General features: G+C 44.1%; 1 protein-coding gene across 1 annotated transcript; it reads left to right on the top strand.

Annotated features, from left to right (window-relative positions):
• The first annotated feature begins 29,303 nt into the window (after positions 1–29,303).
• On the top strand, positions 29,304–70,018 carry wasla (WASP like actin nucleation promoting factor a). The gene is made up of 10 exons (XM_056282016.1): positions 29,304–29,653; positions 32,133–32,267; positions 34,159–34,245; positions 37,349–37,445; positions 49,195–49,420; positions 50,045–50,087; positions 57,918–58,071; positions 62,531–63,057; positions 68,098–68,206; positions 68,996–70,018. The coding sequence occupies exons 1-10, from the start codon at positions 29,549–29,551 to the stop codon at positions 69,055–69,057; spliced, it is 1,545 nt and encodes a 514-aa protein (XP_056137991.1). The 5' UTR covers positions 29,304–29,548; the 3' UTR covers positions 69,058–70,018.
• Positions 70,019–72,089: the final 2,071 nt, after the last annotated feature.

Here is a 72,089-nt window from a genome sequence, read left to right as displayed (position 1 = left end):
TCTGAATCAGGATGAAATTAGGGAAGTGTCTGTTTTGAAAATGCTGTCTGAACTCTCATAGAAGCGTCGCTTCAGGCTGGACGTCTTTTACCAGTTTCATAACTGTTGAATGTTGTGGGTTTATGGGGATCCTGACCTAAACCCAATGTGTGGTGAAGTTTCTCAGGCTTTCCTTCGACCACCAGCAGACCTGGAGCCTCCGAAACACCGACCGCCCGACCACACAAAAGACCCTAGAAAACAATGTCTGAATCCAGACCAACACAAGAGTAAATGTCTGGAGCTGGTTTGTCTGCTGAAGGTCTGATGAAATCCAGATGAGGACAGATGACCTCTTAGAGTAAAAGTACCCTCTTACTGTTCCTCAGAGCATACGAACAAAATGAAACTTTACCAGCTGTCCCAATTTCTCCAGCCTTGTCTCCAGTTTTGACTGTTTTGTGATGACGTGAGTCTGATACTGATTCAGGAAAGTCTCAGTTCAAGTTGTAAACCATCTGCTGTTGGGAGGTCAATGTTACATACATACATCCAGTCCTCTACTGGGCCACATGGCGGGTTTACTGGGACCGCTGTGAGTTTAACGGCTTGCTGAAGGGAAGTTAAAGGACGTGCTGCCGTCTCCTCCCTGTCAGGCTGTCTGATGTCGGTCATCAGTATAAACTGCAAATCCTAAATACTTTAAATGTCAAAGTTAATTTTAAGGTCGAGAGAGAGACAGACAGAGAAAGAGCGGCAGCTAGACAGAGCAAGAGAGACAGACAGAGAGAGTAGCAGCTAGACAGAGAACGAGAGAGACAGACACAGACAGACAGAGAGAGAGAGAGAGACAGACCGGGAGAGTGGCAGCTAGGCAGAGCTAGAGAGACAGACAGACAGAGAGAGTGAGAGAGACAGACAGGGAGAGTGGCAGCTAGGCAGAGCTAGAGAGTGAGAGAGACAGACAGGGAGAGTGGCAGCTAGGCAGAGCTAGAGAGACAGACAGGGAGAGTAGCAGCTAGACAGCGAGAGAGACAGACAGACAGAGTGGCAGCTAGACAGAGAACGAGAGAGACAGACACAGACAGACAGAGCGAGAGAAACAGACAGACAGAGAGAGTGAGAGAGACAGACAGGGAGAGTGGCAGCTAGGCAGAGCTAGAGAGACAGACAGACAGACAGAGAGAGAGACAGTGGCAGCTAGACAGAGACAGACAGGGAGAGTGGCAGCTAGAGAGAGACAGACAGGGAGAGTGGCAGCTAGACAGAGCCAGACAGACAGACAGAGGGAGAGTGGCAGCTAGGCAGAGCTAGAGAGACAGACAGACAGACAGAGAGAGAGACAGTGGCAGCTAGACAGAGACAGGGAGAGTGGCAGCTAGACAGAGACAGACAGGGAGAGTGGCAGCTAGGCAGAGCGAGAGAGACAGAGAGCGGCAGCTAGACAGACAGACGGAGCAGCAGATAGACAGAGACGGAGAGACAGACAGACTGAGAGCGCGAGAGACAGAAAGAGAGAGAGAGACACACAGAGACACACACACACAGAGACAGACAGACAGACAGACGAGAGAGAGAGAAAGACAAACAGAGAGACAGCGTGCCTGTGCTGTACCTTGAATGAGCACTATATGTCTCCCAACCAGGCTGTGGTCCCACACAACACGTCAGCACTATTTAGATTAGACATTTACAGTCACACACTACAGCATCAGCACTGTGTGTGTCTGTGTGTGTTGACAATATTTGCATGCTGGTTTGAAAAGAGGCCCCAGGGGTACTGTGCTGGCGTGAGACTGAGAAAGAGAGAGAGAGAGAGAGAGAGAGAGAGAGAGAGAGAGAGAGAGAGAGAGAGAGAGAGAGAGAGAGAGAGAGAGAGAGAGATGGTGAAGCAGGGTGGTGAGCCAGTCTGTTCTCATGGTCTCTGCTGTGATTTGACTGAAAGCTCTCCAACTGCCTGCAGGAGGACACAAGTCATACACCACCAGAACCAGTCAGCCGGTCCGGCTCCTGTGTTGTTAAATGGAAAAGTCTGACTCGTTTACTCTGTTTTAATCAGTACCCCTCAGTTACACCTGCTGATATTTACTAGTCACACTACAATATTTACTAGTCACTATGATATTTACTAGTCACATTGATATTTACTAGTCACATTGTGATATTTACTAGCCACATGATATTTACTAGTCACACTATGATATTTACTAGCCACACTATAATATTTACTAGTCACTTTGATATTTACTAGTCACATTGATATTTACTAGTCACATATTTACTAGTCATACTGTGATATTTACTAGCCACATGATATTTACTAGTCACACTATGATATTTACTAGTCACGTTGATATTTACTAGTCAGGTGAAATAAACATCAGAGATGCTTTGCTACAATCAGAGACTGCAGGAGCTACTTAGGATGTTACAAGTTACTTCTCTTGATGGTATTCCTTGGTGGAAGGGTGGTCAGAGCATTTGCATTGTGGTGAACCCTTCTGCATCTTCAGCAGGTATCTCAGGGTCACAAGTGTTTTGCCCCTTAGCCTGTACGCCTCGCCTGATCAAATTAGCCTTCACCTACAGAAGGGTTCCAACTGCGGGCTCTCATCAGCCAAAACCATTCTTGAGCTGGTTTCTGCTGCCATAGCTATCTCACCAATGGCTTGCCTCAGTTGTCTGGGTTCCAAACCCATCTTCTGCAGGAAATAGCTCACTGATGTTGCTGGCAAACCACAGCTGCTGACTTCGATGGGAAACAAGGTCGTGTACCATCCATTGACGAGAGCTTCATCAATTAGATCCTGGTACTTGGCTTTCCTCTGTTGGTGAGAGATGGCTAGCCTGTCCTCCCAGGGCACTGTGAGTTTGGCTACTAAGATAGTTTTTGTGCTCTTGGATAGAAGTACCATGTCTGGTCGGAGTGAAGTTATTGCCACCTCTTCTGGTAAGACAAGGCTCTTCTTCGGGTCCACTTGCATCTCCCAGTCAGAAGCTCGATGCAAAAAGGAGCATGGGTTCTTGGCAGTTGTTCTTACCCAATGACCCTTATATCCTTCCCTTTGGAAATCGACATCTTTGGGTGTAAATGCCTGGTGTTTATTGGCTTTGACCCTCTGCAGGTCCGTCCATTTGGCAATTTGTGTAAGGACCTTGTTGTACCTCCACCTGTGTTGGCCTTCTCCCAGAGCTTTGGGACATCCAGTCAAGATGTGATTCGGGGTGCAAAGGGTTGCTCCACACTATTGCAGGATGGGTCGGATCTTTACATTGTTTGGAGTTGGCAAGAGGTCAGCCACAGCACGCAGGAGGAAGGTCAACTTGCCCTGGTTGGTACCTCAGAGTTCCTTCCAGGACAATGATCTTTCGAGTGCTTGGTCCCACTGCATCCACTGTCCCTGGCAGGCGAGCCCTACTGCTTTTATGCAGCGGTCTTCTTTCGCTGCCTCTCGGACCCTCTGAACCACTTGTCACATTATGGTATTTACTAATCATACTGTGATATTTACTAGTCACATTATGATATTTACTAGTCATACTATATTTACTAGTCACTCTATGATATTTACTAGCCACAATATGATATTTTATAACAGTAATAATAATAAACTTTATTTATAGTGCACCTTTCTAAACAACCTTACCAGGTGCCTCACACAACAGGATGAAATAATGCACTTAGTCAAGCTAAAACAACAAAATACAATAAGAATATAGGCCACACTGCCAGATCTGCTCCACAGAACAATGTAACATGGTCAGGATGAAGTCACAAGAGCAGAATTAAAACGAAGAGAATTAGAGCCGATAAAACAAGTATTATGATGAAAGAAAAGTATATAAATATATAGAATTAGAAATGTAAAATTATATGAAGAGTGGAAAGGCAGTTGGTCCTGATGACATACCTGTGGAGGCATGGAGATATTTAGGAGAGATGGCAGTGGAGTTTTTAACTAGATTGTTTAACACAATCCTGGAAAGTGAGAGGATGCCTGAGGAGTGGAGAAGAAGCATACTGGTACCGATTTTCAAGAACAAGGGCGATGTGCAGAACTGTAACAACTACAGAGGTATAAAGTTGATCAGCCACAGCACGAAGATATGGGAAAGAGTTATAGAAGCTAGGTTAAGAGGAGAGGTGATGATCAGCCACAGCATGAAGATATGGGAAAGAGTAATAGAAGCTAGGTTAAGAGGAGAGGTGATGATCAGCCACAGCATGAAGATATGGGAAAGAGTAATAGAAGCTAGGTTAAGAGGAGAGGTGGTGATCAGCCACAGCATGAAGATATGGGAAAGAGTAATAGAAGCTGGGTTAAGAGGAGAGGTGGTGATCAGTGAGCAGCAGTATGGTTTCATGCCATGAAAGAGCACCACAGATGTGATGTTTGCTTTGAGAATGTTGATGGAGAAGTATAGAGGAGGCCAGAAGGAGTTGCATTGTGTCTTTGTAGATTTAGAGAAAGCTTATGACAGAGTGCCGAGAGAGGAGGTGTGGTATTGTATGAGGAAGTCAGGAGTTGCAGAGAAGTATGTAGGAGTGGTGCAGGATACATATGAGGGCAGTGTGACAGTGGTGAGGTGTGCAGTTGGAATGACAGATGGGTTCAAGGTGGAGGTGGGATTACATCAAGGATCGGCTCTGAGCCCTTTCTTGTTTACAATGGTGATGGACAGGTTGATGGACGAGATCAGCAGGAGTCTCCATGGACGATGATGTTCGCGGATGACATTGTGATCTGTAGTGAGAGTAGGGTGCAGGTTGAGGAGAGCCTGGAGAGGTGGAGGTATGCACTGGAGAGAAGAGGAATGAAAGTCAGTAGGAGCAAGACGGGATACCTGTGCGTGAATGAGAGAGAGGACAGTGGAATGGTGAGGATGCAAGGAGTGGAGGTGATGAAGATGTATGAGTTTAGATACTTGGGGTCAACTGTCCAAAGTAACGGGGAGTGCAGTAGAGAGGTGAAAAAGAGAGTGCAGGCAGGGTGGAGTGGGTGGAGAAGAGTGTCAGGAGTGATGTGTGAGAGAAGGGTACCAGCAAGAGTTAAATGGAAGGTTTACAAGATGGTTGTGAGACCAGCTATGTTATATGGTTTGGAGACAGTGGCACTGACGAAAAGACAGGAGGCGAAGCTGGAGGTGGCAGAGATGAAGATGATAAGATTTTCATTGGGAGTGATGAAGAAGGACAGGATTAGGAAGGAGTATATTAGAGGGACAGCTCAGGTTGGACGGTTTGGAGACAAAGCAAGAGAGACAAGATGGAGATGGTTTGGACATGTGTGGAGGAGAGATGCTGGGTATACTGGGAGAAGGATGCTGAATATGGAGCTGCCAGGGAAGAGGAGAAGAGGAAGGCCAAAGAGGAGGTTTATGGATGTGGTGAGGGAGGACATGCAGGTGGCTGGTGTGACAGAGGAAGATGCAGAGGACAGGAAGAGATGGAAACGGATGATCCACTGTGGCGCCCCCTAACGGGAGCAGCCGAAAGTAGTAGTAGTAGAAATGTAAAATTATAAAAGCATAAAATAGAAACAATATGAATAAATAAATAAAAATTGGGCAACAATGGATTTACTATAAAAAAGCCTTCCAGTAAAAGTAGTTTTTAAGAAGTGGTTTAAAAGAAGGCAGTGAGGTTGCTCGACTAATTTCCTCAGGCAGGGAGGTCCACAGCTGTGAGGTCCTACAGAAAACGCCTGGTTGCCTTTAGTAACGAGGCTGGGTTAAGAGTTAAAAAGGACCTGGCGGAGGAGAACAGGCAGCGGCAGGCCCATGGGGTGTGAGTAGATCAGTGATATACGTAGGAGCAAGGTCATGTGGGGCTTTAAAATAATTAGTAAAAGTTTAAAATCAATCCTGTACCTAACAGGTAGCCAGTGAAGCACTGCAGGAGTGGGAGTGATGTGTTCATGTCTCTTGCAGTTTGTGGACAGTCTGGCAGCTGAGTTTTGGATGAGCTGGAGGCAGGAGATGGACTTTTGTCTGAGCCCTGAAATCAGGGACTTACAGTAATCCAGATGTCATGACATGACTGCATGGATGACTTTTTCAAGGCCCGTGTGAGAGAGAACGTTTTTAACTTTTGCGATGTCTTCTTTTTCTAGTCTTACTATGATATTTACTAGTCACAAGATATTTACTAGTCACATTACGATATTTTCTAGTCTTACTGTGATATTTAATAGTCACAAGATATTTACTAGTCACGTTATGGTATTTTCAAGTCATACTATAATATTTACTAGTCATGTGATATTTACTATTCACATCATGGTATTTTCTAGTCATACTATGCTATTTACTAATCACATTATATTTTCTAGTCACATATTTACTAGTCACAAGATATTTACTAGTCACATTATGGTATTTTGAAGTCATACTATGATATTTACTAGTCACATTATGGTATTTTCAAGTCATACTATGATATTTACTAGTCACATGATATTTACTAGTCACAGTATTTTCAAGTCATACTATGATATTTACTAATCACATTATATTTTCTAGTCACATATTTACTAGTCACAAGATATTTACTAGTCACATTATGATATTTACCAGTCACATTATGATATTTTCTAGTCACATTATGGATGGTATTCACTAGTCATGCTATAATATATGTCACATTATTATTGAATTATTGATTTGGTTTTGTGAATCTACAGGATGACTCATTAAAAAGAAAATAAAGGACACACACATACACACACTCTTGTTAATTCTAAGTGTGCTATGAAGGTCTGATTATGTTCATGAGTCTTCATCATGCGGTCCCTCTTCCTCCTCCTCATTGCACTGGGTTTAAAACCACAAAGATTGTGTTTTGAGTTTCATTTACAATTCAGGTTTTCATCTGCCTCACTTATCGAGCAACTTAGAACATGACCAACATCTGCATGACATGCAACGGCAAGGAGGTCAAAGGTCAGCGCTGCATTATAATTATCCTTTACATTATTCTGGAAAACAAAATCAAATAAGAGTTTCACAGAGACAGAGGAGGGTACATTTAGAGAGGCGATATAAGAACCAGAAAATGAATGGTGGAGAAATATGAGACTTGAATGGCAGAATATATAAACTCAGCAGATCTGAGGTGGTCAAAGTAACACAACTTAACACTGATAATAGCAAACATAAATCCTAAAAGAGAATTCATTGAAAAAGTTAACGTACCCCTGAGTTGCTCCTCACTGTGCTGAGGAGGAGCCCCTCTTCCTTTCTGAAGAGTTTCTTCTCTCGGTGTTTAAAACTAGCAGTGGCATTAAAAGAGCCTGAAAGATCTCCCAGCATGTACTGGTCTGGACTGAAGGCAGGTCCTCCGGTCCCCTGGTCACTGGCTGGGCCATGATGTCACTCTGTTATTGTCTTGGCCCCCCTGATTGACCCCTGGTGTCACCACGCTCCACCACCCACTGCTCACATGGCCAACAATAGGAACCAATCAATATTCACCAAAGGACCTGTGATAGTCTGTAGGCTGTAGATAGTCTGGATCAGGGATTCCCAGGCTTCTTCATACCATGTCTTACCAGTGAAGATACCAGATGTTTTGTGCTGTAAAATAAGCAATTAACTCTCATTACCTTATAAAAAGTTAGGTATTAATAATCCTCTCTATATTGTTCATTAATGCAGTATTCCCATGTTCAGTCTTCAGACAAAGCCTGCTGATAGTTACATGAACCAGACCAGACACGCCGACATGAAACAGAGCAGACACAGACCAGACATGTCAAAATGAACCAGACCAGACATGTCAACATGAACCAGACCAGACACAGACCAGACATGTCAACATGAACCAGACCAGACATGTCAACGTGAAACAGACCAGACACATACCAGTCATGTCAACATGAACCAGACCAGACACGCCAACATGAAACAGACCAGACACAGACCAGACATGTCAACATGAACCAGACCAGACATGTCAACGTGAAACAGACCAGACACAGACCAGTCATGTCAACATGAAACAGACCAGACACGTCAACATGAACCAGACCAGTCATGTCAACATGAAACAAGACCAGACACGTCAACATGAACCAGACCAGTCATGTCAACATGAAACAAGACCAGACATGTCAACATGAACCAGACCAGACATGCCAACATGAAACAGACCAGACACAGACCAGACATGTCAACATGAAACAGACCAGACACAGACCAGACATGTCAACATGAAACAGACCAGACACAGACCAGACATGTCAACATGAACCAGACCAGTCATGTCAACATGAAACAAGACCAGACACGTCAACATGAACCAGACCAGTCATGTCAACATGAAACAAGACCAGACACGTCAACATGAACCAGACCAGTCATGTCAACATGAAACAAGACCAGACATGTCAACATGAACCAGACCAGACATGCCAACATGAAACAGACCAGACACAGACCAGACATGTCAACATGAAACAGACCAGACACAGACCAGACATGTCAACATGAAACAGACCAGACACAGACCAGACATGTCAACATGAACCAGACCAGTCATGTCAACATGAAACAAGACCAGACACGTCAACATGAACCAGACCAGTCATGTCAACATGAAACAAGACCAGACACGTCAACATGAACCAGACCAGTCATGTCAACATGAAACAAGACCAGACATGTCAACATGAACCAGACCAGACATGCCAACATGAAACAGACCAGACACAGACCAGACATGTCAACATGAAACAGACCAGACACAGACCAGACATGTCAACATGAAACAGACCAGACACAGACCAGACATGTCAACATGAACCAGACCGGACATGTCAACGTGAAACAGACCAGACATGTCAACATGAAACAAGACCAGACATGTCAACATGAACCAGACCAGACAAGTCAACATGAAACAGACCAGACATGTCAACATGAACCAGACCAGACACAGACCAGACATGTCAACATGAACCAGACCGGACATGTCAACGTGAAACAGACCAGACATGTCAACATGAAACAAGACCAGACATGTCAACATGAACCAGACCAGACATGTCAACATGAAACAGACCAGACATGTCAACATGAACCAGACCAGACATGTCAACATGAAACAGACTAGACACAGACCAGACATGTCAACATGAACCAGACCAGACATGTCAACGTGAAACAGACCAGACACAGACCAGACATGTCAACATGAACCAGACCAGACATGTCAACGTGAACCAGACCAGACACAGACCAGTCATGTCAACATGAACCAGACCAGACATGCCAACATGAAACAGACCAGACACAGACCAGTCATGTCAACATGAACCAGACCAGACATGTCAGCATGAAACAGACCAGACACAGACCAGTCATGTCAACATGAAACAAGACCAGACATGTCAACATGAACCAGACCAGTCATGTCAACATGAAACAAGACCAGACACGTCAACATGAACCAGACCAGTCATGCCAACATGAAACAGACCAGACACAGACCAGACATGTCAACATGAACCAGACCGGACATGTCAACGTGAAACAGACCAGACATGTCAACATGAAACAAGACCAGACATGTCAACATGAACCAGACCAGACAAGTCAACATGAAACAGACCAGACATGTCAACATGAACCAGACCAGACACAGACCAGACATGTCAACATGAACCAGACCGGACATGTCAACGTGAAACAGACCAGACATGTCAACATGAAACAAGACCAGACATGTCAACATGAACCAGACCAGACATGTCAACATGAAACAGACCAGACATGTCAACATGAACCAGACCAGACATGTCAACATGAAACAGACTAGACACAGACCAGACATGTCAACATGAACCAGACCAGACATGTCAACGTGAAACAGACCAGACACAGACCAGACATGTCAACATGAACCAGACCAGACATGTCAACGTGAACCAGACCAGACACAGACCAGTCATGTCAACATGAACCAGACCAGACATGCCAACATGAAACAGACCAGACACAGACCAGTCATGTCAACATGAACCAGACCAGACATGTCAGCATGAAACAGACCAGACACAGACCAGTCATGTCAACATGAAACAAGACCAGACATGTCAACATGAACCAGACCAGTCATGTCAACATGAAACAAGACCAGACACGTCAACATGAACCAGACCAGTCATGCCAACATGAAACAGACCAGACACAGACCAGACATGTCAACATGAACCAGACCAGACATGCCAACATGAAACAGACCAGACACAGACCAGACATGTCAACATGAACCAGACCAGACACAGACCAGACACGTCAACATGAACCAGACCAGTCATGCCAACATGAAACAGACCAGACACAGACCAGACATGTCAACATGAACCAGACCAGACATGCCAACATGAAACAGACCAGACACAGACCAGACATGTCAACATGAACCAGACCAGACATGTCAACGTGAAACAGACCAGACACAGACCAGTCATGTCAACATGAAACAGACCAGACACGTCAACATGAACCAGACCAGTCATGTCAACATGAAACAAGACCAGACACGTCAACATGAACCAGACCAGTCATGTCAACATGAAACAAGACCAGACATGTCAACATGAACCAGACCAGACATGCCAACATGAAACAGACCAGACACAGACCAGACATGTCAACATGAAACAGACCAGACACAGACCAGACATGTCAACATGAAACAGACCAGACACAGACCAGACATGTCAACATGAACCAGACCGGACATGTCAACGTGAAACAGACCAGACATGTCAACATGAAACAAGACCAGACATGTCAACATGAACCAGACCAGACATGTCAACATGAAACAGACCAGACATGTCAACATGAACCAGACCAGACACAGACCAGACATGTCAACATGAACCAGACCGGACATGTCAACGTGAAACAGACCAGACATGTCAACATGAAACAAGACCAGACATGTCAACATGAACCAGACCAGACATGTCAACATGAAACAGACTAGACACAGACCAGACATGTCAACATGAACCAGACCAGACATGTCAACGTGAAACAGACCAGACACAGACCAGTCATGTCAACATGAACCAGACCAGACATGCCAACATGAAACAGACCAGACACAGACCAGACATGTCAACATGAACCAGACCAGACACAGACCAGACATGTCAACATGAACCAGACCAGACATGTCAACGTGAAACAGACCAGACATGTCAACATGAAACAAGACCAGACATGTCAACATGAACCAGACCAGACATGTCAACATGAAACAGACTAGACACAGACCAGACATGTCAACATGAACCAGACCAGACATGTCAACGTGAAACAGACCAGACACAGACCAGACATGTCAACATGAACCAGACCAGACATGTCAACGTGAACCAGACCAGACACAGACCAGTCATGTCAACATGAACCAGACCAGACATGCCAACATGAAACAGACCAGACACAGACCAGTCATGTCAACATGAACCAGACCAGACATGTCAACATGAAACAGACCAGACACAGACCAGTCATGTCAACATGAAACAAGACCAGACATGTCAACATGAACCAGACCAGTCATGTCAACATGAAACAAGACCAGACACGTCAACATGAACCAGACCAGTCATGCCAACATGAAACAGACCAGACACAGACCAGACATGTCAACATGAACCAGACCAGACATGCCAACATGAAACACCAGACACAGACCAGACATGTCAACATGAACCAGACCAGACACAGACCAGACACGTCAACATGAACCAGACCAGTCATGTCAACATGAAACAAGACCAGACACGTCAACATGAACCAGACCAGTCATGTCAACATGAAACAAGACCAGACACGTCAACATGAACCAGACCAGTCATGCCAACATGAAACAGACCAGACACAGACCAGACATGTCAACATGAACCAGACCAGACATGCCAACATGAAACAGACCAGACACAGACCAGACATGTCAACATGAACCAGACCAGACATGCCAACGTGAAACAGACCAGACACAGACCAGTCATGTCAACATGAAACAAGACCAGACACGTCAACATGAACCAGACCAGACACGTCAACATAAACCAGACCAGACACAGACCAGACATGTCAACATGAACCAGACCAGACACAGACCAGACATGTCAACATGAACCAGACCAGACATGTCAACATGAACCAGACCAGACACGTCAACATGAACCAGACCAGTCATGTCAACATGAAACAAGACCAGACACGTCAACATGAACCAGATCAGACACAGACCAGACATGTCAACATGAACAGGACCAGACATGTCAACATGAAACAGACCAGACATGTCAACATGAACCAGACCAGACTTGTCAACATGAAACAAGACCAGACACAGACCAGACATGTCAACATGAACCAGACCAGTCATGTCAACATGAACCAGACCAGACATGTCAACATGAACCAGACCAGATATGTCAACATGAACCAGACCAGACATGTCAACATGAACCAGACCAGACACGTCAACATGAAACAAGACCAGACACAGACCAGTTATGTCAACATGAACCAGACCAGACATGTCAACATGAACCAGACCAGACATGTCAACATGAACCAGACCAGACACAGACCAGACATGTCAACATGAACCAGACCAGACATGTCAACATGAACCAGACCAGACACAGACCAGACATGTCAACATGAACCAGACCAGACATGTCAACATGAACCAGACCAGACACAGACCAGACATGTCAACATGAACCAGACCAGACATGTCAACATGAACCAGACCAGACACGTCAACATGAAACAAGACCAGACACAGACCAGACATGTCAACATGAACCAGACCAGACATGTCAACATGAACCAGACCAGACATGTCAACATGAACCAGACCAGACACAGACCAGACATGTCAACATGAACCAGACCAGACATGTCAACATGAACCAGACCAGACACAGACCAGACATGTCAACATGAACCAGACCAGACATGTCAACATGAACCAGACCAGACACAGACCAGACATGTCAACATGAACCAGACCAGACACAGACCAGACATGTCAACATGAACCAGACCAGACATGTCAACATGAACCAGACCAGACACGTCAACATGAAACAAGACCAGACACAGACCAGACATGTCAACATGAACCAGACCAGACACATCAACATGAAACAAGACCAGACACAGACTAGACATGTCAACATGAACCAGACCAGACACGTCAACATGAACCAGACCAGACATGTCAACGTGAAACAGACCAGACATGTCAACATGAAACAAGACCAGACACATCAACATGAACCAGACCAGACATGTCAACATGAACCAGACCAGACATGTCAACATGAACCGGACCAGACATGTCAACATGAAACAAGACCAGACACGTCAACGTGAACCAGACCAGACAGGTCAACGTGAACCAGACCAGACAGGTCAACGTGAACCAGACCAGACAGGTCAACGTGAAGCATTTCATAAGTGAGTTGTTTGCATTGACAGTAAAGGTGTTTCTGAGGCAGTTTCATGCGTTTCTTTCTGTCTCCAAGCGACGTGTGTTGATGGACTTGCACACGGCTGCGCTGCAGGACTGTCAGCTCGGACACTGCTCGACATGCAAGGTAATATAGTGTAATGATGATTATTATACTATTATGTTATAGAGGAAAAGTCTTCTAGTTCAGTTTTAATCTTCCTCTGCTTTGTCTCTTGAACGTGAAACTTATCACTTGCTATTTGTTCAGTTGTGGGTTGAATGAGTTTTAAACTGAAATCTAACTGTCCTTTCAGAAATCACAAGGTTTAATGACGAAGTAGCTGTTGTGTTTTCCCTCAGTTCATAAAAATGTGTTCTCTTTATCTGTCAAAACTACTGAACTGTCGTGCTATTTATCTGTCAAAACTACTGAACTGTCATGCTATTTATCTGTCAGAGCTACTGAACTGTCATGCTATTTATCTGTCTAAACTACTGAACTGTCATGCCATTTATCTGTCTAAACTACTGAACTGTCATGCTATTTATCTGTCTAAACTACTGAACTGTCATGTTATTTATCTGTCAAAATTACTGAACTGTCATGTTATGTATCTGTCAAAACTACTGAGCCGTCATGCTATTTATCTGTCAGAACTACTGAACTGTCATGCTATTTATCTGTCAAAATTACTGAACTGTCATGCTATTTATCTGTCAGAGCTACTGAACTGTCATGCTATTTATCTGTAAAAATTACTGAACTGTCATGCTATTTATCTGTCAGAACTACTGAACTGTCATGCTATTTATCTGTCAAAACTACTGAGCTGTCATGCTATTTATCTGTCAGAACTACTGAGCTGTCATGCTATTTATCTGTCAAAATTACTGAACTGTCATGCTATTTAAATGTCAAAACTACTGAACTGTCATGCTATTTATCTGTCAGAGCTACTGAGCTGTCATGTTATGTATCTGTCAAAACTACTGAACTGTCATGCTATTTATCTGTCAGAGCTACTGAACTGTCATGCTATTTATCTGTCTAAACTACTGAACTGTCATGCCATTTATCTGTCTAAACTACTGAACTGTCATGCAATTTATCTGTCTAAACTACTGAACTGTCATGTTATTTATCTGTCAAAATTACTGAACTGTCATGTTATGTATCTGTCAAAACTACTGAGCTGTCATGCTATTTATCTGTCAGAACTACTGAACTGTCATGCTATTTATCTGTCAAAATTACTGAACTGTCATGCTATTTATCTGTCAGAGCTACTGAACTGTCATGCTATTTATCTGTAAAAATTACTGAACTGTCATGCTATTTATCTGTCAGAACTACTGAACTGTCATGCTATTTATCTGTCAAAACTACTGAGCTGTCATGCTATTTATCTGTCAGAACTACTGAGCTGTCATGCTATTTATCTGTCAAAATTACTGAACTGTCATGCTATTTAAATGTCAAAACTACTGAACTGTCATGCTATTTATCTGTCAAAACTACTGAGCTGTCATGTTATGTATCTGTCAAAACTACTGAGCTGTCATGCTATTTATCTGTCAGAACTACTGAGCTGTCATGCTATTTATCTGTCAAAATTACTGAACTGTCATGCTATTTAAATGTCAAAACTACTGAACTGTCATGCTATTTATCTGTCAAAACTACTGAGCTGTCATGTTATGTATCTGTCAAAACTACTGAGCTGTCATGCTATTTATCTGTCAGAACTACTGAGCTGTCATGCTATTTATCTGTCAAAATTACTGAACTGTCATGCTATTTAAATGTCAAAACTACTGAACTGTCATGCTATTTATCTGTCAAAACTACTGAGCTGTCATGTTATGTATCTGTCAAAACTACTGAGCTGTCATGCTATTTATCTGTCAGAACTACTGAGCTGTCATACTATTTATCTGTCAAAATTACTGAACTGTCATGCTATTTAAATGTCAAAACTACTGAACTGTCATGCTATTTATCTGTCAAAACTACTGAGCTGTCATGTTATGTATCTGTCAAAACTACTGAGCTGTCATGCTATTTATCTGTCAGAACTACTGAGCTGTCATGCTATTTATCTGTCAAAATTACTGAACTGTCATGCTATTTAAATGTCAAAACTACTGAACTGTCATGCTATTTATCTGTCAAAACTACTGAGCTGTCATGTTATGTATCTGTCAAAACTACTGAGCTGTCATGCTATTTATCTGTCAGAACTACTGAGCTGTCATGCTATTTATCTGTCAAAATTACTGAACTGTCATGCTATTTATCTGTCAGAACTACTGAACTGTCATGCTATTTATCTTTCAAAACTATTGAGCTGTCATGCTATTTATCTGTCAGAACTACTGAGCTGCTAATGCTATTTATCTGTCAAAATTACTGAACTGTCATGCTATTTAAATGTAAAAACTACTGAACTGTCATGCTATTTATCTGTCAAAACTACTGAGCTGTCATGTTATGTATCTGTCAAAACTACTGAGCTGTCATGCTATGTATCTGTCAAAACTACTGAGCTGTCATGCTATTTATCTGTCAAAACTACTGAGCTGTCATGCTATTTATCTGTCAGAACTACTGAGCTGTCATGTTATGTATCTGTCAAAACTACTGAGCTGTCATGCTATTTATCTGTCAGAACTACTGAGCTGTCATGTTATGTATCTGTCAAAACTACTGAACTGTCATGCTATTAATCTGTCTAAACTACTGAACTGTCATGTTATTCAAATGTCTAAACTACTGAACTGTCATGCTATTTAAATGTCTAAACTACTGAACTGTCATGCTATTTAAATGTCTACCTTACTGACCTGTCATGCTATTAATATGTCTAAACTACTAAACTGTCATGCTATTTAAATGTCTACCTTACTGAACTGTCACGCTATTAATATGTCTAAACTACTAAACTGTCATGCTATTTAAATGTCTTCCTTACTGAACTGTCATGCTATTAATATGTGTAAACTACTAAACTGTCATGCTATTTAAATGTCTTCCTTACTGAACTGTCATGCTATTAATATGTGTAAACTACTAAACTGTCATGCTATTTAAATGTCTTCCTTACTGAACTGTCATGCTATTAATATGTGTAAACTACTAAACTGTCATGCTATTTAAATGTCTTCCTTACTGAACTGTCATGCTATTAATATGTGTAAACTACTAAACTGTCATGCTATTTAAATGTCTTCCTTACTGAACTGTCATGCTATTAATATGTGTAAACTACTAAACTGTCATGCTATTTAAATGACAATATTTGCATGCTGGTTTGAAAAAGGCCACAGGGTACTGTGCTGGCGTGAGACAGACAGACAGAGAGAGAGAGAGAGAGAGAGAGAGAGAGAGAGAGAGAGAGAGAGAGAGAGAGAGAGAGAGATGGTGAAGCAGGGTGGTGAGCCAGTCTGTTCTCATGGTCTCTGCTGTGATTTGACTGAAAGCTCTCCAACTGCCTGCAGGAGGACACAAGTCACACACCACCAGAAACAGTCAGCCGGTCCGGCTCCTGTGTTGTTAAATGGACAAGTCTGACTCGTTTACTCTGTTTTAATCAGTACCCCTCAGTTACACCTGTTGATATTTACTAGTCATATGATAATATTTACTAGTCACTATGATATTTACTAGTCACATTGATATTTACTTGTCACACTATGATATTTACTAGTCACTTTGATATTTACTAGTCACTATATTTACTAGTCACTTTATGATATTTACTATTCACACTATGATATTTAATAGTCACTTTGATGTTTACTAGTCACATGATATTTACTAGTCACATTGATATTTACTAGTCATACTGTGATTATTTACTAGCCACATTATATTTACTAGTCACACTATTTACTAGTCACTATATTTAGTAGTCACATGATAATATTTACTAGTCACTTTGATATTTACTAGTCACATTGATATTTACTAGTCACATTGTGATATTTACTAGCCACGTGATATTTACTAGTCACATCATGATATTTACTAGCCACATGATATTTACTAGCCACATTATGATATTTACTGGTCACATTATATTTACTAGTCATACTGTGATATTTACTAGCCACATGATATTTACTAGTCACATTGATATTTACTAGTCAAGTGAAATAAACATCAGAGATGCTTTGCTACAATCAGAGACTGCAGGAGCTACTTAGGATGTTACAAGTGACTTCTCTTGATGGTATTCCTTGGTGGAAGGGTGGTCAGAGCATTTGCATTGTGGTGAACCCTTCTGCATCTTCAGCAGGTATCTCAGGGTCACAAGTGTTTTGCCCCTTAGCCTGTACGCCTCGCCTGATCAAATTAGCCTTCACCTACAGAAGGGTTCCAACTGCGGGCTCTCATCAGCCAAAACCATTCTTGAGCTGGTTTCTGCTGCCATAGCTATCTCACCAATGGCTTGCCTCAGTTGTCTGGGTTCCAAACCCATCTTCTGCAGGAAATAGCTCACTGATGTTGCTGGCAAACCACAGCTGCTGACTTCGATGGGAAACAAGGTCGTGTACCATCCTTTGACAAGAGCTTCATCAATCAGATCCTGGTACTTGGCTTTCCTCTGTTGGTGAGAGATGGCTAGCCTGTCCTCCCAGGGCACTGTGAGTTTGGCTACTAAGATAGTTTTTGTGCTCTTGGATAGAAGTACCATGTCTGGTCGGAGTGAAGTTATTGCCACCTCTTCTGGTAAGACAAGCCTCTTCTTCGGGTCCACTTGCATCTCCCAGTCAGAAGCTCGATGCAAAAAGGAGCATGGGTTCTTGGCAGTTGTTCTTACCCAATGACCCTTATATCCTTCCCTTTGGAAATTGACATCTTTGGGTGTAAATGCCTGGTGTTTATTGGCTTTGACCCTCTGCAGGTCCGTCCATTTGGCAATTTGTGTAAGGACCTGAACTGTCATGCTATTTAAATGTCTACATTACTGAACTGTCATGCTATGCTGCTGTGTGAATTAATGAAGTTTAATTCTGTTTATCTGTCAAACCTAATGAACGTTTATTCTGTTGTTGCCAGAAATAATGGTATATCATTCAGGGAATAATGGTATATCACTCAGGAGTAATGGTATATCACTCAGGAATAATGGTACATCACTCAGGAATAGTGGCATATCACTCAGGAATAATGGTATGTCACTGGAATAATGGTACATCACTCAGGAAAAATGGTACATCACTCGGGAATGTGGACACTCTGTTTCTGTGTTCAGCTCATTAAATAGAAATGTGGTATAATAAACGTTGGTTAGCTATATATATTTTATTGTTTTCATTAAATTAGCAGTTATTATTGTGGCCTTCTGGTAGTGAGGATAACAGTTCTGGCCCTCTCTGTCATCAGAGTGGCCCATCCCTGGTCTAGAGACCAGCCATGAGACTCTGCAGGCCTGCTCAGTCTGCGGGGCCTGCCTTGGCACAGGGCGCCTTTTGGTAGAAGGTGGAAACACCCAGTGACGTCGAGGAACACAACTGCTGATGTGTCGTAAGGGTTGCACCGCCATCTAGTGGTCATCTGTGAGAACGACCCCCTCTAGTCAGTTACAGAGCAGACGTGTGAGGGATTGTAACATCTAGTCCTACTAACTAACATGTCTGTTACTCTGTTTATCTGTGTGAACTACTGACCTGTCGTGTATTGTTATGTTGACATTATAGCATTGTGTTATTTATCTGTCTAGATACTGTAGCACACTCTTCACCAGCTAAGCTGCAGGTCCCGTGTGTCAGCTGTGGCGCTTCGGTTCAGTATGGCTTTGATTTGGTTTATTTTAGGTTAGTGTGGTCTTCTTTAGGTTAACCTGGTTTAGTGGTGTTCCAAGTAGTTTGGTTTAATTTAGTTTCGTTTTGGTGTGGTTTATTTTATTTTATTGTATTGTATTTTGTTTTTGTTTTCGTTAGGTTTAGTTTAGTTTTATGGGAGTTTATTTTAGTTTTATGGTAGTTTAGTGTATTTTAGTTTACTTTAGTGTATAGTTGCGAGCTCACACTGGCTTAGCAACATACAGCAGATCACTGTTATGAATTATTAATACTTGATTTATACAGCTATGGTGCACATTAAAACTTGTGATTATAAGTGAATTTCATTCTTCAGGATCATATTCCTGTTGTAGGAATATTAACGGATGATTTTCATGCAGCCTATGTGTTCAGACGTAGTGTTGTTCAGCAGTGTGGTGAAACATCTCAGCGTTATAACAGTAGAACAGCTGAGAAGACAGGATGTGTGTTGACTTGCAGAGACGTGTCAGTTCCGCATCAGCACCACAGAAACAGTCTTGGTCATCAGCACCACAGAAACCGTCTGGATCATCAGCACCACAGAAACAGTCTTGGTCATCAGCACCACAGAAACAGTCTTGGTCATCAGCACCACAGAAACAGTCTTGGTCATCAGCACCACAGAAACAGTCTGGATCATCAGCACCACAGAAACAGTCTTGGTCATCAGCACCACAGAAACCGTCTGGATCATCAGCACCACAGAAACAGTCTTGGTCATCAGCACCACAGAAACAGTCTTGGTCATCAGCACCACAGAAACCGTCTGGATCATCAGCACCACAGAAACAGTCTTGGTCATCAGCACCACAGAAACAGTCTTGGTCATCAGCACCACAGAAACCGTCTGGATCATCAGCACCACAGAAACAGTCTTGGTCATCAGCACCACAGAAACAGTCTTGGTCATCAGCACCACAGAAACAGTCTTGGTCATCAGCACCACAGAAACCGTCTGGATCATCTGGCCGTCACCACACAAGCAGAAGGACTGAAGACGTCAGCTTCCCATCACAGCCACAACAACACAGGCGTGTTATAGAGCCTATGAACACACATTCCTCTAGGGGACGTCTCTCCTGTAAAAACAGCGAAAAACCTGCACAGCAGTGGTGCCAAACCCTGCTCCTGGAGAGCTACCCTCCTGCTGGTTTTCACTCCAACCCTGATTTAACACATCTGATTCTATTAATCAAGGTCTTGGTCAGTAGAATCAGGTGTGTTAAATTAGGGTTGGAGTGAAAAACGGCAGGATGGTACCGCTCCAGTAGCAGGGTTGGACACCACTGCTCTACAGGCAAGGGAAAAGTCCCGTCCCACCTGGAACCCCGGGCTTTATGTGTGCTGCTGAGACTTGTGGATGGAGTGTTGTGCACACACAACCTACACACTTGGGTTTGATGTTCATGTTTGTGATCATACGACCTTTAATTGTTTGTCTCGTTCCCTCATCACACGTTTTGTTGTGATGAAGAGCTCACAGCCTTCGATAGAGCACGCCGTTATTTTATACCATCTGTTTTTACATTTTATACTTGATTGCATTTTCTTAGCTTTGTTTAATTTAATCAGTTCGAGCAACTCAGCATGTCAGATTCCTCGTATAGACAAACTCACAGCAAATCACAATGATTCAGATCTGAAAGAGTCAGTGAAATAATGAAAAATACAGTCTGACTTCTGCTGATTTCTGCAAGTCAGATATGTTCTCATGTCAACATGTGACATGATGTCCTTAGACTGACACATCAATTAACCAATTACATTCATGTTGGCAATAAAGTCTGCGTTGGGGTCAGGGTCAGGGTTGTAGTCATGGTCGGGGTCAGGGTCTGGGTTGGGGTCGAGGTCATGGTTGGGGTCAGGGTCAGGGTTATAGTTATGATTGGAGTCGGGGTCAGGATTATAGTCATGGTCGGGGTCAGAGTCAGGGTCAGGGTTGTAGTCATGGTCGGGTTGACAGAAAGATTTCCTGATGCCCACACCAACACCTGGTTGAGTTGGGGTTTTTTCTTCATGTTTGTGAATGTGGACTTGGTCCACAGCAGCAGTTTGTTCCCACAGACTGATGTCTGCTGTGTTTTACCAGCTGTGTTCAGTTTGGATGGATAGATTTCCTCAAATGATGGTTGCTTGGCTGGTTTAACACTATGTGGATTGGTTTAACAATATGTAGATTGGTTTAATATTATGTGGATTGGTTTAACAATATGTAGATTGGTTTAATATTATGTAGATTTTCTTGTCACTGCAGTAGATCAGTAGCAGACGCCTCCACGAAAACAACAAATGTCAAACATTTGTAATGGAATTATTTAATTGTAAAAAAAATTTTCTTACGTTTTAATATTTACGTGTAAAACCTGTGTAAAACTCTGGTCAGGTCTGGAAACTCTGGTGAGGTCTGGACCTGTGGTGTGGTGGGTGTGGTGTGGTCGGTGAGGTCTGGACCTGTGGTGTGGTCGGTGAGGTCTGGACCTGTGGTGTGGTGGGTGTGGTGTGGTCGGTGAGGTCTGGACCTGTGGTGTGGTCGGTGAGGTCTGGACCTGTGGTGTGGTGGGTGTGGTGTGGTCGGTGAGGTCTGGACCTGTGGTGTGGTCGGTCTTGTATAAAACTCTGGTCAGGTCTGGAAACTCTGGTGAGGTCTGGACCTGTGGTGTGGTCGGTGAGGTCTGGACCTGTGGTGTGGTGGGTGAGGTCTGGACCTGTGGTGTGGTGGGTGTGGTGTGGTCGGTGAGGTCTGGACCTGTGGTGTGGTGGGTGAGGTCTGGACCTGTGGTGTGGTGGGTGTGGTGTGGTCGGTGGGGTCTGGACCTGTGGTGTGGTCGGTCTTGTATAAAACTCTGGTCAGGTCTGGAAACTCTGGTGAGGTCTGGACCTGTGGTGTGGTGGGTGAGGTCTGGACCTGTGGTGTGGTGGGTGTGGTGTGAAACGTGGTATTGTTAAAGTTGGCTGTAGGAGCAGCTGAGGCTGCAGATTAACAGTTAATGCTGATCCGTCAGCTTTATCCCAGCAGCAGGTGGTGACTGTAGGACACCATCTCTTCTCTTCTCCGTCCATCTGTCCACCTCTTCTTCTCTGGTCCTTTGCTTATTGGGATGGCTGGAGAGAGGATCAATGAGACCTTAATCTCAGAGGAAGATGAAGTCAAGTTTTGCCCAAACAACAACAACATTCTTTAAAAATACCACTGTTACAGCCACGGGTGTGTGTGTGTCCGTATAGTTGTGTTGTGTTGCCTTTTTGTATTTAACTCTGACTCTGCGTTCAGGTGTCTGCCCGGTGCTCCTCGTCACCTCAGCAACCGGTCAACAAATCATCCAGTTGCAATCAGCTGTGCAGTCTCCTGTCTAAACCCCCACATGTCCTCACTTCCCCGGCAAGCTAGTTTAGTTTGTGTGTGACTGTAGTTAGTGTGGTGTAGCTACTTTGTGTTGATGTTGTCTTTGTCTCTGTGGCTACTTTGTGTTGATGTTGTCTTTGTCTCTGTGGCTACTTTGTGTTGATGTTGTCTTTGTCTCTGTGGCTACTTTGTGTTGATGTTGTCTTTGTCTCTGTGGCTACTTTGTGTTGATGTTGTCTTTGTCTCTGTGGCTACTTTGTGTTGATGTTGTCTTTGTCTCCGTGGCTACTTTGTGTTGATGTTGTCTTTGTCTCCGTGGCTACTTTGTGTTGATGTTGTCTTTGTCTCCGTGGCTACTTTGTGTTGATGTTGTCTTTGTCTCCGTGGCTACTTTGTGTTGATGTTGTCTTTGTCTCCGTGGCTACTTTGTGTTGATGTTGTCTTTGTCTCCGTGGCTACTTTGTGTTGATGTTGTCTTTGTCTCCGTGGCTACTTTGTGTTGATGTTGTCTTTGTCTCCGTGGCTACTTTGTGCTGATGTTGTCTTTGTCTCCGTGGCTACTTTGTGTTGATGTTGTCTTTGTCTCCGTGGCTACTTTGTGTTGATGTTGTCTTTGTCTCCGTGGCTACTTTGTGTTGATGTTGTCTTTGTCTCCGTGGCTACTTTGTGTTGATGTTGTCTTTGTCTCCGTGGCTACTTTGTGTCGATGTTGTCTCTGTCTCCGTGGCTACTTTGTGTCGATGTTGTCTCTGTCTCCGTGGCTACTTTGTGTCGATGTTGTCTCTGTCTCCGTGGCTACTTTGTGTCGATGTTGTCTCTGTCTCCGTGGCTACGTTGTGTCGATGTTGTCTCTGTCTCCGTGGCTACGTTGTGTCGATGTTGTCTCTGTCTCCGTGTCTACGTTGTGTCGATGTTGTCTCTGTCTCCGTGGCTACTTTGTGTCGATGTTGTCTCTGTCTCCGTGGCTACTTTGTGTCGATGTTGTCTCTGTCTCCGTGGCTACTTTGTGTCGATGTTGTCTCTGTCTCCGTGGCTACTTTGTGTCGATGTTGTCTCTGTCTCCGTGGCTACTTTGTGTCGATGTTGTCTCTGTCTCCGTGGCTACTTTGTGTCGATGTTGTCTCTGTCTCCGTGGCTACTTTGTGTCGATGTTGTCTCTGTCTCCGTGGCTACTTTGTGTCGATGTTGTCTCTGTCTCCGTGGCTACTTTGTGTCGATGTTGTCTTTGTCTCCGTGGCTACTTTGTGTCGATGTTGTCTCTGTCTCCGTGGCTACTTTGTGTCGATGTTGTCTTTGTCTCCGTGGCTACGTTGTGTCGATGTTGTCTCTGTCTCCGTGGCTACGTTGTGTCGATGTTGTCTTTGTCTCCGTGGCTACGTTGTGTCGATGTTGTCTTTGTCTCCGTGGCTACGTTGTGTCGATGTTGTCTTTGTCTCCGTGGCTACGTTGTGTCGATGTTGTCTTTGTCTCCGTGGCTACTTTGTGTCGATGTTGTCTTTGTCTCCGTGGCTACTTTGTGTCGATGTTGTCTTTGTCTCCGTGGCTACTTTGTGTCGATGTTGTCTTTGTCTCCGTGGCTACGTTGTGTCGATGTTGTCTTTGTCTCCGTGGCTACTTTGTGTCGATGTTGTCTTTGTCTCCGTGTCTACGTTGTGTCGATGTTGTCTCTGTCTCCGTGGCTACTTTGTGTCGATGTTGTCTCTGTCTCCGTGGCTACTTTGTGTCGATGTTGTCTCTGTCTCCGTGGCTACTTTGTGTCGATGTTGTCTCTGTCTCCGTGGCTACTTTGTGTCGATGTTGTCTTTGTCTCCGTGTCTACGTTGTGTCGATGTTGTCTTTGTCTCCGTGGCTACTTTGTGTCGATGTTGTCTTTGTCTCCGTGGCTACTTTGTGTCGATGTTGTCTTTGTCTCCGTGGCTACTTTGTGTCGATGTTGTCTTTGTCTCCGTGGCTACTTTGTGTCGATGTTGTCTTTGTCTCTGTGGCTACTTTGTGTCGATGTTGTCTTTGTCTCTGTAGCTACTTTGTGTCGATGTTGTCTCTGTCTCTGTAGCTACTTTGTGTCGATGTTGTCTTTGTCTCTGTGGCTACTTTGTGTCGATGTTGTCTTTGTCTCTGTGGCTACTTTGTGTGTCTTTGTCTCTGTGTCTACGTTGTGTCGATGTTGTCTTTGTCTCTGTGGCTACTTTGTGTCGATGTTGTCTTTGTCTCTGTGGCTACTTTGTGTCGATGTTGTCTTTGTCTCTGTGGCTACTTTGTGTCGATGTTGTCTTTGTCTCTGTGGCTACTTTGTGTCGATGTTGTCTTTGTCTCTGTGGCTACTTTGTGTCGATGTTGTCTTTGTCTCTGTGGCTACTTTGTGTCGATGTTGTCTTTGTCTCTGTGGCTACTTTGTGTTGATGTTGTCTTTGTCTCTGTGGCTACTTTGTGTTGATGTTGTCTTTGTCTCTGTGGCTACTTTGTGTTGATGTTATCTTTGTCTCTGTGTCTACGTTGTGTTGATGTTGTCTTTGTCTCTGTGGCTACTTTGTGTTGATGTTGTCTTTGTCTCTGTTGCTACTTTGTGTTGATTTTGTCTTTGTCTCTGTGGCTACTTTGTGTTGATGTTGTCTTTGTCTCTGTGGCTACTTTGTGTTGATGTTGTCTTTGTCTCTGTGTCTACTTTGTGTTGATGTTGTCTTTGTCTCTGTGGCTACTTTGTGTTGATGTTGTCTTTGTCTCTGAGTCTACGTTGTGTTGATGCTGTCTTTGTCTCTGTGGCTACTTTGTGTTGATGTTGTCTTTGTCTCTGTGTCTACGTTGTGTTGATGTTGTCTTTGTCTCTGTGGCTACTTTGTGTTGATGTTGTCTTTGTCTCTGTGGCTACTTTGTGTTGATGTTGTCTTTGTCTCTGTGGCTACTTTGTGTTGATGTTGTCTTTGTCTCTGAGTCTACGTTGTGTTGATGCTGTCTTTGTCTCTGTGGCTACTTTGTGTTGATGTTGTCTTTGTCTCTGTGTCTACGTTGTGTTGATGTTGTCTTTGTCTCTGTGGCTACTTTGTGTTGATGTTGTCTTTGTCTCTGTGGCTACTTTGTGTTGATGTTGTCTTTGTCTCTGTGGCTACTTTGTGTTGATGTTGTCTTTGTCTCTGTGGCTACTTTGTGTTGATGTTGTCTTTGTCTCTGTGTCTACGTTGTGTTGATGTTGTCTTTGTCTCTGTGGCTACTTTGTGTTGATGTTGTCTTTGTCTCTGTGGCTACTTTGTGTTGATGTTGTCTTTGTCTCTGTGGCTACTTTGTGTTGATGTTATCTTTGTCTCTGTGTCTACGTTGTGTTGATGTTGTCTTTGTCTCTGTGGCTACTTTGTGTTGATGTTGTCTTTGTCTCTGTGGCTACTTTGTGTTGATGTTGTCTTTGTCTCTGTGGCTACTTTGTGTTGATGTTGTCTTTGTCTCTGAGTCTACGTTGTGTTGATGCTGTCTTTGTCTCTGTGGCTACTTTGTGTTGATGTTGTCTTTGTCTCTGTGTCTACGTTGTGTTGATGTTGTCTTTGTCTCTGTGGCTACTTTGTGTTGATGTTGTCTTTGTCTCTGTGGCTACTTTGTGTTGATGTTGTCTTTGTCTCTGTGGCTACTTTGTGTTGATGTTGTCTTTGTCTCTGTGGCTACTTTGTGTTGATGTTGTCTTTGTCTCTGTGTCTACGTTGTGTTGATGTTGTCTTTGTCTCTGTGGCTACTTTGTGTTGATGTTGTCTTTGTCTCTGTGGCTACTTTGTGTTGATGTTGTCTTTGTCTCTGTGGCTACTTTGTGTTGATGTTGTCTTTGTCTCTGTAGCTACTTTGTGTTTGTAATGTCTGGCCCGTTTTCGGTTGTTTGCATTTTCGACTTTTGAGTTGTGTTTAGCGTTTAGTTGTTTAGTTCTTTTGGGCAAGGGGATCAAGGTAAGCTACGTCATGGGCAAACACCCCATGACGTAGCTTACCTCTGTTAGACACACTAGGTTAGGAGCGGTTGCCACTTTTTGTCTTTAGGTTTGGTGCTTTTCAGCACTGTCAAGGGGGGGTACTTTTGTTAGTGGCTTATTGTTTTGGCAACTGCTCGGTTCCCCTTGTCCTGTCATGGTGTCAATAAATATATTTATTTTATTATATCAAAACGTTTATGTCTCACTGTGTTGCACCCTCACCTCACTGTTACCCAGTACACTAATTGTTGCTCCCTCTCCCGACCGAGGGTCGTAACAACCACCCAAATGCAATGACAAGAACCTGTTGAACTCGTGAGTCAGTCAGGTGTTGTTTGGGGGGAATATTCATCACAATACTGTGATATAATCTAATATTCATCACAATACTGTGATATAATCTAATATTCATCATAATACTGTGATATAATCTAATATTCATCACAATACTGTGATATAATCTAATATTCATCATGCTGTGATATCTAATTCATCATAATGCTGTGATACAATCTAATATTCACCATAATACTGTGATATAATCTAATATTCATCACAATACTGTGATTTAATCTAATATTCATCATAATACTGTGATATAATTTAATATTCATCATAATGCTGTGATATAATCTAGTATTCATCATCATGCTGATATAATCTAATATTTATCATAATACTGATATAATCTAATATTTATCATAATACTGATATAATCTAGTATTCATCATAATGCTGTGATATAATCTACTATTCATCATAATGCTGTGATATAATCCAATATTCATCATAATGCTGTGATATAATCCAATATTCATCATGCTGTGATATAATCTAATATTCATCATAATGCTGTCATATAATCTAATATTCACCATAATACTGTGATAATCTTATATTCATCATCATGCTGTGATATAATCTAATATTCATCATAATACTGTGATAATCTAATATTCATCATCGTGCTGTGATATAATCTAATATTCCTCATCATGCTGTGATATAATCTAATATTCCTCATCATGCTGTGATATAATCCAATATTCATCATGCTGTGATATAATCTAATATTGCTCATAATGCTGTAATATAATCTAATATTCATCATAATACTGTGATAATCTAATATTTATCATCATGCCGTGATATAAACTAATATTCCTCATCATGCTGTGATATAATCTAATATTCATCATAATACTGTGATATAATCTAATATTCCTCATAATGCTGATATAATCTAATATTTATCATAATACTGATATAATCTAGTATTCATCATAATGCTTTGATATGATCTAATATTCATCATAATACTGATATAATCTAATATTCATCATCATGCTGTGATATAATCTACTATTCATAAAAATATTGATATAATCTCATATTCCTCATCATGCTGTGATATAATCTAATATTCATCATAATACTGATATAATCTAAAATTCCTCATCATGCTGTGATATAATCTCATATTCCGTTATGCTGTGATATAATCTCATATTTCTCATCATGCTGTGATATAATCTAATATTCCTCATCATATTGTGATATAATCTAATATTCATAATAATGCTGTGATATAATCTCATTTATCATCATGCTGTGATATAATATCATATTCCATTATACTGTGATATAATTGTATTCATCATCATGGTGTGATATAATCTCATATTCCTCATCATGCTGCTGTGATATAATCTCATATTTCTCATCATGTTGTGATATAATATCATATTCATCAAAATACTTATATAATCTAATATTCCTCATCATGCTGTGATATAATCTCATATTCCATTATGATGTGATATAATCTCATGTTTCTCATCATGTTGTGATATAATCTAATATTCATCATAATGCTGTGATATAATCTCATATTCATCATCATGCTGTGATATAATCTCACATTCCGTTATACTGTGATATAATCTCATATTTCTCATCATGCTGTGATATAATCTCATATTTCTCATCATGCTGTGATATAATCTCATATCCTAAAGTGGAAATAAATTGATAGTCTTGGGTTGCAGAGTTTCACATCAAGTACATGATTGTGTATCAGTGATTTTTTTACGCCACAAGCAAATGAAAATTGTGATATACAGATATGAGGGAGCACGTGACTTATTGATATCAATATCATTATTACAGTGATGATATTGATACCAGTATCATCATTAATCCATCCCTACAGCAGTGCTGAACATCACACACGAGAAGATTCAACAACCTCCCTGTTTTTCAAACAGCATTTTCATCAATCAATAGACAGACAGATAGATATTTTGTGATTAATAATCTGACACCATATGGCCCCGCCCTCTACCTGACGTCACCACAATACCCGTTCCCTCCCTCCACCCCCCACCCCCCGCCTGCTGCATCCTCCCGGACCGTACCATTTCCTTAAATTGGGATCACTCCTATATTCGGACAGTTTATAACCAGCCAGACAAGAGAAAGGTTGAAGTGAAGTATTTTCCCGTTAGTTTAAAGTACTTACTGAATTGTTACTGTCTGTATTTTCCCCAGGAGAGGATTTTATTTTTGTTGGTTGGTTTTTGGTTTAAACTCCCCTCCGTTTGTGTCCCTGTGGTTCGTCTTGCTGCTGCCATGTTGGACGGGTGCACCGCTTGTGCAGCTGCAGCTCCTCAGTCAAACTTCAGCCTTTGCTGTCTGCGGGGATCTGCGGGGATCTGCAGGGATCTGCAGGGATCTGCAGGGATCTGGATTCTGTGTGCTGCGTCCCGGCTGGAGAAGTGAAGCTGGTTTCTCAGCTTCAGGAAAACAACTATTCTGCTGTGCCTGCGGAGCCTCCGGACGCATGAGGTGATCCGGCTCTAGGCCACGGAGACCAAAGTCTGCATGGACGTGATGTAATATCCCTCATCTGGGATACATACAGTCGGTTTACTGGGAACAGTGGGGCAGGTTGGTGAAATGAACAACCATCATCCGGCCCGGAGGGCTGCAAATGTTGGCTCCATCCTTCTGACGCCTCAGGAGAACGAGTGTCTGGTCAGCTACCTGGGGAGGAAATGCATCGTAAGTAGTCCAGCAGGAGCTGCTACAGTCATCCGAGTTCACCTCTGATCTAGCTTCGCTGGGAATTGCGTTCCAACCGTTATTCCTATAGGAACCATGTGGCTCCTGCCCATCTTCCTCAGGAAAACGGCTGACTCCTCTGCAGGCTTCTCTGCAGGCTTCTCTGCACACTGATCTGGACTTGTCCCTGGCTAAGAAATGTTCTCACCATTTCGTCCCTGTCCAGAATAATTAGCTTAGCATGAAGATGCAATCATGGTGTATTTAAGTGGTAAAGATGATGTCTTTCCGCGTCCAGACGGTCCAGCTCAGCTGCTGACAGCACAGCTGGACTGGGACGTGTGGAACTGGGCAGCCTGCTTCTGTCTGTCGCACTGCAGACCCTTCACACTCAGTTTGACTCAGGCCTGCTGTGATTTAGGCGGACATGGAGCATCTTCATAGGAACAAATACTAGCAGGACCACTTGCAAAGCTCCCAGAACACACCCAGCTTTCATGTGCTGTGCCTGGTGGAGAACACCACACCTTTCAGGGCTTTCAGTACAGTACTGTGGACTGATGTCGTCACAGCATTTAGAAATAGCCATGTCAATACAAATAGCCATGTAAATAGTGCAGGGCGAAATGGAAAATGTCCCAATCACAGGCAGTTTTGCACATTGCGATATCTTCGGACTTATGTGGGAATACCATGTGTAAGCTTGCAGCTGAGGTTTATCACATTGATCTGTTTGGTAATGTAGTGTACTATCAAACTAAAAGTAGTTTTCAAATAATACACCCTAAAATATTCCACACCTCATTTTGTGAGGTATTATAGGCCATATATTTTTGTCATTAATTTCGACGATACAATTCATGGTAGTGTCATAGTTTGACGATATCTGAATTTCATCCCAGTATACTACCAATGAAAGATGATAAGATGGTATTGAATTATTGGCCAGACGTAATTCAGGTTTGGTTTATCACGTTTGTTCACATATCTTAAATTCCTCAGTGCAGTTGATTTCAACCCAGAAACCAGCAGTATAACATCCTTGGATCTAAAATCGATCGACCCCCCCAAAGTTAGTTGGATTCAAATGCAGCAGAAGTGAAGTATGATGCAGCTCCTCTCACCACTGAGTTCTCCTCCTCAGTCTGAAGGCATCAAGTGACCGTAACATGGCAGAAAATGCAGTGTGTGTAACGTTTGAATGTCTGTAGACTGTTGGTTCTTGCATCTTGCACTCAGTCAGAATTTACAGCTGACTGAGGCTTTTAAAGGCCTGAACTTTGACCTTTGCCGTGTTTTGATTGGAGGTAATCTCAGAGGGAAAAGTGTTCCCTGCTATTGTCTGACCGGTGGTAATAAATCACAGCACAGGAAGGAAGACACAAGTAATTTACTCTTCCTGCTGGTTCCGCACTGAAGAACATGCTAGTCTGACAGAAGCCATCACCATTCAGAGTCCTGTGCTCTATCACGGTCAGCTCCCAGTGACCAGCAGTAGAGGACTGTGGTCATACTGGTGAGTCCCAGTTGTGAACGTGTATAACTATGAATATAAAGCAGGGTAGGGCTGAAATGCAGTACACTGGCACGGTTAACTTTCTTGCTTCATTTAGCAAACATGAACCCTCAGTTATCATGTAAGTAGATGTTAAATGTACGACTATGTTATTGGTCTGTTTGTGGCATTCCTCAAGTTGATGATGCTAATAATATAAGCAGAATACTAGTTTTGAAATGTTCAAACCCATCTCATAAATATTTTATGGTTTTGTGGTTTTATGAATTAAGTCCATCAAGACCAGTACAGATGAATCTGCTTGTCTGGGTTGCAGGTTGTACAGCAGATGATCCTGAGAGACTTTTTCCTTCTTTATGCAGTGGTTCAGACCAAAACCTGCCTAGTCATGTTACCTGCTCCTTTCTGCCTGCAGCTGGAATCAGAAGCTCTTCTTTCAGTTCGGTATAAATCAGTGAAGTATAAGTCCTTAAGATGAAGGCAGTTTCTCCCCTGCTTGGTTCTCCCTCCTGGATGAGGTGATTTGTGGTATTTAATAAGGACGCTAAATAGAACCTGATAATGACCGAGCTGAACATTGACCTTCATAAAGTTAAACCTTTTAAGTGAAACTCATTAAACATGACAGAGATCAAGCTTCTCTGTGCTGTTGTACCATAGGGTTTGTGACTGCAAGGTCTCCAGTTAGAGTCCCAGGTGGTCTGAATATATTTGAATGGCTAATGTGAATTAATTACGTTCTCCCTTCCCTTTACATCTCATTTACCTTTCAGCAAGGCACCCAACAATCAATTTATCCCCTCCAGCAGCTCAGAGGCTACCAGTGTAAGACTGCGGTTGTACTGGCTGGTGTTTAGGAGTGAGTTTGTATAAATGTAGGGCGGGGTGCTGCAGGAAGTGGGACGTGACATTGGTTGCAACCCGGCAGGTGAAAGTTAACATGGTTTGAATGTCCTCCTCCAGACGCTGTGCTCTGCAGTGGTGCAGGTGTATGGGGCAGACAGGAGCTTCACATGGGTGAAGAGGTGCTGTGGAGTTGCCTGTCTGATCAAAGACAACCCCCAGAGGTCTTACTTCATCAGGGTGTTTGACATAAAGGTGAGTGGTTGACCGGGTGAGATGGACGCCGCAAGATCTGTTACATGTCCTGATGCATGCTCAATACTTTCTGGGAAGATCTGTTACAGTGTGCAGTATGATGCTTCCAGCCCCTATACTTGTACCGATCAGCCAAAGCATGAAAACCACCTGCCTAATATTGTAGGTCCCCCTCGTGCCACCAAAACAGCTATGACCCATCGAGGAATGGACTCCACAAGGCCCCTGAAGGTGTCATCTGGTATCTGGTACAGAGACGTCAGCAGATCCTTTAAGTCCTGTAAGGTGCGAGGTGGGACCTCCATGGATTGGAATTGTTTTTCCAGCACACCCCACAGATGCTCAATCGGATTGAGATCTGGGGAATTTGGAGGACAAAGCAATACCTTCAACTCTTTGTCATGTTCCTCAAACCATTCCTGAACAGTTTTTGCAGTGTGGCAGGGCACATTATCCTGTCGAAAGAGGCTGCTGCCATCAGGGAATATGCTTACCATGAGGTAGTTGGTCTGCAGTAATGTTTAGGTGGGTGATATGTGTCAAAATAACATCCACATGAATGCCAGGACCCAAGGTTTCCCAGCAGAACATTGCCCAGAGCATCACACTGCCTCCACCAGCTTGCCTTCTTCCCATAGTGCATCCTGGTGCCATCATTTCTTCAGGTAAATGATGCACACACACCCGGCCATCAAAGAAAATGTGATTCATCAGACTAGGCCACCTTCTTCCATTGCTCCATGGTCCAGTTCTGATGCTCACTTTAGGTGCTTTCGGCAGTAGACAGGGGTCATCATGGGCACTGTTACCGGTCTGCTGCTATGCAGCAAGTTGCAATGCATTGTGTTCTGACACCTGTCTGTCATAGCCAGCATTAACTTTTTCAGCAATTTGAGCTAAGGTAGCTCTTCTGTGGGACCGGACCAGATGGGCTAGCCTTCGCTCCCCACGCACATCAATGAGACTTGGGCAGCCATCATCCAGTTGCTGGTTCACCTGTTGTCCTTCATTGGACTACTTTTGGTAGCTACTGACAACTGCCCACAAAACCTGCCGTTTTGGAGAGTCTCTGACCCAGTCGTCTAGCCATCACAATTTGGCCCTTGTCAAAGTTGCTCAGATCCTTACGCTTACCCATTTTTCCTGCTTCCAACATATCAACTTCAAGAATTGTTCTCTTGCTGCATAATATATCCCACCCTTGACAGGTACTAATATAATAAGATATTCAATGTTATTCACTTTCCTGTCAGTCGTTTTAATGTTTTGGCTGACTGGTGTATATCACACCATATAGAAGCAATGGTGGAGACCTGTTAACCAGCAAAGCTAGCAGAGGCAAAGCTAGCATAAGAATATACAGTAAGTACAGTGTACTGTCGATATATAGTGATATGTATAGTGTACAGTGTACTCTGTAGTAATATGTATAGTGTACTGTGTATTAGGGCATTCACAACATTTTAGTAGTCATCAACTACTCCCAAAAAGTAGTGGAGTAGTCGATTAATAGTGGGAGATATATTTTTTTCACCCAATAACAATTACCAATTCTCATCAAAATTGTCTCAAATACAACCAGTAAAGGGTTCACTAATGTAGGCGAGACCCACCTGGGGGGGGGGGGGTGAAATAGAAGGGTCCTCGATTGGCTCTGAGAGACTATTTACAAATGAGCCACAATGTGATAGGACTACACCCCCAGCAAGCTTGTGTGAGCTGGAGACTGACTGCAGGAACAAGGCTTGTAGGGATTTTGATTTAACTAGTGACCGTGACTTTCAGCTGAGTGTGTCCGTTGTTAAATAAAGAGCCGCAGTAAAATTCTCTCTCTCTCTCTCTCTCTCTCTCTCTCTCTCTCTTTCTCTCTTTCTCTCTCTCTCTGTGTCAGGAAGGGAAGACCATGTTTGAGCAGGAATTGTACAATAACTTCTCCATCAACAGCTCCAGGTCTTATTTCATCTCATTTGCAGGAGATGTAAGTGTGAGAATATCTTCTTTCCTATGATAATGTGATGATGGGTACAAGGGTACAAGCATGGGCTGAAAGGTACACACAATGACTAAACATAATTGTACAACTTTTAATTGCACAAAGTAATTTCTGAGTGACGATCTCCATCATTCAGTAAATAACTTCACATCAAGCCTTTATGTCCAAGACAAATTCCCTGTGGACAAATAAAATAATGTTGCATCTTTAAAAACGACTGAAAAAATTAATTTAAAGGGCGTTCGAGTGGTGTGGTGGTCTATTCTGTTGCCCTACCAACACAGGGATCGGCGGTTCGAGTCCTCGTGTTACCGGTGACTCCACATGTATCGGAGGAGACATGTGGTAGTCTGCAGCCCTCCCCGGATCAGCAGAGGGGGTGGAGTAGAGACCGGGATGGCTCGGAAGACTGAGGTTATTGGCCGGATACAAATGGGGATAAAGGGGGGGGATCCATGGCCAGTTTACTAACATGTAATATCATCTCATCACACCTGCAACTGACGTCATTTTACTGTGGTGTCTGTAGTGTCTCTGCGAGCAGAGAAGTGTGTTGTTAAAAACAGAACCATAAAACAGACACCAGTGTACAAAAAGTTGTAGTTTTATTTTTATACTTGTATGTCATTATTTGCAAAAGTATAGAATTACAGTTGAAAAAATAAACCCAAATGGTATTTTTGTGTTAAAAAGATTTGTACTTGAACACACAACGCAATTCTACATGTAAACTGTTGCATACAGACATCTTTACATATCCCATTCTCCATGCTGTTCCATATTAAAGTCATAATATATAATATTTCTGCATTAAAATGTCTAAAATGACTATGTTCTATTTGTTGTTGAGTTGTGTACTTGCATTATCCCAAATGTTCCAACAATGTTCAAAACCAGAGAAATCCGTCATGTTGTTCAAGTTAACGGTGCGTTTCATTTGGTCGCCTGCCAGTGGTGTCATATCTCCTTTACCGCCAGTAGTTTCTCTAACGTCCGGGGAAACACCAGATGACCAAGCTAGCCAGCCTCTGTTGTTTACTGTTGTTTGTATTACTCACTCGTGATGGAGCACAATTATTCATTTCTCTAACGGCTGGGGAAACCCCAGATGACCAAGCTAGCCAGCCTCTGTTGTTTACTGGTGTTTGTATTACTCACTCGTGATGGAGCACAATTATTCATTTCTCTAACGGCTGGGGAAACCCCAGATGACCTAGCTAGCCAGCCTCTGTTGTTTACTGTTGTTTGTATTGCTCACTCGTGATGGAGCACCATTATTCATTTCTCTAACATCCAAGGAAACACCAGATGACCAAGCTAGCCAGCCTATGTTGTTTACTGTTGTTTGTATTACTCACTCATGATGAGGCACCATTATTCATTTCTCTAACGGCTGGGGAAACACCAGATGACCTAGCTAGCCAGCCTCTGTTGTTTACTGTTGTTTGTATTGCTCACTCGTGATGGAGCACCATTATTCATTTCTCTAACATCCAAGGAAACACCAGATGACCTAGCTAGCCAGCCTCTATTGTTTACTGTTGTTTGTATTGCTCACTCGTGATGAGGCACCATTATTCATTTCTATAACGTCTGGGGAAACACCAGATGACCTAGCTAGCCAGACTCTGTTATTTACTGTTGTCTGTATTGCTCACTCGTGATGGAGCACCATTATTCATTTCTGTAACGGCTGGGGAAACACCAGATGACCAAGCTAGCCAGCCTCTGTTGTTTACTGTTGTTTGTATTACTCACTCGTGATGGAGCACCATTATTCATTTCTGTAACGGCTGGGGAAACACCAGATGACCTAGCTAGCCGGCCTCCGTTGTTTACTGTTGTTTGTATTGCTCACTCTTGACGAAGCACCATTATTCATTTCTATAACGTCTGGGGAAACACCAGATGACCTCGCTAGCCAGCCTCTGTTGTTTACTGTTGTTTGTATTGCTCACTCGTGATGGAGCACCATTATTCATTTCTCTAACGTCTGGGGAAACACCAGATGACCTAGCTAGCCAGCCTCTGTTGTTTACTGTTGTCAGTATTGCTCACCCATGATGAAGCACCATTATTCATTTCTCTAACATCCAGGGAAACACCAGATGACTTAACTAACCAGCCTCTGTTGTTTACTGTTGTTTCTATGATTTAACATTTCTCTAATTCTATTCTTCAAACACCAGTTGCTAAAATGTGCACTGAGTCAAAACCTTTCCCACATGTAGTGGACAGGCATGAAAAGCCACTGGAGGGAAGAAGAAGCAATGCTAGCCAGCTCCTTCGTTATCACTAGTTAGCACAGCAGCAATTAAAATACAGCTAGCCAGCTCCTTCGTTAGTGCTAGCTAGTGTAGCAGCAGTTAAAATACAACTAGCCAGCTGTGATGGGAGTTGTCAAGTTGTGTTTGACCTGTCAGGGTGCCTGTCTGTGGTCTGTATCAACCTCATCTTTAGTGGGTAGAAATATGTTAATTTGTCCAGAATTTGGCCTTACAAACTAGATATGTCAATGCTGTGTTGATCTATGAGAACATCTAACTTAGTGTCATAAATACATTCAAACACAAGAGACATTCCGACTATGGCCGGACTCGATGAAGCAGCAATCATTGGCAACGCTGTCTTCGGGAGGGGGGCGGAGTCGGCTTGTGTTCGTCATGTGAATGCGTCTCTGTGTGTGTCGGAAAAACAGTGGTTCGGCTTTGATTCGCCTTGTCACGAAAGTGGGGAGGCGTCTCCTTCGAGACTGCCGGCCGGAGAGATGCAGTTGGCGAACGCATGCAATACGAGGGTGGGTGTTTGAATTAAAATAGGGATCAATTGGCCACTAAATTGGGAGAAAAAAAGGGAAAAAAATCAGAAATACATTTAAAAAAAAAACAAAAAACACAAGAGACATAAGGCAGCATTATGAAACACGCAACACAAACGTGAGACTACTTATAAAAGAGAAGAAGTAAAGCGTATCTGTGTATGAGGAAGGTAAGGAAGCCAATGTGATGGTTCCTAGAGTTAAATGCTTTCTGCTCAGCAAGTGTCTGGTTTTAAAATGACTAATCCATCATCCTCCCTCCACCCACAGACCTGTCAGATTGGCCTGAACTTTGCCAGTGAAGAGGAGGCCAAAAGGTTCAGGGTCGCTGTCAATGACCTGCTTGGCCGACGGCAACGCAAAACTGGTAAATCCCTATGACAACATTCTGTCTGCTGTACCTGCTATGCTTCAACTTAACCTTTGACCTATCAGCTTTTACACCTGGGCAGAAGATCTTGTTACTAACCAGTACAAACCTGCACCTCACTTTATTTCCTGTGTCCTTTGAGTCAGCCCACAGTTTGATCGGGCCTTGTTCCTCTGTAAGCTGTTCTACAAACGTATTGCTAAGCAGGAGACCCAAATGTGACATTTTCAGTCAAATATGAAGTATTTGGTCATAGGTGGCTCTGAGAAGAGTATCAACGTTGTACTTAAAATCTACTGAAGTGACTCATCAACAAAAGGTTAAAGTGTGCTTTATTTTGTCAGTTTTATTAATTCATATAAGACATTAACTCGGTGTTGTGGTTCTCTGGTTGTAGTATTATCAGTGTTGTGATTGTAGTACAGTGTTACAAAGGAAAGCCCTAGCTAGAGCCCTCTTGCTAGTTCTGTCAAAAATAGGCTGCCCTGACAAATATATCAGAGTACTACGACTACTACATGACATTATGTCAGCTAGAGTACTCAGCAGTTATGGAGACAAGACAGAGTCCTTCAAGGTCCACACAGGAGTTAAACAAGGCTATGTCATTGGCCCAAACCTGTTCTCTGTCATCATTGCCACCATCCTCCACCTCACAGGTCCCAATCTGCCTCAGGGAGTCAAAATCATGTACAGGACTGATGGGAATCTTCTGAACATTAACAGATTCAGGGCTAAAGGTAAAACCACCACCACATCCATCATAGAGCTGCAGTACACTGATGACAACGCTTGAGTTTCCATCGTAGAAGAGGAACTACAGAGCATACTGGATGCCTTTGCAAAGGCATGCAATCAGCTTGGCCTGGCCGTTAACATAAAAATATCCATATCCTCTACCAACCCCCACCCAACAGAAATATGCCTGCTCTGCCCCCATCCATCTCTGTAGACAACACCAGATTTGAAAACGTGGAACAGTTCCCATATTTTGGCAGCCTTCTCTCCTCCAAAGCCAACATTGACATTGAAATACACCATCATCTCAGTTGTGCCAGCCCGGCCTTCTCAAGATTGAGTAAAAGGGTTTTTGAAAACCATGACCTTCAGGCCAGAACAAAAATTCTGGTGTACAAAGAGGTAGGGCTGCGCACCCTACTGTATGGGTCAGAAACCTGGACCACATATACATATACCAGGCACCTGAAGGCACTCGAGGCATACCAACAGCGATGCCTCAGGAAGATCCTTAAGATCAGCTGAGGGGATAAGCACACTAACTTCAGCATCCTTGAGGAGGCCAACATGCCGACTATAACTGCCACCATCGCACAACAACAGCTGAGATGGACTGGTCATGTCCTCCACATGTCTGACTCTCGCCCCCCAAAACAAGTCCTTTATTGTCAGCTTGTGACAGGATGCAGTGCCCCAGGAGGACAAAAGAAGTGATCTAAAGATAACATCAAGGCCCACATCAGAAGGTTTGGCATCGACCGCAGCACTTCAAAACTTTATATTCTACGAAGTAGTCTGCGAATAAGCATGGTTCAGCAGCCATGGCAGGAATGCATTTCTCTTTTCGCAGATGTTGGGACCCAAGCGTTGTGTCAAGCTGCCCTTTATATGCCTGAGCGTGTGCCTTACTGTATTATTAACTGTAATAAATGAATTTACCATCCATCAAATCACATCAGATTTAAGTTTTAACCTTAGGTCAAATTATTTCTTTATTGTATGGAATCAGTTATGAATCATGAACATAGAGCATTTATGCAGCAGTACTTACACTCCCACCAACATCCCTCATTAACTTGCAATATGGGCGTTTCTTTTAAACAAATATTATGAAAGAAATTGATAAAATGGTTTAAGTCTGAATGAATGTGATCCTAGTTGGCCTCAAGTAAGGTAACTGCCTTGTGACTGGGCCTTTCACTGTGAACTGATCTACTAGTGAGTGGGTTTCCCTTATTGAGTTTAGTGTCACTGACTAGTAGCTGGGAACAAGCAACAAAAAACAGGAGGGCCTGGAGACTGGCTGTCCGTGAGGGTGCTGGGCGCTACAACCATGACCTCCACCATGCTTCTGAAAACAAGCACAGACTCAGAAAGGAGTGAGTTACCAGAAAGGCCCAAACCACATCCTCAACCACTTCTTCACACCCTTGCCCATATTACCCAAAAACATGTGGCTCCAGATCAGCCATTACGCCCACCTGAAAACCCACATGGACCTAGCAGGAGAACAGTCATACTCGACCCCGAGTGACCGCTGATGATCAGTGTTGTGGTTGTAGTAGTATCACTTTTGAGGTTGTAGTAGTATCAGTCATGTGGTTGTAGTGGTATCAGTGTTGCAATGTAGTAGTATCAGTATTGAGGTTGTAGTAGTATCAGTGTGTTGGGTCTGGCTGTAGTAGTATCAGTGTTGTAGTGGTATCGATGTTGTTTGTGGGTCTCTGGGTGTAGTAGCATCAGTCATGTGGTTGTAGTGTTGTGGTTATAGTAGTAGTATCAGTGTTGTGTTTGTAGTAGTATCAGTATTGAGGTTGTAGTAGTATCCGTCATGTGGTTGTAGTAGCATTAGTCATGTGGTTGTAGTTGTATCAGTGTTGTGGTTGTAGTAGTATCCGTCATGTGGTTGTAGTAGTATCCGTCATGTGGTTGTAGTAGCATCTGTCATGTGGTTATAGTAGTATCAGTCATGTGGTTGTAGTAGTATCAGTCATGTAGTTGTAGTAGCATCGGTGTTGAGGTTGTAGTAGTATCAGTGTTGTGGGTCTCTGGTTGCAGTAGTACCAGTGATAAGGTTGTAGTAGTATCAGTGTTGCGGGTCTCTGGAAGTAGTAGTATCAGTGTTGTGGTTGTAGTACTACCAGTGTTGTAGTTCCATGGCTGTATAATAGTATCAGTCTTGTGTATTGTGCTGTATTTGTGCTGTAGTGTGAGGTTTGTGTGGTTCTGGTGTACTTCAGTGGTTTATGGAGGTGTAACGCTCTGCTGGAAAGTGTGGTGCAGTGGGAAGGAGCATCTCTCCTCCTGTCTTCATCTGTCCTCCTGTCTTCTTCATCTGGCCTCCTGTCTTCATCTCTCCTCCTGTCTTCTTCATCTCTCCCCCTGTCTTCATCTGTCCTCCTGTCTTCTTCATCTGTCCTCCTGTCTTCTTCATCTCTCCCCGTCTTCATCTCTCCTCCTGTCTTCTTCATCTCTCCCCCTGTCTTCATCTGTCCTCCTGTCTTCTTCATCTGTCCTCCTGTCTTCTTCATCTCTCGCCCTGTCTTCATCTGTCCTTCTGTCTTCTTCATCTGTCCTCCTGTCTTCTTCATCTCTCCCCGTCTTCATCTGTCCTCCTGTCTTCTTCATCTGTCCTCCTGTCTTCTTCATCTGTCCTCCTGTCTTCATCTGTCCTCCTGTCTTCTTCATCTCTCCCCCTGTCTTCATCTGTCCTCCTGTCTTCTTCATCTGTCCTCCTGTCTTCTTCATCTCCCGTCCTGTCTTCATCTCTCCTCCTGTCTTCTTCATCTCTCCCCCTGTCTTCATCTGTCCTCCTGTCTTCTTCATCTGTCCTCCTGTCTTCTTCATCTCCCCTCCTGTCGTCATCTCTCATCCTGTCTTCATCTCTCCTCCTGTCTTCTTCATCTCTCCCCCTGTCTTCATCTGTCCTCCTGTCTTCTTCATCTGTCCTCCTGTCTTCTTCATCTCCCCTCCTGTCGTCATCTCTCGTCCTGTCTTCATCTCTCCTCCTGTCTTCTTCATATGTCCTCCTGTCTTCTTCATCTCTCGTCCTGTCTTCATCTGTCCTCCTGTCTTCTTCATATGTCCTCCTGTCTTCTTCATCTCCCCTCCTGTCGTCATCGCTCCTCCTGTCTTCATATGTCCTCCTGTCTTCATTTGTCCCCCTGTCTTCATCTGTCCTCCTGTCTTCTTCATCTCTCCTCCTGTCTTCTTCATCTCCCCTCCTGTTGTCATCTCTCCCCCTGTCTTCATCTCTTCTCTTGTCTTCATCTGTCCCCCTGTCTTCATCTCTCCTCCTGTCTTCTTCATCTCTGACTGCTGCTGGATGCTCTAAAACTCTGCGTCTCTCCAGAATAACTCGTCTCACTGTCTCTGAACATCACTCTCTTTTTACTACACATGTATTTTGGTTACAAACCTGGAATGTTGTCAACTTTTTGTTTTTGCAGAGAAAAGATGTGAAGCCCCACATGGTACGTTAATCTCTAATAGCGGCGTTCATATACGTATGAATCTCATATAAATACATCACACATGAATCTAAAGTAGATAAATCACTTATTCATTCAATATTGATAAGTCAATACACAAATCCAATTCTGATTGATCATATGTGAAACTAATTTTGATAAATCACACACTAATATTGATGAGTCACATATGAATGTAATATTGATAAATCACATAGGAGTCTTAGCTGTGAGGAGAAGTTGTGTTAGTCAAGTCAGTTTTAGTTGTGTAGCCCAATATCGTAAATTACACATGTGCCTTAGGGGGCTTTACAGCAACACAACATCCTGTCCTTAGACCCTCACATCAGATAAGGAGCAACTCCCTAAAAACCTTTAACAGGGAGGAAAAGAAGGAAGAAACCTCAGGGAGAGCAACAGAGGAGGATCTCTCTCCCAAGACGCACAATGTGCAATGATGTTGTGTTTACACAATTTACACAATACAGCATTGAAAGAGGATAACACAGTTATAATGGAATTATAACATACTATATGAAGAATATGGGTGGCACGGTGATGGAGGGGTTAGCGCGGTCGCCTCAAAGCAAGAAGGTCCTGAGTTTGAGCCCCAGGGTAGTCCAACTTGGAGGGGTCGTCCCGGGTCGTCCTCTGTGTGGAGTTTGCATGTTCTCCCCGTGTCTGTGTGGGTTTCCTCCGGGGGCTCCGGTTTCCTCCCATAGTCCAAAGACATGTAGGTCAGGTGGATCGGCCGTACTAAATTGTCCCTAGGTATGAATGTGTGTGTGTGTGTGTGTGTATGTGTATGTCGGCCCTGTGTGGTAGACTGGTGGCCTATCCAGGGTGTCTCCCCTCCTGCCGCCCAATGACTGCTGGGATAGGCTCCAGCATCCCCACGACCCTGAGAGCAGGATAAGGGGTTTGGATAATGGATGGATGGATGGATGAAGAATATGATGGGGAGGATGCCAAGCAGTGTCCAGACGCCACTGGAACAGCCCAGGACCTGAGCCATGTGACAAGCATCACCATGTAGACCTGACAGGAGGACAGGCTACAAATGCACACAGGGAGACTCACATCACACCATTCACATACACAGGAGAAGAGAAAGCAGAAGACATCATTGAGAGAGACAGAAAAGACATGTGAGAGAAGAAAACAGTTTGCAATAGTTAATAATCTATACTCTATAATCTGTACTCTATAATCTATAATCTGTACTCTATAATCTCTATAATCTATACTCTAATCTGTACTCTATAATCTGTATGCTATAATCTGTACTCTATAATCTATATGCTATAATCTGTACTCTATAATCTATATGCTATAATGTACTCTATAATCTGTACGCTATAATCTGTACTCTATAATCTATATAATCTCGTGGGCAGAACAGTGGTTGATAAATTCATTGAGACAGAAACTGACCCACTATGCAGTACAGGTTGTGAAGCACTCAATTTAAAGACAACTAATTGTAGGTTAAGGTAAAAAGATGAGTTTTAAGTTTGGATTTAAAGGACTCAACACACTCTGATTGTCTGATGGCAGCAGGCAGGTTATTCCACAAGAATGGGGCCCGATAGGAAAAGGCCCAATGCAATATAATACAATACAAACAACTTTATTAATCCCACTAGGGGCAGTTTTTTTGGAGAAGCTTGTGAACAGAAAACACAGTAACATGCAAACAAACAAATAACACAAATGATAAATAATAACACCCCAGGTAGCTAAATGTGGAATAAAATCTATAAAATCTATAAAAGTACACAATAAGAAAAACAATAAGATAAACTTGATAAAGACAATAAAAAAATCGGATAAAAAACACTATGGAGCATTTGTTAATCGAGTTGCAACAGGTATGAGTGATGTAGAATAACAGTTTGTTTTACCAGCAGGTAAAACATAATGGCGCCCTGATGGCACCAGAGAACATTCACTTTCTAGAACATGTCCAGAAGAAGCCAAAATACCTGCTGCCTTCTGGAGGATTTGTTGGTTGCAAAAAGAATTCAGATCTCTTTGTTCCACTCCAGTGATCTTAGAACAGATTTTAACAATGCTGTTCAGGCTGTTTCTGTCTTTAACCATGAGGCTGTGAAACTAGCAGGTTAAAGAAACACTCAGGAGACTCTCAGTAAAAGACTGATGAAAGTGACAGAGGATGACAGGACTGACAGAAAAGAAATTTAGTTTACGGAGAAGGTGAATTCTCCGTTGCCCCTGTTTCACAATAGCCTCAGTGTTCACATCAAACATTAATGATAGGGCCCAAATATTTGTAGGATGGAACCATTTCCACACCTTCATTATGTATGACACAATCTTTGGCTGCATCTCTGTTATGTCTACAATCAATAATCAGTTCCTTGGATTTAGAAACATTCAAGTCCAAGAAGTTGTTATCACACCAATTAAATAAAATCAGTGAGAGCATTCCCATGGACTGATTCTGAACCTTGGAGGAGGGTCAGCAATGCAGTGTCATCAGAAAATTTGACCAAATAGCTGCCCTCCTGAGTGCTCCTGCATCCATCAGTGCACCTAATAAAAAGTAAGGGTGAAAGGAGGCATCCTTGTGATGAGCCTGTGGATAAATCTACAGAGTCTGAGAGACAGCCATTTACAGACACCTTCTGCTCTCTGTCAGTAAAGAAGTCCAAGATCCAGAACACAAGTTGATGAGGCAAATTAAAGTCACATAGCAACCTATCTATTAAAATATGCGGCTGCATCGTACTGAATGCTGATGAAAACTCAGCAAATAAAAGCCTGGCATGGGCTTGCAGCTTTTCCAAGTGCTTATACAGGTTATTAAGTTTAAAAAGCTTTGCATCCTCCACACCTCTCCCTGCCTGGTAAGCAAATTACAGTGGATCAAGTTTTCCATCTACAGTTAACAAAACAACAATTTTCTCAAGGATTTTCATTATTAATGATGTTAGTATAACTGGTTTAAAATCATTAAGTTGCCTAGGATTGGTGTTCTTTGGAGCAGGTATCACAGTCGAGGATTTCCAGATAGCAGGGATTTGGTTACAGTCAAGTGACATCTGGAAGATATGGTGGAGGATACCGCTAAGCTGGTCAGCACAGTATTGCAGTGTGCACCCACAAATGTGATCTGGACCAGGGGCCTTCCTGAAGTTTACCCGTTTTAAAAGATCTCTAACACATTCCTGACTCATGACAATATCTCAGTCAGAAGAGAGAGACTCTCTAAGACCAGAGATGTTTTTAGAAAAAAAAAAAATTTTCAAAGCGGGTATAAAAATCATTAAAAATATCTGGGAGTTCAGTATCGTTTACTCCCCCAATTTTAAGAGGTCTCCTGTCACTGTTTCTCTGAGTGATTGAATACATAGATTTGATTCCCCTCCATGCTGCCCAAATATTACTATGTGGAGGCTCCTGTCTTCCCCAATGTGGACGTCACAGTCCAAGAAGGGCAAACTGTTGTTCTTTAAGTCTTCCCTTGTGAACTTAATGTTCTTGTCCACTGAGTTGATGTGTTTGGTAAACGCTTGCACCTCTTGTGTTTGGATTTTGACCCATGTGTCGTCCACATATCTGAACCAGTGGCTCGGAGGTGTTCCTCTGAAGGAGTTCAGGGCCCTGTGTCCTACCTTTTCCATATATAAGTTGGCCACAATGGGCGATACTGGTGAGCCCATTGCACAGCCGTGTTCCTGTCTGTAAAACTGGCCCCTGAATTGGAAATATGTAGTGTTCAGGCAAAGGTCCAGTAGTTGACAAATTTGGTCTGGGCTGAGGTTGGTCCTATTGTGGAGGGTGTCATCCCGTAGCAAACGTTGCCTCACAGTTTCCAAAGCCTCCATGGTTGGGATGCAGGTGAATACCTTGTTATTCACCTTGTTATTTACCTGCCAGTTTTACAGACAGAAACACGGCGGTGCAATGGGCTCACCAGTATCTCCAATTGTGGCCAACTTATATATGGAAGAGGTAGAACACAGGGCCCTGAACTCCTTCAGAGGAACACCTCCGAGCCACTGGTTCAGATATGTGGACAACACATGGGTCAAAATCCAAACACAAGAGGTGCAAGCGTTTACCAAACACATCAACTCAGTGGACAAGAACATTTAAGTTCACAAGGGAAGATGTAAAGAAGAACAGTTTGCCCTTCTTGGACTGTGACATCCACATTGGGGAAGACAGGAGCCTCCACATTGGGGTTTACAGGAAACCTACACACACAGACCAATATCTACTTTTCGACTCACACCACCCTCTGGAACACAAACTGAGCATCATCAGAACTCTGCAACACAGAGCTGACAATGTGCCCAGTAACACTCAGGCCCAACGAGAAGAACACAAAACCTGAGGGGAGCTTTAAAAACCTGCGGCTACCCCAGTTGGACCTTTGTGAAAACTGCAACACGTTCCAGAAAGACCAACCAGGTGAGCGACGAGGAGAAAAGGAACAGAAGGAATACCACAGTCATCCCGTATGTTTCTGGGGTCTCAGAGAAACTCGGGAGAATTTTTAACAAACACCGCATCCTGGTATACTTCAAACCCAGCAACACACTCCGACAAAGACTGGTTCATCCCAAAGACCGTGTACCACACACCCGGAAAAGCAATCTGGTGTATGCTGTACAATGCAACGAGGATTGCACTGACCTATACATAGGAGAAACCAAACAATCACTACACAAACGGATGGCCCAACACAGAAGGCCAAACTCCTCAGGACAAGACTCAGCAGTCTATCTAAACCTAAAGGAGAAGACACACTCCTTCCAGGACAGCAATGTACACATTTTGGACAGAGAAGATGGATAGTTTGAAAGAGGGGTGAAGGAAGCCGTCTATGTGAAACTGGAAAAACCATCCCTCAACAGAGGAGGAGGTCTGCGACACCACCTATCTCCCACTTACAATGCCATCCTTTCATCTCTACCCAGGAGACTCAAGAAGCCTAGCCTCCAAGAACAACAGTCGGTCACTAACGGCTCCAACCACTCTCATGACCACTGAACAATGACGTCGAAACTAACACCCCCAACCACCGTCGCTGCTAAACAAATGCAAATCAATAGCTCCGATGGCGACGGGCGCGGCCAAACATCGATACACAAAAGAGCCACGCATATCTATGGCTCTGTTAGAGACGGGCGTTGGTAAACATCGGGACACAAAGAGCCACGCATATCAATAGCTCTGACAACGACTCCTAGAGGATAAGTTCTGAGTGTCATCACCAGCCAGTCAGACTAGCTTGGTCTAGTCAGAAAGGCACGAACTGAGGAAGCCTCTTGGATGAGAGGTGAAATGTCTTCACAGATATATACCAAGTCCAGTTGCACTTGATTCAACTCCTTTGGATTTCCCACTTATTCCGTTTCCTGACCATCCATTTACCATCAGTTTACCCAGCATGTACCCGTTAGTCTGCTTGAGATAATATTCCGAGTCAGACATGCCCATGGCAGGTCTGTTTGATACCATTGTCCAAATAATGGACAGAAGCTGTTTAAAAACAGGGTTTTTTTCTTTAATTTTTTGCAGCGTAGGCCAAATGTGTCAGGAATGTCACTGTCTCTGTGAAGGGTCATGGAGAAGAGCAGTCTTGGTGACCTTGACTGAGACCGTGTTTCCCATCAGAATGTCAGCAGTGCCTCCATGTGTGCAGGGCGCCAGTCAAACCACTGCTGACTGGTCGGACAGACATGTGGTCATGGGACACGGACATGAACCAAATTGTACTGGGGATGAGACAGATGACGTGCAAGCCCAGACTAGAGGAGACACATGAGTCCACTTGTCTCAGGACATAGGAGGTCTTGGTCCCGCTTGGGCCTCATGTTAAAAACAGGGTGGTGTTGATGGAGAATCCGGGATTTGAGGGTGGATTAGTGGAGGATTAGTGGTCCTGTCAGATGCTGTGGCGACTGGCACAGATTATGAGGAAGTGGAGGACGAGCTGAGACCGTCCTGGAAGGAGAGAAGGTTTAAGGATGTGTGTGTTAGAAGAGCTGGACTGCTGGCTCAGTGGAAAACAGATTACGTCACATTATTAGCCACCATGAAACCCGGTTCTCCTTCACAGCAAAGAGTTTTTCTGCAGTTTGTGTGAAAAGTAAAGTGTCAGAAGGATTCGGCCATGCTTGAGCGTCAGGTGTGTGAATCAGAATCAGAATCAGAATACGAAATGTGTTCATGATGACATATAAGGTCATTTACACCAGAGACTTGAGCATGGAGACATCTGGCTGCACACATCAGGTTGCAGGATTGGTTGTGTGTAATTGTGTGTTACAGGTCTAGTTTCTGTGATTGTTAGGATATAACTTGACTTGTATGTAATATTCATAGATAGCAGAGAAACCCGGTGTTTCCCCCCGGTGGTACACGCAGCATCATCACTGTGCTTCTTCCTCATCGGTCCAACGTGCTGACCTTCAGTTCAGTCAGGAGGATGCTCATGTGGATGTGAGACAGCTCTGGTGTCCAGAGGGACCTCAGTCACACAAACGCTTCCTGGTTCTTTCATCACTGACATGACAAGTGACCAATAAGATGAGAGTTCAAAGGTCATGGTCACACTGACGTCATATATGAAATGTAAAATAAGAAACAGGAATTTTTTTTAAAAGGCTGATTCAGTTGGTTTATACCAAGTCCAGTTTATCTTTTGGAAAATGTTGCATGTTAGAAAGTAAATGTGACCTCATTTTGTTCATTAAGTTAACATGCCAAGCTTGAAAATGTGGCATGTTATAAATGTTGTCAGAAGTTTTGATTTTCTGTGTTTTTGAACATTCATCAGTAAGCTGTGTGTGATGTTTGAGAGGTGTTGAAGCTCGATGATGGATCTAGAAAAACCAGCGAAACATTCAGACTTGGTGTATGAAACCCTTCATGGTGATTTGAACGTTGGTGAAGTTCAGAGAAGTCTGAGGATGACAATCTGGTTTCTGTTGGAACAAGTCCGACGGCCCACTGCTGAATTTAAGGAGGGTCATGACCCTGGTAACCCGCCGGTGTTGGTCCACAGTAACACCTGGTCCTGAGCGAGGACAGGTTTAGTCATGGTTCCAAACCAGCTGGTTCATTCCAGCCCTCAAGTGTAAATGTGGTCATGAAGGGGGACAAACCAGAGTGGGTTTTTTCTGTGGAGGAGAACCTGATGATGATGGTTTGTTGTCTGACTTGCTAGAGTCAAATAAACTACAAGACACGACCAGAAATTCAACCACTCAGTCTTTATTTATTTAGCACATTTTGTACAATTCCATGCAATACAGTGTGCTTCTCTGAAAAAAGAAATAAATCCAAGAACAACACTGAAGAATAAAGTGGACAGTCTCTAATGGTCTCAGGTCCTTTGGCTGGTTCATAGGAACTGACAGCAGTCTCCCCACAGTCTGTTCTTCTTGTCTTTTGGACAGAGAAGCAAGGCTGAAGAGAAGTTACCACCTCTCTGCAAGTTCATGGTGACTATTTCAAGTGAACTGTTGAACAGCCTATGTACTCTCTGCTGACCCCTACAGGACCAGCTCTGCCTGTGGCCACCGTGGACATCAAGAACCCAGAGATCAACAATGTACGTTTCAACAACTCTCACCAACACCACCAGCAGCACCTACAGCACCAGCAGCAGCCGTACCACCTGAACAACATGCTGAGCCACAGCGGCCTCACCAGGAAGGCCAAGAAGACCAAGGGCAGGAAGAAAAAACTGACCAAGGCCGATATCGGCACACCCAGCAACTTCCAGTGAGTGGTGGTCTATGAGTGATGGTGATGATGATGTTGCTGGTCGTCTGTGAATCAGTGTGTGAGACACTAATGGTTTGATGACATGGTTTTATAAGGAGTCACATGTTCTCTGTCCATGTTGGTGGCATTTAGCCCACATCCATTATTCAAAATGGCAGCAAGAGAATGAAATATATTCAGTCACCAGAATTCCTTCATCACTAGCCGGTTGTTCACCAGCATGCACACGGAAGGTGGAACAAATGTTCTTTGAGAAGAGGATCAGAACAATCAGAACCGAGGAAAGACAGAAATGTTTAATCTGTTGTCAGGTTGGGTTGGTTGTGTTGGTGTGTGTCAGTGTGTGGTTTGTGTTGATGATCCCCGACAGGATATGGAGACAGGCTGTCCGCCATATTGACTTGGTCTCTCATTATTTCCCTCTCAGTGAATGGATTGTTTGGCTGCTTGACTGTTTGTGTCTGTTGCATGTTTGATTGTGCACATGCATACTCAAATGAGTGAGTGGGCACACATGCATGCCTGTGCACGGGGTCTCCCACATGTGCATGCACAACATTGTATTTGTGCAAATGTGTCTAGAAGTATGTGTGTTCATACCCCCTATCTGTGTGTTTTCAGGCATATCGGCCATGTGGGCTGGGATCCTAACACAGGCTTTGATGTGAGTACCTTACACACACACACACACACACACACGCACACACACTCAGGGTTGGTAGCAAACCAGGCTCTTCATTTCAGTACAATGGTGACCTCTTGGTTTATGCATGATGGAGCCGCACAATAGGCTCTTGTTATGTCTTGCTAATGACACACATGCACATGCACACACACACACACACACACACACACACACACAAAAGCACACTATAGGGCGATCAAATGGAAATGCCCACTCAGCCGTTATCAAAAAGGAGTGACGCGGGTTAGCGTTGATGGGGGGGTGACTCGGGAAGGAGTCAGCCAGGCATTTCTCATTTCTCCGTTGTTGGCTGAGATGGACGACATAGCGGTGCATGGCGTGTCCTTCAGTTTAATTAAAGATATGAATTTTGAAGGATTGTGTTATTCTACAGTATTGTTGTTTGTTGAGAAAAACATTTCCAGAAGGTTAGGTGTATTTTATGTTTGTAATCCCGAGGGATTTGGTTGAATGAGGTCCTATCTATGCAATTTTTGTGACATAACAGCTTGTGACAATTTTTTCTTATCATGGATAAATTATAGATCTACATAAATGCTCATTATATTGGGCTCTGAATCCGACACAACACCTGACAAAGCACTGTGAAACAGAAGCACAGGAACAGCATACTAGCTCCGACATACTAGCTCCAGCGTCCTAGCTCCGACATACTAACTCCACATACTAGCTCCAGCATCCTAGCTCCGACATACTAGCTGCAGCATCCTAGCTCCGACATACTAACTCCACATACTAGCTCCGACATACTAGCTCCAGCATCCTAGCTCCGACATACTAACTCCGACATACTAGCTCCAGCATCCTAGCTCCGACATACTAACTCCACATACTAGCTCCGACATACTAGCTCCAGCATCCTATCTCCGACATACTAACTCCACATACTAGCTCTGACATACTAGCTCCACATACTAGCTCCAGCATACTAGCTCCGACATACTAGCTCCGACATACTAGCTCCAGCATACTAGCTCCGACATACTAACTCCACATACTAGCTCCGACATACTAGCTCCACATACTAGCTCCACATACTAGCTCCGACATACTAGCTCCACATACTAGCTCAAGCATACAAGCTCCCCATACTAGCTCCACATCCTAGCTAGCTCTGGCATACTAGTTCCACATACTAGCTCCGACATACTAGCTCCGACATACTAGCTCCACATACTAGCTCCAACATACTAGCTCCACATACTAGCTCCAGCATACTAGCTCCCCATACTAGCTCCACATACTAGCTCCAGCATACTAGCTCCACATACTAGCTCCGACATTCTAGCTCCACATACTAGCTCAAGCATACAAGCTCCCCATACTAGCTCCACATCCTAGCTAGCTCTGGCATACTAGTTCCACATACTAGCTCCACATACTAGCTCCGACATGCTATCTCCAGCATACTAGCTCCAGCATACTAGCTCCACATACTAGCTCCATTATACTAGCTCCGACATACTAGCTCCACATACTAGCTCCACGTACTAGCTCCACATACTAGCTCCGACATAGTAGCTCCACATACTAGCTCCAGCATACTAGCTCCGACATACTAGCTCCGACATACTAGCTGAACATACTAGCCCCAGCATACTAGCTCCCCATACTAGCTCCGACATACTAGCGCCACATACCAGCTCCAGCATACTAGCTCCAACATACTAGCTCCACATACTAGCTCCAGCATACTAGCTCCACATACTAGCTCCGACATACTAACTCTACATACTATCTCCAGCATACTAGCTCCAGCATACTAGCTCCACATACTAGCTCCAGCATACTACCTCCGACATACTAGCTCCACATGCTAGCGCCACATACTAGCTCCAGCATAGTAGCTCCGACATACTAGCTCCACATACTAGCTCTACATACTAGCTCCAGCATAGTAGCTCCGACATACTAGCTCCACATACTAGCTCCGACATACTAGCTCCACATACTGGCTCTGATATACTAGCGCCACATACTAGCTCCAGCATACTAGCTCCATATACTAGCTCCGACATACTAGCTCCTCATACTAGCTCTGATATACTAGCGCCGACACACTAGCTCCGACATACTAGCTCCTACATACAAACCCCAATTCCAATGAAGTTTGGACATTGTGTAAAACGTAAATAAAAACAGAATACAATGATTTGCAAATCGTTTTCGACCAATATTCTATTGAATACACTACAAAGACAAGATATTTAATGTTCAAACTGATAAACCTTATTGTCTCTTTGCAAATATTCACTCATTTTGATTTTGAACACGTTCTGTTTTTATTTACGCTTTACACAACGTCCCAACTTCATTGGAATTGGGGTTTGTACTAGCACCAACAAATTCAAGATCTAAGATTTATATTCATGAGATTTATATTTTTTTATAATTTCTTTGTCATTTCTCAGTACTCACACACGTTGAAATGAAATTTGTCCTCTGCATTTAACCCTTCCTATACACTAGGAGCAGTGGGCGGGGCCAACTCTAGTTCCACATCCCTATACACTAGGAATAGTGGGCGGGGCCAACTCCAGTTCCACATTCCTATACACTAGGAGCAGTGGGCGGGGCCAACTCTAGTTCCACATCCCTATACACTAAGAATAGTGGGCGGGGCCAACTCTAGTTCCACATCCCTATACACTAAGAATAGTGGGCGGGGCCAACTCCAGTTCCACATTCCTATACACTAGGAGCAGTGAGCGGGGTCAACCCAGTTCCACGTTCCGTCAGCTGTTAGCCTATAAGTCTTCAATGTTTTACAACCTGAACCCAACAAGACTCAAACAGACATACAAAACACGTTTATTTCTGTTGTTAAATTTCTGCTCAGTTTAAAGTGTCGCCACACAGCTGAGGTCTTCGGCATGTTATTTTCCCTTTAACAGCCAAGGTGAACTGAAGCGTGACGTCACTGCTGTGAGTGAGAAAGATGTCAGGCACCACAGCTGAGACAGTATATATTTCCACATGTTAACAGTGCAATTAAAAAGTATAAATATAGTACAAGAATGGGCTGACAAATGCAGTTTGCCTTTATTGATATCGTACATTTAGGGGGGGGGGGGTGGATACCCGAATCCCAAAATTGAACCCGAATACCTACCCAGTGAACGAATATCCGAATACTTGGATACTCGGGTCCAGCCTTATAAACAATACAGTGGCATAACGACCAAAACCAACGACCAGTTTCGTATGCAAATTGCTGCAACCATTAACTAGAGTTACAATGGTCATGTGTACTATTCACAGAGGGTTGGGGAATAGTTGCAATCACAGCATTGTAAGATGGTGACAGATGTACTCTTAGCCCCCCCCCACCCCCACCCCCACTCCCACCCCGTTCAGAGATGGTCGTTCCCTCTTAACATAGATGGCCTCTTTGACTCCCCGTTCAAACCAGTGTTCCTCCCTATCAAGGATGTGCACATCCTCATCTCTGGAAGAGTGGCCACTGGCCTGTAAATGGTGTAGACTGTGGAGTCTTGGTCTGTAGATGGTGTAGACTGTGGAGTCTTGGTCTGTAGATGGTGTAGACTGTGGAGTCCTGGTCTGTAGATAGTGTAGACTGTGGAGTCCTGGCTTGACGTGTTAGCTCGCCTAGCTGTCCCGTGTTGTGTCATCCTCTTGGCCAGCGTCTGTTTAGTTTCCCCAATGTACAAGTCACGGCAACCCTCCTGGCACTTAACAGCTACACTATATTGCTCTGTTTGTGCCGGGGGGACCCGATCCTTGGGGTGAACCAACTTTTGGCGCAGCGTGTTTTGGGGTTTGAAAACAACTGAGATGCAGTGTTTGGAAAATATGCATCTCAACTGTTCTGACACTCCCAACACATACAGAATCACCACTAGTTTACACTGAGACAGCTGTTGTCCTTCTCCTTTCTTTGATCAGCTGGTGCACTGTTGGGGCGTCTTCCTGGCTTTGACAAATGCCCAGTTAGGATAACCACACTTAACCAGGGCCTGTTCAATGTGGGATTTCTCCTCTTCCCTGGTCACTGTGTCAGTGGGGACGTTGTCAGTTCGGTGGTCCAGCGTCCTGATAACTCCTAGTTTGTGCTCCAGTGGTTAACGACTGAAACCAACAATCAGTTTCATATGCAAATTGCCATGACCATTAACTAGACTTACAATGGCCATGTGTACTATTCACAGAGGATTTGGGAATGTTTGCAGTCACAGCATTGTAAGATGGTGACAGTTGTACCATTAGCACCCCCCCCCGTTCAGGGATGGTCGTTCCCTCTTCACGTAGATGGCCTCTTTGACTCCCTGTTCAAACCAGCGTTCCTCACCATCACCTTAAGTACTGATCAGTATGTGTTGGTTTATGGTAAACATCAACAATCACATGTCCCCCATCACCAGTTGTAATTTCACAGTGTAAGAAGACTAACCTGTCATGTTCCACATCCTCCCTGGTGAACTTGATGTGGTGTCCACAGAGTTCATGTGGTCGGTGAAATGTGCTGCATCTTGAGATTTAATTTTAACCACGATGTCGTCCACAAATCTATACCACTGGCTAGGTGGTGTCCCAGGATAGGACATCAGAGCCTCTTTTCCACTTCCTGCATATACAGGTTGGCCACTACAGGTGAGACTGAGGAACCCATAGCACACCCATGCCTCTGCCTGTAGTACTGCCCCCTGTATATGAAGTATGTGGACTGAAGACACTGCTTCAGGAGCAGACACACTTGGTCAGTGTTAAGGGTGGTCCTGTTGCTAAGGGTGGGGTCATCCTGTAATTTCATATGGACCACCTCCACTGCTTAATCAACAAGAACACACGTTAAGAGACTTAACATCATAAGTTGGGGGACCCCACTTAACTGTGGGGTCCCCCAAGGCTCCATTTTGGGCCCCATTCTCTTCTCATTGTATATGCTGCTCTTGGGGTCCATTTTTAAAAACACAATATGTCTTTTCATTGTTTTGCTGATGATTTGCAAATCTATCTGCCTATAAAAACAAAGAGCAGAGATTCTATACAGGCTTTGCTGAGTTGTTTAAAGGATGTCAAAACATGGATGGAGTTAAACTTCCTGAAATTAAATCAAAATAAGACTGAAATTATGGTATATGGACAGCCTGATCTGCTGGATGGTTATGATAGCGCTCTTGGCCCTTTAGCTTCCTACAGTCACTCTTCTGTTAGGAATCTTGGTGTGATGTTTGACAGCTCTTTTAATTTTGACAAACAAATAAGCTCAGTAGTCAAAACAAGTTTTTTTCAGTTACGATTTCTGGGAAAAGTAAAGGCCTATCTCCCTCCAAACGATCTTGAAAGGGTAATTCATGCATTTATTACCTCTCGTCTAGATTATTGTAACTTGCTGTATGTTGGCGTAGCCCAGTCGTCGCTTCGTCGCCTGCGGCTTGTACAAAATGCAGCTGCTCGCCTGCTGACAGGAAAGAAGCGACGTGATCACATAACGCCTGTACTGGCCTCCCTTCATTGGCTTCCTGTCTGTTTTAGGATCCAGTTTAAGATTTTATTACTTGTTTTTAAGTCTTTAAATGGGCTGGCACCATCCTATTTATCTGAGCTAATACATCATCATACACCAGTCAGAGCACTAAGGTCAACAAACCAGATGTTCCTACATGTTCCCAGATCCAGGCTTAAGAATAGGGGCGAGAGAGCCTTTGCATTAGCTGCCGCTGATCTCTGGAACAACTTAGCAGTACACATAAGATCTGCTCAGACCCTAGAGACTTTTAAATCTTGGTTAAACACCTACCGCTTCTCGCTGGCATTCAATTCAAGTTGAGCTTGACACCATGATTTTATTGCACCGAGACCTGGCCATCACCATTGACAACACCGTGGTGATGCCAACGCGGACTGTGAGGAATCTGGGTGTGATCCTGGACAACCAACTGTCGTTTGCTGAAAACGTTGCATCGGTTGCTCGCTCCTGCAGATTTCTCCTCTATAACATCAGGAGGATTCACCCATTCCTCACTGACGAGATGGCACAGGTGCTCATCCAGGCTCTGGTCATCTCCCGGCTGGACTACGACAACTCTCTCCTTGCTGGCGCCCTGGCGTCGGTCATCAGACCTCTGGAGCTTGTTCAGAAAGCTGCAGCTCGTCTGGTGTTCAACCGCCCTAAGTTCTCCCACACACCTCCCCTTCTCATGTCCCTACACTGGCTCCCAGTAGCTGCTCGCATCCAGTTTAAGACTCTGGTGCTAGCCTACAGGGCAGTGAAAGGAACAGCTCCTTCCTATCTCCAGGCCATGGTCAAGCCCTACACCCCCGCCCGACCACTTGGCTCTGCTGCCTCGGGACGCCTGGTTGCCCCGTCGCTCAGAGGCCCCTGCTGCTGATCGACCCGGTCACGGCTCTTTTCTGTCCTGGCCCCACAGTGGTGGAATGAACTCCCCACTGATGTCAGGACAGCAGAGTCGCTGCCCATCTTTCGGTGCAGGTTGAAAACTCCCCTCTTTAAGATCTACTACCCTGTTACTTGTTCTTAGCACTTATTGTATTCACTCATTTAAAACAACCAAAAAAAACCCCTCTTTCTTGCACTTTTACTTTAGCACTGGTTTTGCTCTTAGATGCTTGTTTAGATGCACTTATGACCTCTGATGACTAGTAGTTCTCCTGATTTCCTACATTAAATGCACTAGTGTAAGTCGCTTTGGATAAAAGCGTCGACTAAATGACTGTAATGTAATGTATTGTGGAAATATAGTTTTACTCTTGTGTTTTATTGTTTACATTTTAATTTCTTTATTTTATTATGTCTTTTTTACATATATTTTTATATTCATATGTGTCACTTATTTTATATTGTGTTTTAAACTTGTGCAGCACTTTGGTTCAACTGTGGTTGTTTTAAATGTGCTATATAAATAAACTTGAGTTGACTTGACTTGACTTGATAAGAGACCATTGTTTCATCTGCTCCATAATGACGTCCCTCACCTTATCCACAAATCAGTAGTGTTGTGAATGTGATGTTTATTACTACCTACCAACTGGTTCAGAATAGATGCCAGAAACTTCGAGAGGTTATAGGTCACTGACTTAATCATACAAACAATAGGCACATCCTGTTTATGTATCTTAGGTAACCCATACAGACTAGGTGTAGCGCCCCCTGGGTATAATCTGTGGTGGTGAAGAGGATGGAGAGCTAACACGTCAAGCCAGGTATCCACAGTCTAAACCATCTACAGACCAGGACTCCACAGTCTACACCATCTACAGGCCAGTGGCCACTCTTTCAAGGGTGAGGATGTGCACATCCTTGATGGGGAGGAACGCTGATTTGAACGGGAGTCAAAGAGGCCATCTATGTGAAGAGGGAACGACCATCCCTGAACGGGGGGGGGGGTGCTAATGGTACAACTGTCACCATCTTACAATGCTGTGATTGCAAACATTCTCAAATCCTCTGTGAATAGTACACATGGCCATTGTAAGTCTAGTTAATGGTCACGACAATTTGCATATGAAACTGATTGTTGGTTTCAGTCGTTATGCCACTGTGTTGTTTGTAAGGGCGGGGATACCTGCAGTCAGTTTAGACTGAAGATGTCACTAAACGTTGTGTCCAGATGAACTGATTCAACCTTTTGGGATTCCTTACCTGGACTGCCGAGCATGCATCAAGACGTTTAAAGCAGGTAGTCTGTTTTGTCTGATTCTCTGATATCGGGGATAGATTAGTTTCTTGCTTGGCAATTTGACTGGACTGCAGTGTATCTTTATGAGAGATATGAGAATATGTGAATGTGCTGTGTGTCGCTTTAGTTGAATAATTTGGACCCGGAGCTGAAAAACCTGTTTGACATGTGTGGCATATCAGAGGCTCAGCTGAAGGACAAGGAGACGTCCAAGGTCATCTACGACTTCATTGAGAAGAAAGGAGGAGTGGAGGCCGTCAAAAATGAACTCCGTCGACAAGGTGAGTCTCTCTCTCTCTCTCTCTCTCTCTCTCTCTCTCTCTCTCTCTCTCGCTCTCTCTGTCTCTGTCTCTGTCTCTCTCCCTCTGCCCAATATGTGCCAACCTGCACACATTTTGTGTACCAATTATGCAATTCTTGGCCAAACTACGCAGGTAAAAGATGCCAATTAAAACTACGCAGAAATAGCGTGGTGCCCTTTATTTTTTTTATTTTTCTGTTCAAATTGTGTATTTGATTCTTTGTGATAATGCATATCTCTGATTCCTGAGACTAAGCACAGGAGACAGAGTTTGTTGATCATGTTGACCATATGTTTTTATTTTCTATTTTGAGGGCATTTGGTATTTGGGAGGTTTTTCTGACATGGTTGGGGTTGTTATGTAAGGGGGTATCGTATATGGTTAAGGTGGATGGGGGGTTAAGTTGTTAAGTTCCTGTTCAGAGAGGAATTAGGCAGGGCTGTCCAATCTCTGGACAACTGTTCTTGCGGGCTATCGAAACATTTTTAAATAGATTTAGACTTAAATTTTCAGTGCTCTCTTACTGGGGTTGCCACAGTGTCCCACATTGGTGGTATCAGCACATGCTGATGGGGTGTATGTTTTCATACAAGATCAGAGTGATGGTAGGGGTTTTAATTGAGTGTTTGGGGCTGTATGAAAAGGCTTCCTCTGCAAAATTTAATTGGGAAAAGAGTGAGGCCTTGCAGGTAGGTCAGTGGAGAGGGAGGAATTCTCCCACTCTGCCAGGGAGTCTTTGGTGGGGGAGAACAGGGATGAAGGTTTTTTCCTATGAACAGAGGATTTTAAAAGGCAGAATTGGGAAGGTGTAGTTGAGAAAGTGTGTGCCAGGCTGTTTAAATGGAAATGGTTGCTACCTCAGCTTTTTTCTACAAAACGTACAGTCATCCCCTTTTCATCAGCGGGTACTGTGTGGAGAGTGTCTCTGACTTCCGGTTTCTGGGCATACACATAGAGGAGGGCCTGACCTGGAGCGTTAACACCACAGCGCTGGTTAAGAAGGCACAGCAGAGACTCTACTTCCTGAGGATCCTCATGAAGAACCACCTTACCACCTCACTGCTTGTGTCCTTCTACCGCTGCTCCATAGAGAGCACACTGACCTACTGCATCTGTGTCTGGTTTGCCAGCTGCACAGTAGCAGAGAGGAAAGCGCTCCAGAGGGTCATCACCACCGCCCAGAAGATTATCGGATGCCCAACTCCCCTCCCTGGAAGACCTATACAGTTCCCGCTGCCTTAAAAAAGCCCATGGCATCCTCAAGGACCCATCCCACCCAGGACACCACCTGTTTGAACTGCTGCCCTCGGGCAGACACTACAGGACAATAAGAGCTCGGACAAACAGACTAAAAAAACAGCTTCTATCCTCGAGCCGTAATCAAACTAAATGCTGCTAAGTCTTGATGCGTGACTTTTTGTGCAATATGTTGGTGTCCAGTAGAATGTGGAAATGAATGTGTGTGCTTTATGTTTTTAATTCTTTTTTATATTGATAAGAACTGCACTGTCAAATTTTGTTGTACTTGTACAATGACAAAGTTCTATTGTTTATGTTTATGTTTATTTATCGGGATCCCCATTAGCTGTGCCCTAAAGCACCGCTAGTCTTACTGGGGTCCACATAAAAACAATACATTTAATACATACATACATTTAAAACACATTTAAAAACAAGACAGAAAAACAAAAACAAAACAAACCAAAAATAGCAAAACCTACATTAAACTTTACAGTACACATAAGTCATCATCCAACAGTAAAGAGACATACATAAATCATTCCAATGTACAAACTGTTGAAACCATCCAGGCTATACAATTCAGTTCGAAACACACCTTACCCTGTCTTGTATGTGTGTGTGTGTGTGTGTGTGTGTGTGTGTGTGTGTGTGTGTGTGTGTGTGTGTGTGTGTGTGTGTGTGTGAGATATGTGTACGTATGACCATGTATTTTGCATCCTACAACTATAACATTCCAAGGTGTTTCTTTATTTGCTTTTTAAATAGTGATTTCTGTGTCAGTTTAGTCATGGGCAGTGGTAAGGAATTCCATGCTTTCATTGATCTGTATTCTGCTGGACGCTTCAGAAAATTAGTGTTTGGCTTAGGAAGTGAAAACCGGCCTTCTGTTGCCTGTCTAGTGGAATATGTATATGATTCTGAATTGTGTTTTAACTGACTGTAGTGATGTGATGGAGTTTTGTATTGTAAAACCTTCCATATTGAAGATAGAAGTGCAGCATTCATTCTGTCCTCAACTTTTAACCATTGTAGACAGAAGTGCATGCTGCTGATGTTCGTATTGTATGGACATTGGAGAGCAAGGCGTGCCGCCTTGTTCTGTACCAACTGGAGTTTGCTTAAATCTTTTTTCATGGCATTCGCCCATATTATTTGGCAATAGCCAAGCTGTGAGAGAACAATAGTGTGTATTACCATTTTAGTCAATCTGGTGTAAGGTATTGTCTGCATCGCCTTACCACTGCCAATGCCTTACCCATTCTGTTTACAACAATGTCAGTGTGTTTTGACCAGGACAGCTTATTGTCAAGAATGATGCCCAGGAGCTTAGTTTCCTTTACTTGTTGGATTGGTGTTTTATTTATAAAGAGTTTTAGCTCTGGCTCTTTCCTAAGAGAATGATTTGAACCAAATATAATGCTTTTCTATTCTATTCTTATCGGGGAAGGGTTCTGGTTGTCAATAACTTGATTTCCTTGACCCGATGGCACAGACTGATGGTGCTACCTCCCCCAAGGGGCCTTATTGAGGAAATCCAGAGGATCATTGTGGATTTTTTCTGGTCAGGTCAACACTGGATTAAGGCAGCTGCATTGTACTTACCAGTACATGAGGAAGGACAAGGCATCATGGATGTCCCATCCAGGATAATGTCATTCAGGCTGCAGACTGCACAGAGACTGTTATATAACTGGACTCAGCTAGCAGGACATGGTCCGATTGTTACTGAGGAGGCCTGGCCAACTTGGTTATGATAAGCAACTGTTCCTGCTCCAGGCTGAGGTTGTGGACCTTACAGAGTTGACATCCTAAAAATCAGTCTTGCAATCATGGCAGATCTTCAGTTCCCACTGAGCAACCATTATGACACCAGGGATGTGGATTTTTAAGGAGCCATTGTCTGGTAATGTTTTAATCAACTCCCAGGTCTTTTTGTCTTGTCTGTCAGCCTGTGGTCCAGCTTGCAAGAGGCTCGTTATGTCAAGCTGGACCATCTCATGAAACAACTGTTTTATTGAACATCTTGCAGAGTAGACAGGAATCAAGTCTTTTAGACTGCTGTACAGGTTGGTGGAGGAGGTCTGTGCATCTCTGCCAGGGCCCCTCAGAGCATTAGCTGGGAACCATACTCTGTCTCACCAGTGGTATCATGAATGTGAGTATGTATTTCCCTCTCTGAGAGTCTCTCCTGTTGTTGGGCAGTGGCAGGGGGTAATTTGAGAATATGGGTAAGAAAGCAGCTTACCACTGTGTTAAAGTGTTACACTCATGCTCTGCAGGGATAAAGGTGTTGAGGTGGAGTGAGTTTTTTGGCCCACATCCTTCTTCCCCATAAGGATGTTGGCAGTCCCCGTATAAGCCCCCCATATACAAATGGATGGGGGACCTCCAGTGGAGGATTGTACATGGGACTATAATAACTATAACTATAACTACAAACGGATATGTGGGGCACCTGGATCCTAGCATAGGGGAGGGATGTCCTTTCTGTTCTAGCAGGGAGTCATTACAGCACCTTTGATCTTGTGTCCTACACTTCAGGGTTTATTTAGTCGTTTAGTTTCATGGTTTCAGGGTCTAGGGGAAAGTTTATCTTTTATTTATGGTCCATGATTTTCAGCTGCAAAAAAGTCTGCATGAAAACCAGGAAGAACCAGATTCCGGGTCAGGGTCTGAGGTCAGTGGATCCTCTACTGATGACAGGACTGATGGCTGCATGACTGGAATTTGAGTACTATAAACTGAAAGGCATACAGACACCTTTATGAATGTCTGGGGTGTTGTGTTCTGTTGAGGGTTTGTGGTTTGTTAATTTTTTGATAATGTTTGGTTTTATTTGGTTTTGTTTTTGTTGCCTTTTTTTAACACAGACTTTGGTTTGGATAGTGTGAGTAAATTGTAAATAAAGGTCTTTCTAAAATTCAAATCTCTGTCCTCTCTCTTGTGGATCTGTCAGTAGGGGAGGTGACAGAGGGAGTTGCTGGGTTGTCTTTTTCTGTAGTACTTTTAATATAAGTGGTTGTGTACTGCAGTACTGTGGTTCTCCGTGACATGTGAAGCAGTAATGTGGTGTAAGTATAAGTGCAGTAAAACAGTAGAGAGCAATAGTGAAACATAGTAGAGCCAGTGAGTATGTTTGTAAATCTGTTGTTTCTTTTCTAGTCTGGTTCTGAATGGTTATGTTTTGTCTTCTCAGCCCCTCCTCCTCCCCCCTCCCGTGCTGGACCCCTTCCTGCTCCTCCTCCTCACAGCTCAGCTCCTCCTCCTCCTCCGTCCAGAGGAGGGCGGGCTCCTCCTCCTCCTCCTCCTCCTCCCCTGTCTAGGGCCCCCACCTCAGCCCCACCGCCTCCACCCCCATCCAGGCCTGGTACCCTGGGCACCCCACCTCCCCCCCCCACCAGGGGGTGTCACCAACCCACCCACCAGTCAGCTCCGCCTTCACACACTTCCCTCACTCCACCAGCCCCACCGCTGATGGGTGGAGCTTCTCCTGCTCCACTTCCACCACCGCCCCCCCCTCCCCCGCCATTCCCCCCATCCCAATCTGAGCCAGAGGGTGTGGGGGAGCCGGGGCAGGGGGAGAGTAATAAGTCGGCCCTGTTGGAGCAGATACGAGGAGGAACTCAGCTGAAGAAGGTAGACCAGAACAATCGACCACCGGCATCCAGCGCCAGCCGAGATGCCCTGCTGGATCAAATCCGCCAGGGGATCCAACTGAAGACGGTGAGTCCAACATCCAGTACAAAACATGAAATAACTCCAGTTTGATCATGTCTCTGTATTGGTCCCAGTTCTCTTTACTGGTCTCTGTATCGGTCCCACTTCTCTTTACTGGTCTCTGTACTGGTTGCAGTTCTTTTTACGGGTCTCTGTACTGGTATCAGTTCTCTTTACTGGTCTGTTTCAGTTGCCGGTCACATCTCATGTTATTGTCTGTTTTCCTCATTGCTGTGGAAACCTTATATGATGAAAGCCACTTCTGTGCATTAAAACCCCATTTAGACAGGATGAGTTTACAGGGTATCATGGGTAATAGAATGTTTTCATGGGTCCTCGGTAATTTGAGTCATAATAATAATAATAATAATAATAATAAATCAATCTTGTATAGCGCTTTTCAAGTACTCAAAGTCGCTTTACAATAAATGGAGTGAAACAAGACGACAGATGAACATAACACAAACATACAGGGGTGGATGGGAAGGGGGTCTACGAGAGGGAGAAGCGGCAGCCACAGACGACGCCAGCAGTACTCTCCGACTTGGACAGATATAAAGGGAAAGAAAAACAAACATCATAAATCACAGATGCAGGTCAAGCGCTCAGTCCCCAGCCTGCCCCAGACCAGGGGTGTATGAGCAGACGGGGGGGGGGGGGGGGGGCACGAGAAGGCAATGGAGAAAAGGTGTGTCTTGAGATGGGATTGGAAGAGTGGGAGGGATTCTGAGTCTCTAATGATTTGGGGAAGTGAGTTCCAGAGCCTGGGAGCTGCTCTGGAGAAGGCTCGGTCACCAAAGCCGCGGAGGTTGGACCTGGGGGTAGAGAGAAGGGAGGCTGAGGTGGATCTGAGGGACCGAGAGGGTTGGTAGGGGGAGAGGATATTGGTGAGGTATGGGGGAGCTAGTTTGTGAAGGGCTTTATAAGTAAGAAACAGGAGTTTGTAATTGATCCGGTGGGAGATGGGTAGCCAGTGGAGGTCTTTTAGGACTGGGGTGATGTGGTGCCAGGATTTGGTGAAAGTCAAAAGTCAGGCGGATGCGTTCTGGACCAATTGGAGTCTCTTGATAGAGCTAGCACTGATGCCATAGAGGAGTGAGTTGCAGTAATCAAGGCGGGAGGAGATGAAGGAATGGATCAGTATCTCAGCAGCAGGGCGTGTGAGAGAGGATCTTATTTTTGCAATGTTGCGAAGGTGGTAGAAGGAGGATTTTATCATTTGGGGGATATGTGGCTCAAGGGAGAGGCTGGGATCAAGGATCACACCAAGGTTGCATGCCTGGGGGGAAGGGGAGACAGTAGTGCCATCGATGGTGAGTGCAAGGTTGTTGTTTTGGCTGAGAGTGGACTTGAAGCCAATGAAGAGGAGTTCAGTTTTGTCACTGTTGAGTTTGAGGAGGTTTTGCTGCATCCAGACTTTAACTGCAGACAGACAGGAGTCGATGTGAGAGAGGGGTGGATTGTGAGGGGATTTGGTGCTGAGGTATATGGGTGTCATCAGCATAAAAGTGGAAGTCCAAGTTGAAATGGCGGAGAATCTGATCAAGAGGTAGGATGTAGATGATGAAAAGGAGTGGGCCGAGTACAGAACCTTGGGGAACACCTTGTGTGACTGTGGATGGAACAGAGGAGTGGTTGTGAAGTGAGATGAAGTGTGACCTGTTGGAGAGGTAAGACTGGAGCCAGCTGATTACGGTGCCTTCAATACCGACATCTTTCAATCTGGTGAGCAGGATGTTGTGGCTCACAGTATCAAAGGCTGAACTCAGATCGAGGAGGATGAGGATGTTAAGGGCTCCAGTATCAGCAGAGATGAGGAGGTCATTAAGTACTTTAAGGAGTGCAGTTTCAGTGCTGTGGAGTGGGCGAAAACCAGACTGGAGGGGTTCGAGTAGATTGTTGGAGTGTAGGTAGGTTTGGAGTTGTGTGGCGATAATGCGTTCCAGGGTTTTAGAGAGGAAGGGGAGATTGGAAATTGGCTGGTAGTGGTTGAGGCAGGATGGATCAAGACCAGGTTTCTTGAGAATTGAGGTGACAGCTGCAGTTTTGTAGGAAGAGGGGACAATTCCATGGGACAGTGAGGAATTGAAAAGGTTGGTGAGGTAGGGGCATAGGGCAGGGAGGCATTTCTTCAGTAGGGGGGTGGGGAGGGGATCAAGGGAGCAGGTTGTGGATTTTGATGAGCTGATGAGTTCAGAGATATTGGTAGGGGCAACTGGAACAAACTGGGAGAGGCGGTGATCAGGGGGAGGGGTATGGAGGTCAAGAGGGATGAGGAGAAGAGGGGCCGGAGTAGGTGCTGCTGAGTCAGACGCAGGGGACAATGATTTGTTGATAGCGGCAATTTTGTCTGCAAAAAATTGGAGAAATGAGTTGCATTGTTCAGCAGTAGAGTTGGAGAGGGCATCGGCACGGGGCTTGAGGAGGTTATTTACAGTGGAGAAGAGGGTGCCGGGGTTGTGGTTGGAATCATTAATGATGGTGGAGAAATAGGCAGACTTGGTGGCGGTGAGGGCCTCTTTGTAGGCAGAGAGGTGGAGGTTATGGGCCTCTTGATGTACAGTGAGAGATGTTTTCTTGGCAAGTCGTTCCAGTTGGCGGGCAGTCTGTTTCATTGTGCGGAGCTCAGGTGTGAACCAGGGTGCAGAGTTGTTGAAGGAGACTGTTTTTGTTTTGAGAGGGGCCAGTGTGTTGAGGGAGGCAGACAGGGTGGTGTTGAGGTGATTGGTGAGATCATCAGGTAAGGTAGAGGCTGGTTCCAGGGGGGGAGAGCAGAGGAGAGCAGATCGGAGAGTTGGAGGGAGTCAATAGATTTAGTATTGCGTAATGTTATTTCTCTGAGGAGGTCTGGCCGAGGAGTTGGGGATGGAATAGTGAACTGGATGAGATTATGGTCTGACAGAGGAAATGGGGATGGATGGATGTTGTGTATCGGTAGATTGACAGAGCAGACCAGGTCAAGGATATGGCCTTTGACATGGGTGGGGAAAGGGACGTGCTGGGTGAGGTTGAAATTGTCCAATAGAGTGATGAATTCTGATGCAAACTTACAGGTGGGTAAATCAATGTGGATGTTAAAATCACCGAGCAGTAATAAGTGTGAGGAGAGAGATTAGGCTATTGTAAGGAGTTCAGAGAGGTCAGACAGGAAAGATGGATTTGGTGTGGGTGGCCAGTAGATGAGAATGACAGCCATTGAGCAGGTTTTAAAAGCGAGGAATTCAAATGATGAGACGGTGGGGAGTGAAAGCTCAGTGGTCCTGAAGTTCTGATTGAATAAGACAGAAAGACCACCTCCATGACAGGAGGGACGGGGTCTGCAGATGTAGCCAAACCCAGGGGGGGATGCTTCGTTGAGGGAGAAAAAGTCGCCAGGTTGTTGCCAGGTTTCAGTGAGCAGGAGAAAGTCAAATGAATTATCAGTGATTGTTTCATGTAGGATAAGGGCTTTGTTATTTAGTGATGGGTATTAAGGAGGGCAAGGTTGATGGAATGAGAGGGCAACGTAGTGGGGGCATGCTGGAGAGGTCTGAGGTTGTCTAGGTTAGTAGTGCGGGGGGATGCAGCGGAGGGGGGGGGCGGTGGGAACATACGGTTTGGATGTGGGATATCGTATCGGGGTTAGTGGAAGGATGTAGATGACTGGAGTGTCTGGGGCCGCGATGAAGATAATGGCGGCAGCGGAGGAGGCCGGCAGACAGAGCAAAGGTGCGTCCAACAGAGGATAGCCGGTAGTTTTTGTTGAGGGGCAAGAGTTCATCAGGAGAGTAGTGTAAGGGAGGAGGAGGGAAACTAATCAGGGGAGAAAATAAAAAGGGAGACCAGGGTATTCTATGTAGTCGTAATAAGGGGGGTAACGTAAGTAAAATCAGAAGAGGGCAGCAGAGTGTTGGTTCCATGAGACGGGTGGGTTAATAACGCTGGAAACGTAGGAGGGATAGCGCAGAGCACGGATGGGATGAGGCTAGCTACTCACCATATGAAGGGGAGTGCCGCCAGGGATGGTGATGTCCAGATTACGCTAGTCCCAGTTGATGATGGCCCAAAGAGGGATAGTGTCCACTGCCGAGGGAAAATAAAGAAAATAGTCCAGCGGGGGTTGGGGGGCGGAGCCAGATCCGCAAACTAGCATGCAGAACCAGGAGGTCAGAGCTCACGTAACGGTAACGTTAGCCGGGTGGTGGTTAGCCAGTTAGCTAGTTAGGTGGCTAGCACGGAGGGCCGAAAAAACGGGGACAGAGAGGAGAAAGACAAGACGGTGGGAGAAGCGGCAGCCACACACGACGCCAGCGGTACTCTCCGACTTAAACAGCACACATACATACAAAAGGCGACGAAGACAAAAAAGAAAACAACAGCGAATCCAGCCGACAACAGCCGAGCAGTGGCAAAGAGGGTAGACGCACACACACACACACACACACACACACACACACATCAGTCTGGACGCCTTTTAAAGTTACGGCCAGTGGAGCTTCATTGTTGAACATGCCAGACATCATGTTTCAGTCAAAATCTTAAAGCTAACACGGCACCCAAAAAAGGAGAAACAAGATGCTGGAGAAGAAAAGAAAGTGGTTCCCTTGTATTTGGAGGGAGCGATGGTGTTGAAGTCAGCTGGAAATCAGCAAAACTACCAAGTGTGGGCGCCATGGGACAGGGACCATGTGGTGTGTTCCTCTGTTTGTAGACCTGACTGGACAAGGTGCAAAGTTTTCCTTATTATGCAGTATAAATGGAATCAGAATCAGGCCTACTCTTAAGATTAAAACCTTTTCAGTAAGTGAGGGTCAGATCTGCCTAAAACAGCTTGCAGACTGACCTCGCAGCCCAAATTCAAAGTCCAAAAAAGGTGTTCGGAACAGCTCTAAGTTATTCTTCCATCCATCCATGATCCAAATCGCTTATCCTGCTCTCAGGGTCGCGGGGATGCTGGAGCCTATCCCAGCAGTCATTGGGCAGCAGGCGGGGACACACCCTGGACAGGCCCCAAGTTATTCTTATTGCATTTAAATGAAAAGAGCTGGGCTTGGTTCTGTTCTACAGGTCTTGGATCATCCAGATTCTGGTCCACCCACTCCTGCTCCCTCCTCAGGCATCGTGGGCGCCCTGATGGAAGTGATGCAGAAGAGGAGCAAAGCCATCCATTCCTCTGGTAAACTGACAGTAATACCACAGTATATACTGATACACATGGTACACAGACAACATGACCTCTAACAGTACTAACATAATACCATGGTACATACTGATACATATGGTACACAGACAACAGTACCTCTAACAGACTAACATAGTACCATGGTACATACTGATACACATGGTACACAGACAACAGTACCTCTAACAGTACTAACATAATGCCATGGTACATACTGATACACATGGTACACAGACAACAGTACCTCTAACAGTACTAACATAGTACCATGGTACATACTGATACACATGGTACACAGACAACAGTACCTCTAACAGTACTAACATAATGCCATGGTACATACTGATACACATGGTACACAGACAACAGTACCTCTAACAGTACTAACATAGTACCATGGTACATACTGATACACATGGTACACAGACAACAGTACCTATAACAGTACTAATATAGTACCACAGTACATACTGATACACATGGTACACAGACAACAGTACCTCTAACAATACTAACATCGTACCACAGTACATGCTGTTACACATGGTACACAGACAACAGTACCTTTAACAGTACTAACATAGTACCACGGTACATACTTATGCACATGGTACACAGACAACAGTACCTATAACAGTACTAACATAGTAACACAGTACACAGACAACAGTACCTCTAACAGTACTAACATAGTACCACAGTACACAGACAACAGTACCTCTAACAGTGCTAACAGAAATTTTCAGATGTCTGTAACTGTTATGTGGCATGTATTTTCTGCAGATGAAGATGAGGATGATGAGGATGATGAAGATTTTGAGGAGGATGATGAATGGGATGACTAGTGGGGGATCCCCCATACACACACACCCACCCTCTCCTCCAAGTGACTTCAAAAATATCCTAACTTCTTCCACATACTGACTAAAGTTGTAACGTCGATGTTGAGTTTGCTGTATATTTATTATTGTTGCCTTTTTGTTTTTTATTGATGTGTGCAATACCTCATTCATTTAATCTGAACCTCCTGTCATTCAACCCTTCCATTAAGAGTTGTTGCATCCACTTCCTGCGGGACTTCCTGCTCTACAAAAGGCACTTATTTCCTGGAGAGGCAAGAGAAAGGGGCGACCCTCTCGGTTTACTAACTAATACTTAGTTTACTAACTGGGTTTAACCTGCCCGGTGTAGCCTGGTTCATGCTACATGTCAGACCAAGCCAACCTGTCTCAGATGAAGTTCCATGCTAGCTAGCAACAGCTGGGTTTAACCTCCTGCCTGGTGTAGCCTGGTTCATGCTACATGTCAGACCAAGCCAACCTGTCTCAGATGAAGTTCCATGCTAACATTATTTTCTGGAGGAGCAAGAGACATGGGTGACCCTCTCGGTTTACTATCTAGTACTTAGTTTACTAACTGGTTACTAGCTGGGTTTAACCTGCCTGGTGTAGCCTGGTTCGTGCTACATGTCAGACCAAGCCAACTTGTCTCAGATGAAGTTCCATGCTAGCTAGCAACAGCTGGGTTTAACCTCCTGCCCGGTGTAGTCTGGTTCATGCTACATGTCAGACCAAGCCAACTTGTCTCAGATGAAGTTCCATGCTAGCTAGCAACAGCTGGGTTTAACCTCCTGCCCGGTGTAGTCTGGTTCGTGCTACATGTCAGACCAAGCCAACTTGTCTCAGATGAAGTTCCGTGCTAGCTAGCAACAGCTGGGTTTAACCTCCTACCCGGTGTAGTCTGGTTCATGCCTGGTTCATGCTACATGTCAGACCAAGCCAACTTGTCTCAGATGAAGTTCCATGCTAGTTAGCAACAGCTGGGTTTAACCTCCTGTCCGGTGTAGTCTGGTTCGTGCTACATGTCAGACCAAGCCAACTTGTCTCAGATGAAGTTCCGTGCTAGCTAGCAACAGCTGGGTTTAACCTCCTGCCCGGTGTAGTCTGGTGTGTGCTACATGTCAGACCAAGCCAACTTGTCTCAGATGAAGTTCCATGCTAACATTATTTCCTGGAGGAGCAAGAGAAACGGGCGACTCTCTTGGTTTACTAACTAATACTTAGTTTACTAACTGGGTTTAACCTGCCTGGTGTAGTCTGGTTCGTGCTACATGTCAGACCAAGCCGACCTGTCTCAGATGAAGTTCCATGATACCTAGCAACAGCTGGGTTTGACCTCCTGGCCAAGCTAACCGTGTGCAGACATCTTTTTATTGATATTCGTTTTGAACGTTTTGGCCTTGTTTTAATCAGAGGGGAGGTCGGATCCTTTTTGTTGTGTTGGTAAAGGCTGAGTGGATGCGAGATGACGTTATAATTTTATGTTGTTTTTTTGTCTTCTTCTTGTACCTTCATGTTATTAAATCCTAGTTTAGCACACACATTTTCATAAGTCGTTACTTGCGTGTCCAGTTTGTACATTAAATTCAGTTCTTTTACTCAAAGCTGTGACATTATTTGCACACAGGTAGAACTCAGCAATAGCTAAGTTGTGTGTGTGTGTCCTTCCAGCCATCTGTCCGTCCATCTTCCCATCCGTCACAAGCATCAGCTATTTGAGTTAAATAGCCACATCTTCTATTTCCTGTCTGTCAGCAACACAGTTCCTGTCAGAAACTACACAACTATTGACGCCCACGAGCATTATGGGAAGCACAAACCTGACTCTCACCTCGCTTTTTTTCAGTCTTATAACTTTTCTTGGCTTCCTAAGCACCAGGAAGTACCACTTTGTGTGATAAACACACACTCTCACGTGCAGGTTTAGTACATTCATGGCAGTTTTTTCTGTCTTTTTTTGTCTGTTGTCATCTGTGAATGGTGGAACATGGGCGGTATCTTCTCAGTCAGTATTTCACACGACATTTCATGGTTCTTTCTTTTCATTTTACAAACTGTGATTTTATGCAGCCAGTCTGTGAATGCCATTTCAGAAAACAGTGAACCAAAACCGGCATTTCCAGAAACATCCTGGCTCGATCAACTTTGTGGTCTTCAGTGGTCTCCAGTGGTCGACGCTGTACGACTCTTTGGTCTCCAGTGGTCTTCAGTGGTTGATGCTGTATGACTCTGTGGTCTTCAGTGGTCTTCAGCAGTCGACGCTGTACGACTCTGTGGTCTTCAGTGGTCTTCAGCGGTCGACACTGTATGACTCTGTGGTCTCCAGTGGTCGACGCTGTACGACTCTGTGGTCTTCAGTGGTCTCCAGTGGTCGACGCTGTACGACTCTGTGGTCTTCAGTGGTCTTCAGCGGTCGACGCTGTACGACTCTGTGGTCTTCAGTGGTCTCCGGTGGTCGACGCTGTACGACTCTGTGATCTTCAGTGGTCTTCAGCAGTCAACGCTGTACGACTCTGTGGTCTTCAGCGGTCGACGCTGTACGACTCTGTGGTCTCCAGTGGTCTCCAGTGGTTGATGCTGTACAACTCTGTGGTCTTCAGTGGTCTCCAGTGGTCGACGCTGTATGACTCTGTGGTCTCCAGCGGTCGACGTTGTACGATTCTGTGGTCTCCAGTGGTTGATGCTGTACGACTCTGTGGTCTCCAGTGGTCTTCAGTGGTTGATGCTGTACGACTCTGTGGTCTCCAGTGGTCGACACTGTATGACTCTGTGGTCTCCAGTGGTCTCCAGTGGTTGATGCTGTACAACTCTGTGGTCTCCAGTAGTCTTCAGTGGTCGATGCTGTATGACTCTGTGGTCTTCAGTGGTCGACGCTGTGTGACTCTGTGGTCTCCAGCGGTCTTCAGTGGTCGACTCGGTGGTCTCCAGTGGTCTAAAGTGGTCGACTCGGTGGTCTCCAGTGGTCTTCAGTTGTTGACGCTGTGTGACTCTGTGGTCTCCAGTGGTCTTCAGTTGTAAAGAAATAACAGACGCTTGTT

Source organism: Lampris incognitus, chromosome 6 (genome assembly GCF_029633865.1).
Source record: "Lampris incognitus isolate fLamInc1 chromosome 6, fLamInc1.hap2, whole genome shotgun sequence".
NCBI lineage: Eukaryota > Metazoa > Chordata > Actinopteri > Lampriformes > Lampridae > Lampris > Lampris incognitus.
Note: the sequence above shows the minus strand (reverse complement) of the source record. Positions and strands in the feature narration are given on the sequence as shown.

Excerpts from the sequence above, each read along its gene's own strand:
- wasla (XM_056282016.1), top strand. The coding sequence starts at position 29,549 with ATGAACAACCATCATCCGGCCCGGAGGGCTGCAAATGTTGGCTCCATC. Across the intron at positions 63,058-68,097 it reads AGGGGATCCAACTGAAGACG|GTCTTGGATCATCCAGATTC; the intron begins GTGAGTCCAACA and ends TCTGTTCTACAG. Across the intron at positions 68,207-68,995 it reads CAAAGCCATCCATTCCTCTG|ATGAAGATGAGGATGATGAG; the intron begins GTAAACTGACAG and ends TATTTTCTGCAG.